Below are 61896 nucleotides of genomic sequence, written 5' to 3'. Positions count from 1 at the left end.
AGTATTATATTAAAAATGGTCTAATTAAACAAACACATGGATGCAAAGTGGTTCAATATGTCCAAGCGGATACTAGGAGATCTAGATTTTTTTGGTGCTACCTCTGTCCATAAAAAAATGTTGAAAATTTATCAAAATTTAAATGTATCTATATACTCTTTAGTGCATATACGTTCAAATTTAGATGGAGGGAATACATATTTTCAAGCACAAAGAGAATACACATACAACAATCACTACCATGAAGGGTCATGTGTGCCGACCGTATGCTGCACAAGCATGCTTACATCGTTGATGCATGACCCCTTTGCAAGTGGCTCCGGTAACGAGAGAAATGAGATTCAAAAACCATATGTTATACTCCCTCCGTTTGAAAATGAAAGATGTTGGAGCACTTGTTTTGGTTCACCCACTTTAGTTTGTATCTAGTCTTCTTTTAGTACGTAGGTTCAATCACTTTACTTTGTATCTAGACTACTTTATAAACACTTAAAACATCTTACATTTCCAAACGGAGGGAGTATTTCAGAGCCATCTGTTGCACGTGTGCAGGTATACTAGTAAAAATAAGAGTGTTTTTTTAGGGAGTAACACACAGAGGTAGCCTAAATGGGATAAAACGTCGCTATACAACTCAGCTGACAAGGAGTTCCACAATGTGAATTGACAGGCCAACACCAGAAAGAAAATGTGAGTTGACAGGCACAACATAACATCAGATGTCCCAGTTGCCCTTTTAGACTAAAATTCACGTAAAAAAAAACGTTGATGCCCAAAGATGCAGCGATCCAAATATAAAACCGTAGGTTGTTAAGAGCCAGAGGCAATAGTAACTTCCATGCTCGTGCAGGACACTACATGTTACCCGCAAATTAAGCTACTGAATTAAACGGTCACCGGGTGAGCAACTGATCCGTTACTTTCAGATCTACCAGCCAGTAACCACCGAGTAACATTTCATTCTCAGAGCAATCCACATGTCCAAAAAAGTGGTACCCATTTGCAAGCTCAGCTTCAGTTGTAAGCTCGCCGCAGATAGAGAGCAACCCAATGAGGATGCGGATGACCATCATTGTGATTTAGAACACTCATCTTTTTGTCTCAGATGCAACACATGGAAAAAGAAAGATGTGACAATGCCTGCCCAGCTTGAAAATACGAAGGGGGTGACAAAAGAAGCAACAAAGCAACCAAGAGGGAGCCTTGCACCAAAAGCTTCAGGCTTTTTGATTCAGCTCATGGCAACACCAACCAACAGATGTGGTGGTACTTGTCTTGCAAGCAAAACCAGCATCTAAAGCCACTCAGCAGCATCCATCCACTCTCACTACTTACACATCTCTGAAACCTCAGATGCAACCTCTAAGCAAGTAGTGCACCCATTTGGGTTACTCCCACAACTTTTTGCTCTCAGAAGATCTTCAAGATGGGGTCACTCAGTACGGCTGGAAGAGCCCACATCCCGGCGCTGCCAGAATCCTCATGCACATACTTGCTTCAAGAACTGAAGGTGTGCAAATTTCTCCTCCCTAATTACCTGGATTTATTTCACAAGAGATTATGTGCTGGTACTTGTCTTATGCTTACTGAGCTCCATACGGTGCCAGATGATATGGGATGAGGTTGGACAAGAAGAAAATGAGAGGGAAAGAATACTGGACGAGCTAGAGCAAGAGTGCCAGGAGGTTTACAGGAGAAAAGTAAATAGCGCCAATATGTCTCGGATTCAACTGCATCAAGCATTGGCTGAGTCTGAAGCAGAATTTACCAATCTACTTCTTTCTCTTGGAGAAAGATCGTTCCCAGGCCGGGTATAGTTCTCAGCTTAAAGGTGGTATCCTCAAATCATGTTCAGAAGGGAAACTTTTAAAAAATAACCTGAATTTTCTTTATGCAGCCTGAGAAAATGAATGGCAGTCTGAAGGAGCAGCTGAATTCCATCACACCAGCCCTGCAAGAAATGCAGATGAGAAAAGAAGCCAGATTAAAACAGTTCATAGAGGTTCAAACTGAAGTACAGAGAATTGCCTCTGAAATAGCAGGACGCTCAGAGAATGAAGATGTCACCGTAAATGAAGAAGATTTGTCACTGAAGAAACTCGAGGACCACCAAAATGATCTTCAAAGGCTTAAAAGAGAAAAGGTACATAGATACCGATAAATTGTGCTACAACTGTCCTAGTTATCTCGCTTAGAAATCAGCTTTTTTTGTTTCTTTCTTCAAGGGTGATCGCTTGTGCAAAGTGGAAGAGTATAAAGTTCTGATTTGTAATTTCGCTAAAATTATGGGGATGGATCCTTCAAACGTCCTTGCTAATGTTCACCCCAGCTTGCAAAACGGAGCAAGTGAACAACGAAAAAGAACATCAGTGATGACATCCTTAACAAGCTCAACACCATGGTCCAGCAGCTTAAAGAAGAAAAGAACCAGCGAATGGAAAAGGTAATTTATTATCGTTTATGCAAATACTCCTATGATGCATAGATCTGATGGAATCATTAGAATGATGTAACAAACAGTACCAGGAACTAGGAAACAATAGCAACAGGTATAGAACTTAAGCAGAACCGCCCAAGCGCCAAAACACCTCAAGAAGTTAAAGCTAGACTTGCACCTGATAGCGTTCCAAGTTCAACACAATCAGCCAGACAGGCTCACCACATTTATAACAAAATTCGCTAGTCAGTTTAAGAAATTCTAATTATTTAACTCTTTAAGGATTTCCTTGTAGCATTAGTACGTTAGTGAATTTTCTAGAAAAAAGTTAGTGAATTTTCTAAATCAAAACATACCTAAAACGTAGAATAACCAAACATTAAATGTTTGTGGAGCTACCAACTGATGCAGGTGTTAATTTGCAGCTCCATAATCTTGGAAAAGCGTTGACAAACTTATGGAATATTCTAGATATTACTATGGAAGAACGCCAACCATACGTGCAATTCAAGATATTTTCACTGACTTCAGGAAATGGTATGTTAGGTCCTGGAAGCCTCGCACTTGAGAAAATTGAGCAGGTAAACCATAGACACTGACATAGAAAACAAAGCTCGAATTGTGCTGCATGAATTTTACTAGCTGCGGCCTGCAGCTGACAGGTGTTTAATATCGCTATAATAAATGAAATAGATTGAATCAGAGGTTCAGCGACTAGATGAGTTAAAAGCAAGCAAAATGAAAGAGCTGTTCATCAAAAAGAAAGCTGAGATTGAGGAAATTTGCAAGATATCCCACATGGATATGCCTCACCGGTCAGAAATTGACAACATAGCCAGACAGATTATGTCAGGTGTGTTCCAACAGTCATACGCCATTCCCTTTTCTTTTAAGGGCAGAATTATTCTTTCCACTCATAGAATAACATATCCACTATATCTGAAAAATATATGTACAGGAGATGTGGACCATGATAATCTACTCAAGACAATGGATGGATATATATTCAAAACAAAAGAAGATGCCACGAGTCGTAAGGAAATAATGGACAAAGTTGAAAAATGGATAACTTCATGTGATGAAGAACGATGGCTAGAAGAGTATAGCAGGGTACAGCACCTGCCTAATGACCATAGTCACGTCCATGGCTTAACTCCAAGTAAAAAAGAATCATTCAAGTATTCAACTAATTATATTTCTTTCTACAGGATGAAAGAAGGTACTCAGTAAGCAGAGGAGCCCACAAGCACTTGAAACGCGCGGAACGTGCTAGAATTATAGCAAACAAAATTCCAGGTAAGTGCAAAGGTGCTAGGTAAAACAAACAACTGAAGAAACAATAGCTGAAGATATGTTAATAAAAATGTGCAGGCTTGGTAGACCTTCTAATAGCAAAGACACAGATCTGGGAACATGAGAGAAAAAAGATCTTCTACTACGACGAGGTGAGAGCTTATAGCTTGGAAGTCAAAACAGAATTCTATCCTCCATATAGTATTCTGTATTCATATTTCAGTATTCTAGCAGAAGAAAAATGATACAGTATTGGCAATGAATAAGACAATCTACAAGGTCCACACTGTTCTTTCTGGGACTGGCCACTGGCCAGTTGGCCCATATCCCACCAAATTTAGTTTGTCTTCAATTGCAATAAACATAATTGTTTTGTGATCTCATGGTCCAGTTATACTAGTCCCTCCGATCCAAAATACTTGTCATGAAATGAGTGAATCTACACACTAGAACAAGTCTAGGTATATAAACTTGTGGACAAGCATTTTGGACCAGAGGGAGTACTATTAATTGAAATACAGTACCCAAAAGTAACTTTACAACATGCAGAAAGAGTAAATAATGATTCCAACATTTGTAGAACGATGAACTGAAATGTATAGCCTATGGATAGCCAGGTCATAGGTTAACCCTTAATGGAAATAACATTGCCGAAGCCAGATTGTCAGTCACATTTGCCATGCCCGTATAACGTTGCATAAGAGGAAAAATAGCAATGCTAAGACGATGACGGAAAGAAACATATTCCTTAACATGTTACTCCCAGAAAGATAAATAACCAAAATATCTTTGCAGGTTGGTGCCTGAGGTGATATAGTTGTTTAAATGTTAAAGGTGTGCAATCACGTAAAAGCAAGAAGTACCAGGAGACCAAGGAACAATGGAAATTTGAAAAAAATTGGACTAATAATATAATTACATTCTCAAATAAAATGCATTATGCTGCACAGCCGAAAACCTTGTCTTACCTTGCACGCTACATCATGTGTCTACCAAAAAATAGTACTGGTGCATGAACATCGTGCAACATGACAACAAGCAAAGTACTGGTAAATAAACATAATACTCCCTCTGTTCCCAATTAAAGACGTTCTGGCAGTTCAATTTAAACTGCTAAACGTATATTAAGGAACTGAGGTAGTACCATTTATATTCAGCACTAAACAACAAAGTACTCACTTGAATAGACTTGTGATGTGCACTTAGGCACAACAGCACATAAGCATAACAACAACAACAACAACAACAACAACAACAACAACAACAACAACAACAACAACAAAGCCTTTATTCCCAAACAAGTTGGGGTAGGCTCACATAAGCATAACACTAAGAAATATTTTTGGAGCAGTTCATACGTTCTTTTGTTTTCAGTTCAGTTACTTCAGTATAGTGTATCACTCTGTTCCATACTATAAGCAGTTTTAGCAAACTAAAATAGCTTGCTAAAAAGGCTTATATTATGGAACGAAGGTATTCCCTCCGGTTCATATTAATGGAATTCACTTTGTCTAGATACATATGCATCTAGTCTAAAAACTTAACTACATAGCGAATCTAGACAAACTAGAGTCCATTAATATAAACCGGAGGGAGTAGTACTAGTTAGTACACTGGCAAGTAGATGCTAGCTTGCTTCTAATATTCTGATAATAATACTGATGGTAAGCATGGTGTCAACCGCTCAGCCTCCACTTTCATCTCATTTAGCACCATACGGGCTACAAAAGTTAGAAAGCTAACAACAGTTTTTGCAGCTTCCCCTTTTGGCAATGCTGAAAGACTACATGTTAACAATGAAGGAAAGGGAAGAAGAGAGATACAGGCAACGGGTGAGTAGCTATTGTTCAATTGATGTTACAGGGGATTCCCATCTGGCTCATAACTGAATTAACGTTTTACTAAGATGAGAAAACTATTGTCCGTCAGGTCAATATTGATTTCATAAGCATTCTCTTTACAGGAGAATAAAAAGGTACAGACTCAACTGGTAAAGAGGGATGAAAATTCATTTATATCAAGGCCCAACACAAGCTGCAGCCGTCCATCCAGCCGAGGCTTCAATACCAGCCAGCGTTCTACATCATTTTCAAGCCGCAAAGTTTCTTTTTTAGATCAACAACCTATTTCGGATGTTTCCTCGGCTGAAAAAGATATACGTATAATAAAAGTTAGGAACAGAAGTATGCAGAGTACATTCGGCAATAACAGAAGCTCAATCCGTGAAGATAAAACATCAGGAGCATCCACAAAACAAGGCCTTTCATGAATTTGATTGTCCCCTTGTTTGTTGGTCTCATTAGATGTGGACATAGCACTACTGCTCAAAGCTATTGAAAAATGAATAGCAACAGATTCATATGTATTGATGCCATTCATGTATTTATTATTATATAACGCAGTGAACCTTCCTCCTTTTTATCTGTTTGTGTGCCAATACTATGCAAGCTCATCAGTGAAAGAAAACACAAATAAGGTGACTTACCATTAGTGGGATCATTGTACGATTTGTGGCAGCATATTATTCATTTCCCAGCAGAGGGTACGCGAGACGCCAATTAAGATCTGCACGCCCATTTTTATCATGATACAAAACCTGCCAAAAGAAGCTAAACATCAGAAACAAGGCAAACAGTCACCCTTTTACAATAACAGAAAGAAATACGGGCATGTCTGGTTAAATGCCTGTATTTCCATCTATGTTGTGACTGCAAACCGAAGTACCAAAACCTAACTCAGTTTAACTTCCCTAACTTGGAGCTCGGAGTACAGCAAAGCTTTGACACAAACCAAACAGGCCCTACATAAGCATATGTGCTTTAAGTGTGAATTTACCCTCTGAAGGAGGCTAACAGCCAGTTGCACGCATAAAGGCAAAAAATCCTAGAGATTAGACAATAAGGTGAGAGAAACCTGCCGATAGTATCTTCAAGATTTTCTCAGTTTATTGGTGTTAATTTTGATTCTTTTTAATGTTGCTGCTTGGTAAGCATATCCAAGAACATCGTGAAGTTGTGTACCAACTTTCCCTTACATCTTTTGTGCAGTTGGAGACACATAAAAACAACCTAAACCACACTCTCCATCAATGCATTACATCGTTGTTGAAAGGAAACTAGCTAAGAGGCCAAATAAGAAACTCACAACTTTTTGATCGCTTCCTCCTGTTGAGATGTATTCATCATTAGGGGCTACAGCAACCTGAAATTTGTTTCATGCCAAACTTGAAGTATCAGAAATGTTCGCTAAAGGACTGCCAGTAGAATATTGGAGTACATGCTTACAGCATTGGCACATCGATTATGAGTGATGATATGTCTGACACAAGGCTGCCCTAGAGTGACATCCCACATTCCAATGCTGCAGACCAAGCAGTTGAGCACATTTTGCAAGACAACAATATAAATGATTATATCAACTTATTTTTCCTCACCTGCCATCACCACTTGCAGTAACAAGGACAGGTTGATTATGTAACCACTGCGCGGCATTTACCCCCTGATCACCTTCATCAACATGACTGTAAAATGAAGAAAGTTTTATCAAGACCAACTGGAGTTATGAAACAAAGGAAACTATACATACCAAATGAGATGTATAATATATATAGAATGATATTTATGACCGGCCATAATCGGCTAAATTATCCTCAGCAAAGTAGGGCGTGTGATCTACCACTGTGGCAGTAGGGACTATTAATTGGTTGATTACACATTCCCCGATATTCAGGTAATGCTGCTAGAAAGGGGATAACAAGATAGATGACTAGTCACAAGTGTGCATATACACTGATGTACTGGATTATAACCACTATTAGTAATTAAGATTTTCTTTCTAGCTACCTATCTCCAAAATCTACATTCTCAATGCCAGTGCCCGTTTGTATTCTGCCAAAATGTAATTAGCAACTTCCATGAAATTATGTCAGCCAATGCAAATATGGAGCTATGGACATGGTCACAAATTTCGTTGGTGGGGCATATAGCTTCACCGACTAGAGCAGCACAATGTGAAGTTTTTACCAAAGAAAATGGAGGTTAATTACATTCTTGTGTTGCGGAGTTTATCGATTTCTTGTACTCCCTCCGATCCATATTAGTTGATGCTAAAATGGAAGTATCTACAACTAAAATGTGTCTAGATACATCTATATTAGCATCAAGTAATATGAATCGGAGGGAGTATAAGAATGCAAATTGTTCATCCAGTGCAAATCATATAAGGTTCATAGAGTATGCCAGATTACTTATAAACGGTACATCAAGCATCGAGTTAAAAAACAACAGTTAGCTTCAGAGGATAAACAACTTCCGTTTAGCTCAGCTGTGGAGATCGTTAATAACCATAAACACTTTCTATAACAAAAGAATCATAAGATACAATAATGCAAAACTTATGTTTAATGCAATTACCCTGGCAGTTGGCTTGTATATTCTGCAGTCGGCATCTGCTTGCCATGGCTCAAGCAATGTAAAGGCCGAAAAAAACGCATGTCTTTACTTCGTGAAACATCCCTGGTGTGACTTACTGGAACTAGTCTTGTATCCCAAACCAACGTGTTATTTGATGTGCTAGAAGCGGCAAAGTAGGTACCACAGTTGCTAAATGAAACAGATGTAACCTGTTGAGCAACAATACCATTATTATCAGTTCTCAAGAAAGAAACATGGCTGTACCATTGAAATAAAGAGAATGGGAGCTTGAAGAAAAGAAGATCCACTAAGATATTAGAAGCTTAAAGAAAATATCCCCTTTCGGCAATACAATCCTTTATCCTTAGATGGGAACCAATATGAGAAGACAGTTTACAAATGATCCGTGCAAACTCCACCCAACAACTGTAGCAGAATGGTGGGCACAAGATGCACCACAGAAAAAAGGAATCATTTTAATACTTAGAGCTACACGTTCTCTAATAAGAATTGTCAGAGCTATGGTGTGTGTTACAGAATGAGCAGTGGAACCCGAACAATTTCAACACTAGTGTTACTTAAGTTGCAAATCCTTTTCTTTCACTCACTGAATGGGCATCCCACATCCAAGAGGAAAAGGAGGCACAAAATTCACAAGGGGTCTGATGAGAACTCCAAATTAGGCAGAATTTCAATCATTGCATGCACTCTAAGCATTTCATGTTTCAATTACAATGTAACAAGGAAATATATTCAAAAGAAATGTCTACAAACTAGGATACCACAAATCATTAGTACGCCTGGTAGCATTAAGAATACTACCTCAGAACCAGAGCCCACCGACAAATGATTAATTGCAGAACAAGCACGGATGTCAAATAAGCCAATAGTCCCATCACCAGAACCTGCATATTGGAAGAGGCAACCATAACTACAGTGTCTATAGTTTGGCTGCAACAGAGGGAGACAGAGAAGAAGCATAACCTGTAATGATAGTGTTGCCAGCAGGATTGATTTTAAGGGAAGTAATATACTGTGAAAAAGACTTGTTAGTGTTGTGCTCAGTGATCACCTCTAAAACTGCCAGTAAAAAACTTAAGAAAATTACATACAGAATCGCTGGCAGAGAAAGATAAGTAAGATTCTGGAGACTCGAGATCCCATAATTGTACCACCGCAGAGCCACCATAATCACAGTCACTTCCACATGCCAGAAGATTCTCACTGCAGAACTCCATTGTATCAATTGAAGGATAGACCATATCCTGTGACCTGCATCAACACAGAAGTTGATAAGGTTTACCTCTATGACAAAGACAAATTAGAATCATGGGAATGGACATGCTTAAGTGGAAACATCGAATCTCTTAACATGTGAACCGTAGAACAATATAAGCTTGCACTATCTACCCTATGCAGTACAAATCAACGGAAGAGCAAATTATTATTTTGCACTAATTAACAACAGATATGTCGTCGGGTAACTGATATCATTTGATCAAGCCAAAAGGGAGTCCCACTTTGATGAATAGTAAATGTTCTGTGTAAATTACACAACAAGTACATGAGGTTGCAACGTGGATGCATCTAGGTCAATAAACTTGTTGAACTGAGCATGAATGATCCAAAGGAGGGATGGAAATGGTTGGCATGGATGCAACTTGAGCGTGCATGCTAATGTATCACTGAGGTGGCAATTCCTCCAAGTAGTCATCTAGTACCCACGTGGATGACTTGGCAGGCATTATAAAATTCCCTTCTGACCTCTCTTCGTCTAACAAGCTAGCTGACCACCATGTTACCACTGCAGCAAAAACTGTTATAATGTTGATACTTATTTTCTCTAGAAGCTCATTCATGTGTCAGGCACAGAGTTCTGTCAGGTGCTAGCTACTGCCCAAGAGCAACTCCAGCAGTAACCCCTAAAACAGGGCCTTTAAACAACTAGAGCCCATAACATGGTGCCAGCTCCAGCAGTAGCACCTATTTTACAGTCCCTTTTTCTTTTCTTTTGCCTTTACACTGACATATGGGGCCTACATGACAGTGGGATAGTTTTCTGTTCCTTTTCCTCTTTTCTATTCTTCTTTTCTTTTTTCCCATGTCTGGCAAGCACATCGGCGCGCCTAGCACCGACAGCAGTTCCTGTCGGCGGCAGATGGAGCCAGGAGAGGTGGCTGGGGAGGGAGACCGGAGAACGGCAACTGAGAGGAGTAGGGCGGCGCGGGTGGAATTTCACGGCACCAAAAAAATAGTACAGTGGCATCCATACAGGCTGGTCCTCGCTATTTAAGTTAAGGGGCCGTTTAGGATCCCTGCTGGACCACGTTTCTTCCCTCCAACCCTTAAAAAACTGTTCAGGGGTGCTGCTGATGCTCTAAGAGATAGATGGGTTTACTGAAACTGATGGGAGTATTGGAGTGGCAGCTACGACACTTGGGAGGATAAAACAGGAATTAATTTGCCAAAGATCTAACCAAATCGCGTGTGTATATTTCATTTCCCAGAGTTGTGGCAAATCTAGCAATGAAGCAACCACAGCTCAGTGAAAAGATACACTACACTAAACATTGAGACTTCGCAAAATGCTAGCAGGAGTAAGGCCTTCCGCTAGGGCTGAGAAAACATTCGTTTGCTATATTCCTCATCAAACAATTCTTATCTCCAGAAGAACATGCAAAAAAAAGTGGTCTAATGTAAATAACATATGACATAAGTACAACCAGCAAAGTTTTGGTTCTTCTTAGGAAGTGTATTGACTTGTACATAAATGTTCAGCATGATATACGAAAGGGCCTTCCTTTGTCGAATAGTGTCACACAAGTCCATGTGTGTAACTTAGAGGCAGACCATTTTGTTAATCAGCCTGTATTCTTTACAAATTACATTAAAATGTATATCAAGGTAGAAGACATGGATATTCTAGTCAGAATACATTGTACGAGGCGAGATATTAACATATTATATGATTATACAATTCTGGAAGACTGAAAGTGTTTGATGCTAAATCAATGATGTTTTAATATGACCAATCGAAATATAATCGTAACGGTAAGGTTTGAAAAAAAATCCTGCACGATACCAGAAGGGCATATACCTTGAAAATTAGGGACTAGGGAGTATTCCAGAACAAGAGCATGTAATGAATAAATGGTGGAATGAAGGATGAACCCAAGCGAGAGCCCGAGCGAGAGCCGCTGCGGCCGTGCGGGCGACCGCACGCCGTGGCCGCTCGACCATCCCCCGGCCGCCGCCGGCGGCCTAGCCCTAGGATCCCTGCCCGCCAGCCTCCTCCAGCCCACCTCCCACATACAGCTACCCCTGACCTTGCCGGAGCGGTCGCCGGAACCCCCTGACGCCCCTGCGGCGGATATGGTTCTGGTGGACGGAGCTCCTAGTGCCGACCCCGCCCCTCCTCGCGGCCGCGACGCCACCCTGCCCATCGTTTCCACCAACGGCGTGGCCCCTGCACGCGTCCCCTCCCGTGCCGCCGAGATGGCCGGCGGACCGTGCCCCTCCCCAGGTGCGGTTTTCCTCGACTCGATCCTGCGCATGTTCCACTCCATGGTTGCCAGTGCGATCGCCGGTTCGTGTGAGCTTGCTCAGTTCTGGGTTACCCCGACATCGTTATCGCCGCGTATCAACAGGTTTTGCGTCGCCAACGCTCTGAACTATCGCTTCACCTCCTCCCCCGACTCCTTTCTAGTTCGCCGCCATGGCTGCGCCAAGTTTTCCTCCTTTGCGGCGTCTCCGGCCATCCGCGACTTCCTTCTCGCCCACAAAACTTTTAGGCTTGGCCGTTCTACCTACTGCCTCCATCGCACGGCGGCGGACGCAGACGCAGCGGTGGCGCGCCTGCCGGCGTGGCCACCTTGCTCGGAGATGGTGCTGTTCTCCTCCACGTCCTCGGCGGGAGACGTGCCCGTCCTGCAGTCAACGCCCGATCGGCCTGCATGCAGCAGCGATGTGGACCGTTCTGCTTGGACCGTTCGGCCTGTGGGCCTTCGTGGCCCAGTCTCCCCTCGTGCTTGCGGCCCGCTATATGAGGAAAGGCTTTGCCCCCCTTTTTCCTCTGACCGGCCCCTTTTTCCTCTTTCTTCTCCTCCGCAGACCGTCGTCTCCATCCCCTACCCCTGCGCTCCCAACCCTAGTCCCACCTCCTCCGCGAATCCGGCGGCTGCCACAGAGACAAGCTCTCCGTTGACCCACTGCGAGGTCTTGTCCTGGCCCCCGGCCTGGCCTGCAGCGGCGCCTCCGTATCCTCACCCTCCCTCGTTTTCTGAAAAAGATGGGCACGCCTCCCCTCTGCCCACGGCGCGGCCGGCGGACCGGTCCGTCGCCAGCCCTTGCTCCGGGATCTCGGATCCCCTCGCCTCTCCACGATCCTATTTGGAGGCCCTGCTCAGTAAACCCCCTCCCCACCAGCAAACCTCCTCTCCCCGGCGGCTTGTCTTCTCCCCTGACCCCAGCCATCGGCTCTGCTTCCGTTGTCTATCACCGGAGCACGGCGTCGGCGAGTGCAGGGGGCCCCTTCGGTGTGCTGCTTGCGGGCGCTTCGGCCACAAGGCCAAAGGATGTGAGCTTCCGCCCCTAATCTTTTCCTCCCTGCCCTCGCCCTCCCTCCTCGCCCCTGCTGATGACTTTGGGGCCTCCCCTGGCAGGTTGAGCCTCAGGATGCGCCGTTCGAGCTCGCCACCCACGCCCAGGAGCCCTGCTGCCACTGGGATCCGGCGTGGTTTCCTCACCAGGGCGGGGCGCCCCCCTCGCCATCGTCCTCTGATGCTGCCGCTCTGGAGCGCTCGACGACCGCTCCTCCCGCTCCCTCGGCTGGTTCTGGACCCCGTCTAAACCACCGCGGGCCTCCAACCTTTGCACCTCTGCCGGGCGCGACGCTTCCCCCTCCGTCCGCGGCTGCTCCTGCGACGCCGCGGCCCTGCTGCGCTCAAGTGTACATGGCGCCCCCTGCCGACGGTGACCACGCTCGCCGCTTCGCCTTTGTTGTCTTCGAACCGGCGGCGGACGCCCCCGGCTTCCTCCTGCGTCGAACGATGGAGGAGCTCGGGGGGAACCCTGAGATCGGGCTGGCGGCAAGCGACTACGGTGCCCTCATGGTGGCTTTTGCTTCTCCGGATGACCGCGAAAGCACGCTCGCCCGGTTCCCGCTCCTGTTCGAAGGCCACTCCATCTCCCTGGAGAGGCCCGAGGACGGCGCCAACCGCGCGGCGTGGCTGCGGCCGCGTTTCGCGCAGCTCTCCGCCACCGGGTTTCCCTTGGAGCATTGGGATGCCCACGGCATCCGGGCAGCCTTCAGCTGCGTCGGCAGTGTGCAGTGTCTGTTGTATCGACCCTCAGTGCCTCGACGGTCTTGACTTCTCCGCCGTTCGCTTGGTGGTCAAGCTCGCCCACGCCGACGACGTGCCGCCGGTGCTGCTGGTCCACGACGCTTTCTCCGAGTGTTCCACTGAGGTCAGGGTCCGCCTTGTCCGCTCCTGGGCATGCGATGGGCAGGGTCAGCTCCATGGCCACTACCACGTTGGCGACGGCCCGGACGAGGAGCGTCGGCCACGCCTCAGTGACATTGACGATGACTCCGTCCCTGGGGCGGGCTCGCCTCCCTCCTCCCTTGCGCCTCCGCCGCAGTCCTCCGTGCTCAACCTCTGGGGGCGGATTGTCGCCCGTCGGCTGGATGCTCTGCAGCGCGCCGCAGCACTGGACAACCTCGACGGCCTGCCCACCGACAGTGGCTGCCCGCTGCCTGCCCCGCCAACAACCCCTCCTACGGAACTGTGGGACCAGATCCTGGCCCGTCGCCTTGCAACACAGTTCCCAGAGAGTGGCATGAGCTCTGAGCAGGTTCCCCCCCTCGCCCTCATCCTCCTTGTCCTTTTTTTCCTCTGTTCGCTGTCCAACCCCTGCCCCCCTTATGCTGCAGTGGTATGATACGCTTCGGGTGCCCGCAACTCCCCTGGTTCCTTCCAACGACTCCGACGATAGCCCGGATGAAGCTAACCTTCCTCCCGCTACGCTCGCATCCCCTGTCCTTGAAGCCGCTCACTCGACGGAGATCCTCCCAGGCGCCGGCGAGGTTGAGCATGAGGACGCCGCGAGGAAGCAGCGCGTCCGCCGCAAGCGGGCGGTGGACTCCGCTTTCAAAGCTAGGCGCAGCTCTCGCCTTGCGGCCAAGGAGCCTCCCCAGTTCATCTCCATGCTGTCCAAGGCAAAAGCCGCAAAAGCCTCACGCTTCAACCTCGACGGCGGATCGCCACGCTTCCTGGCGGCTGCTGCGGACGCCGGTTTTGGTGGGGCCTCCGACCCTGGCCCCATCCCCCTCCCTCGCCTCAGAGCCCTGGCGGCCGCGTGCGGTGTCGACCCCGACGCCATCGTGGACGCTGACCCGGTGCCCTCCTCGTCTGCATGATTGAGCGGCCCTCTTGCGCCGCTTCGTGGGCATGGGACGGACCCTGCCCCGCCAGCGCCAAGGCTCGCCCCGTGCTGGTGCATCCTCGCTCTGTTAGAGCTTTTCGCTGCTGTTGTCCTAGGATCGACCCGTTCAGATGCCTAGCTGTGCCCTCTTTGTCTGTTGTTTTTTCTCCCCATGTAACCCCCGTTCCTCTGGCCTTAAGCCGCCGTAAAACTCAGCAGCTCGTGCTTTTCTGTAATGCCATGGTGCCCCCAAGAGTTATCAATGAATGGTTCCTTTAACTTTGTTGTTGGTTCCTGGAACATTCGCGGCCTGGGTGATTCGGATAAGTGTGACATTGTACGTGCTTCGCTCCTGTCTACCAAACCTAATTTTGTCTGTCTCCAGGAATCTAAACTCGGAGCCATCTCGTTGGCAAAAGCCTGCTCTTTCCTCCCCCTCCCTCTGCGCGCCTTCGACAGTGTCGACTCTGCTGGGGCCTCCGGCGGTCTTGTCTCTGCGTGGGACCCAAACCTTTTCACCGATCCCGGGCTCAGGCTGCTTCTAGACACGCTCTCTCCGTTGACCTGGCCCTCACTTGCAACGGCTCCCCTCTCCGAGTCACCAACGTCTACGCTCCCTGTGACCGTGCCGGGAAGATCACCTTCCTTCATGGTCTTGGGGCCCATGATCCTGGTGAAGATACGCCTTGGCTCATCGCTGGTGATTTTAACCTCACTCGTGACCCTACGGATAGGAATAATGCCAACTTCTCTTCTGCCGACGCCGACCTCTTCAACGATACCATCAACGACCTGGCGCTTTTTGAGCTCCCCCTCCGGGACCGCCAATTCACTTGGTCTAACGGCCGAGCCTCTCCCACTCTTATCCGCCTCGACAGGGTTTTCATCAACCAGTCCTGGCACGACTCCTTTCCGGCCTCTAGTCTTACCTCTGCTAACAGGGACACCTCCGACCACGTTCCCCTCATGGCAAAAATCTCCTCTTCCATACCTAAAGGAGGCTTTTTCCGCTACGAGCCTTCCTGGGGTCTGCACGCTCGGTTTCACCAGATCATCCCCTCGGCCTGGAACTCTACCTACAGAAACGATGTTACTGCCAGGGTGGTGGCCCGCCTTCATTTGTGCAGAACCAAGTGCAAGACGTGGGCGCGGCGCATCTCCCCCTCTTCTCAGCGAGAAATCGACTGTCGCCTGCTGGTCAACCTGCTCGATGTGCTCGAAGAGAGGCGCCCCCTGTCCCCTCCCGAAAACCTTCTCCGCTCTCTCGCCATGGACGCTCTTCATCTCTCTATCAGGGAGAAAGCCCTGTATTGGAAGACCAGAGCTAAAATCCGTTTTGCGCTGGAAGGGGATGAAAATACGAAATTTTTTCACTCCTCTGCCACCTGCCGGATGCGTCGCAACTCTATCCCCTCTCTCCTCGTGAACGGTGTTCAGATTACTGACCACTTCGCCAAAGCTGCCACCCTGAAGAGTTTCTATGCGGATCTTCTAGGCACAGTTGTCCCCGTTACTTGGCGCTTCAACATCAGTTCCCTCTATGGTGTTGCCCCCCCCCCCCTTCCTGCCCACCTCAGTAGCCCCTTCTCCGCCACGGAGATCAAAGATGCCTTCCTGGGCATGAACAAAACGTCTAGCCCTGGGCCCGACGGTTTTGGCCCGTCCTTTTTCTCAACCTTCTGGGGGACGGTTGCACCGGACGTTCTCGCCCTTTTTGACTCCTTCTACAATGGTACGATGGACCTCTCTAGAATCAACCGCGCTTTCCTCGTCCTTCTTCCTAAGGTGGAGTCCGCAAACCACCCCTCCCAGTTCCGCCCCATCTCGCTGCAGAACTGTGTCATGAAAGGCATCACTAAAGCCCTGACAACTAGGCTCCAGACCGCCATCCAGACGCTTGTTGATGCGGATCAAACCGGGTTCCTTTCTGGTCGTCGCATCTCTGAGAACATTGTCTACGCGGCTGACCTTCTCCGCTGTTGCCATAGCCGCAAAGCTGCCACTCTGGTTTTCAAGATAGATTTTCGCAAAGCCTTTGACTCGGTCAACTGGGACAGCCTCCTCACCATCCTGCGCGCTCGTGGCTTTGATGATCGTTGGTGCGCTTGGATGGAGAAGATCCTTCGCACTGGTCTCACGGCTGTGCTGCTAAACGGAGTTCCCGGGGATTGGATTCCTTGTCGTAATGAACTGCGTCAAGGTGACCCCCTCTCCCCGTACCTTTTTATTATCGTTGCTGACGTCCTCCAAAGGCTCATTCGCTTGGCATGGTCTCAAGGTGGGCTCGCCCACCCCCTCTCCCCCGACACCCCTTGTCCCGTGCTCCAATACGCCGACGATACCCTCATCCTCTGCAAAGCTACCCCTGCGGCGGCGGCTACTCTAAAACGCGTCCTTGAGGACTTCGCCGCCGCCACGGGCCTCGCCATCAACTTTGACAAGTCCTGTTTCATCCCCATGCATGTCTCTGCGGAGGAAGCGGCTACCATGGCGGCCACCCTTGGGTGCCCCATCTCGACTTTCCCCCAGCCATATCTTGGGCTCCCCCCTGTCCCCAACGAAGCTCCCTGCCTCTGCCTATGCTCCTCTTGTCCTCTCCTTCGACCGTCGTCTTTCTGGTTGGCGCGCAAACCTGTTGTCCGCTGGCGGTAGGCTTGTCTTGTGTAACGCTGTTCTGAATAATCTTGCTACGTACTATATGTGCTCGTACTTGCTTCCCCGTGGGGTTATTGACAGGATCGACAAGAGGCGCCGTGCTTTCTTCTGGACCGGGAAGGACTCGTGCTCGGGTGCCCGTTGCCTGGTTGCGTGGGACAAGGTAATGTCGCCTACGCAGGAGGGCGGCTTCGGCATTAAGGATCTCCACCGGCAAAACAGGTGTTTGCTTTTAAATTTTATTCATAACCTCCACCTACCTAACCCCCTCCCCTGGAAGAGCTGGTTCTTTTCATCTACAGGTCGTGACTTGGGGGAATCCTCCAAATCCCCCTCCTTTCTCGAGAAGATTGTCGACCACTGCCTCCCCCTCTACCGCGCCATCACTAGGGTGGAGGTGGTGGACGGCCGTGCCACGTCCTTCTGGCTGGACAAGTGGGCGCCGGGTCCCCACGGCCTCCCGCTTTCCGCCATCTTCTCCCATTGTACTCGCCTCCATGCTACGGTGGCTACGGTGGTTGAGGGAGGGATCGACCTCCGGCCTCGCCTCTCCCACTCGCTGCGGCCCGCGAGCTCCTCGAGGTGCGGCGCACGGTGGCCGACATCTCCTTGGGGATGGTTCGGACGTTCGCTTCATCGACAACCCGCGGAGGGCCGGTTTACGCTCTCGCGAAGCCTACCGTATGCTCTCGCCTCCACGCCCCCCTGACGCCTCCTCCTGCGTGGCTTGGTCTCTCCGGCTCCCTTCCAAGCTGAAGATCTTCGCATACCTCGCCGACATCGACCGCCTCAGCACGAGGGCGAACCTCTTCCACAAGAGCTGCGCGCCCTCCGAGACCTGCGCCGCCTGTGGAGACCGGTCGCCACCTTTTCTTCGAGTGCACCACGGCCAGCCGCGTTTGGGCTCGTCTTGGTGTCCTCGTTCCTGACGGGCGGTTCTCCATTTGGGAACTTCCCGCCCCCCTTGATGTGCCCCTGTCTACCTGGCACTTCGGCGTTGCTGCGGTCATGTGGTCCATATGGAAAACCCGCAACGACCTCGTGTTCAACGGCACCACCACCTCCCCGAGCCTCTCCATCCGACGTGCGTGTGCCGACATTGCACTTTGGAGATGGCGTATTCCCCACGCCGGCAGGGCAGACGTCGATTACCTCCGATCTTACATGAGTTCGAGATGTTCCTGATGTGTATCTCTTCCCCCCCCCCCCCCTGTTGTTCTTTCCCCATGTACATTTTGAACGGCTGCTTGGCCTCTTCGAGAAATGGAATCATAAACGGTGGGGCTTTTCGCCCCCCCGTCCCCCTCGAAAAAAAAATAAATGGTGGAATTGAAAGGATCCAGCTTACCTCAGATTGGAATTTAGATCAGAAGCAAGTTCACCTCTCAAAGCATTCCATAATAGAAGCTTCCCATCACCTTTTGCTCCGCTGGTGACAACCAGACCTATAAGTGTAAACTATGTTGACAACTAGAATAACTTAAACTGAAACTAAAAAAGATATACTCCATACAGGATTTAGAGCAGAACACGAGTTTGAATACAACAAAAACTTGGATACCAAAGGAAAAACTGCATCAAACTGATAATCCTTTGTACTTAGTAAACACACATAAATAAAGCTCATGAGAGTTGACATACAGGACTGCCATTTATTCACTGCCATAGCATTAATATTTTGAGTATGCCCCACTGAATTTTGGTCATCACCGCCCAGGGTATAGAGGCAAGAGCCAGTTATGCAGTCCCATACCTATTATTTTGATTAAAAAATATATTAACATTGTTCTTTCCTTTTTTGTTGCATCGGTTAGTATTGAACAGAGAAGAAAGCTCTACTGTCACCTTTAGTAAATTGGAACCACAAGATACAACGCTTGCTCCTTTAACTGCAAATGAGGTTGCCTGGATCTGAAAGTAATTCAACAGTACCAAATGAAACACTATTAATAATCATAGTAAAAAGGCTAAAAAAAATGTAAGGAATGCCAAATACAAAATCCCAAACAAACATCTTATGGCGAGTACCGAAAGTTAAGGATAGTTAGCACTAGCATAGGACTGTATTTGTGAATTTCTTTTATGTAGCAGTAGCATGGTTACGGAAGAAACGGGTGCTTATAAAGGTTCACATGTTCTCCTTGTTGGGCATGCTTGAAATAAATGTTTAAGCATGAAAAATGACAAGTAAATATTGCAGGAGAAAGAGGGTTGAGCATGTTATAAGATTACTTCCTTTTTTAATGGCAGTGATCGTTAACTCTTGAGTTACTCTATCCTAGCTAGGAAAGTATACTTTTTTCCAAGCACCAAAGGACAGAGGAAGGCAGTATGGATTCACTAGCTCAGAAGATACTTTATACGCGTACTTGGGTAGATGCATCAAAAGAACGGAGCTACAACATGAACGAACTTGTAGGGCATACCTTAGTATTATGGCCTCTAAGTTGAATAGCCCTTCCAGAAAGAAGATTGAAAAGCAATAATTCATTTGGTGCCTGGATTGATGGAATAATATGTTATATGCATCAAACGAATGCAACTACAAAATAACAAATAAGAATCCAAAGAATAATAGGGACGTATCAAGGCATTTCACTATGGCAGCAGCAGAATTTGCATATAAATTGCCATGCTTGTTGCCAGCCCCCTTCCCAGGGACCCCCTCACTGTTAGAAAATATTTAAGTGCAAAAATGGACAGATAATCATAAAAGGAACTAACCTCATTGGAGCAAGAAACAAGCTGAGGCAATCCTTCAGGATGAAATTTTACATCAAGAACTTTGCGTACACCTTGCTGAGCCATTACAAAGTATAAAATTTAAGAACGGAAATACTTATATTGGTAAAATAAAGAGTAATAAAGCACACCAAGGTCCTTCAACTTGCATGGACATGTCACTTGGGTCTCTGGACATGAAAGTTGCACATTAGGTCTATAAGCTTGTATAAGTGAGTCAGCACAAGTCCAAAACTATTTTGTTAGTAAGACGCAATGACTCCTTAGCTCATCCTAAATCGCAATTTGACCATGTGATCGCCGTTTGGTATCATTGGAGAACTTATGTTTGGACTCGAAGGAGGTTTCTGCATGTCATCTTGTCAGGTACCTTACACGAGCTCTGATTGGTCTTAGTCAGTAATCACATAAATCAAACTTTGTCTTAAACAGAGCCAAAGTGTCACATGATCATCATTTGTTAATTAAATGTGGCTTGGACCTCTATTGACACACTTACACAAGCCCGCAGACCCGAATGTACAATTCCCAAGTTCATGGAACCAAGTAACACCCACACAAGTTTAGGGACATATAGTGCACTTCATTCTATAACGAACAAAGAGCACAATCAAGCATAGCTACATTACTCAGATTTGCAAATTAATGGATGCTTAAACAGGGTGGCAACAAAAAATTATTTAAGCTCTATACCCCACGTAAAAGTTTATCTTGTCTGTAATATAACAATGACAGAAAATAAACCACATATTAGATATGCTGACAATGTTCAACCAAGTATTTAAGCACATAAGATTCGCTAGCCTGAGCATCGCTCCTCTTTTTTCACCTTTCAATTTGGTTCAATCAAACCGTCTCAGTTGGCTCATTTGTTAAGGAACTAGTCTGGTACACCTGGTTTTTCGCAAGAACAGCCTTTCAAGCAAACCAAGCCTGCGAGTTCAGTGGTTCTACTCCTTTTCCAGTACAACTGCCTGTTCGGTTTTAGGCTTCTTAAACTACATCTGATACTCCCTCGTCCCAAAATATAAGGCGCCCTTAAATTTCACTGGTCAACTACTTAGAACTTTGACTAGGATCTGCAGTTATATATGTTCATAAAATTTATATAAAATACATATGCAATGAAAGAGGTTTGCAAGACAAATACAGCGATATCATTTATACATTCTGAATCCATATAATTATGTAGATATTAGTGGTCAAGTTGTGCATCAAAGACCGTGCGAAAAATAGTGTGCCTTATATTTTGGGACGGAGAAAGTAGTATTACATAAGCTTAAAGGGAACAAAGGCAAACTAATGGACTAAATTATCAACCATTTGAACAAGTAGCAAATTGCATTACCCAACATTTGAAAGATCCATACCCTGTCATGAGGCTGAGCAGAAGGAGCACTTGACGTATAAGCAAATGAAGTTGGATGCCAAGATAAATAACTTTTCCTTACAGCTTGTACTGCAGGCCCTTCAAACTGGACTGCAGGTGAATTCCATCCTAATATTGGAATCAAGAAAAAACTATTATGATTAGAAAATCGAAATAGAAAACTATAGGTCCAAAAATAACAAAGCACTGTTGAACAACACTATTGTCTAGAGACCAAAACAAACATGCCTTCAAGAAACGGGGTCCATCTTTCACAATTCCTTCCCACATAACCTCCATTAGAACAAGCTTGAGACCAGTTGCTACCAATTTCACGCCCCTCTAGGCAGTATAATAGATTTTTCTTAATAGATCTATGCAGAAACGATGGACTAGCATGTCCCTTCCACATATTGAAACTTCTTGCACCATCACTATGTGAACTAGAATTTTGTTCATGCTCCAAGGTTCCTGTAACATGACTTTCAGTTGATACAGATCTTAATAGCAAATTTCCAATTATATGACTGCAGAAATGAAAGGCTCTTGGCAGAAGAAAAAACTGAAAGGCTTCTGGCATGGCATTTTGATAGATTAAACAAGATGCCCGGACTCCGCATAATATACATCGAACGGCCAAAAGATGCATCTTAAGTCTGCAAATTAACTTGTATCTAACAGAAAAACAGATGATCTTACCACCAAGAAAAAGGACGAACCTGGTGCAGCTTCACTGAAACACCACGCAGGTGTAACAATGATAGGGTTTCTCTTTCTCTTTTGGCCAAATTCACTCTCGATTGCTCCTCCTGAGTTTTGCTGTTCGTTGACATAAATATTTGGCACATCTGCAAGATTTGACGTGCTTGCAATAGTTGTCCCTTCTTGTATGCATATGCCAGTCTCTGACTTCTGAATATCCATATACAGTGAATCTGTATCTTTGATGGCGACAGTACGACACTGCTTTAACAGCACGCTGGTCAACTGATTCTGCAAATCTGTCAAACTGAAATATATGTAAAGATATATTATCAAAGGCCATCAGTGAGTGTAGCAAGTTCATTGATAACCCTAAGTACAGTACAAAAGTCAGGTGCATACAGTTCATATTTGAGGAGAGCTTCTTTCTTTTTAGACAACGACATATCTTTGTCCCTTATTGTTGCAGTGCCACCTGGAGATTTCCCTGCACCTTCTACTGGAGATCTGCCTGCACTGACACCTGGAGATATGGTTGCACTGCCACCTGGAAATCCACCTACAGTGAAGCAGAATGCATATGATTAAAGATACCATGAATCACTTCTATAAAAAAATATAAAATCAATTAAGTAGAACCTGTCACTGGAGGCAGAGATAGTGGTAAGGTCATTGCACTTTCTGGTGGGGTCACTGGAACAGAACTTCGCTGGAATGTGGCTCTAGCCGCAGAAAGTTGTAGAGTCTGTTATTGAAGCATTTAATTGTGTAAAGCTAGTATCTTCAAGGAAAAAAACAGTAAAGGGAAACAAGAAAAGAACATGAATTTCCATCATGCAAGGACTATCTAGAGTAATTCACACCAGCTGCAAAGTCGCTTGCTTATTGTTGAAAAGCAGAAGATGATGTAAGTCGTTGGATCTAAATACACAGCCAACAACAGCCTCTCTTTCTTCCCAGCGCTCCTCCAAATCACATTCCATTACATCTTGTTCCCTCCTTCTCCGTCTCTAGCGGCTAAAGCCATCGCCTCCATCTGCCATTATGATCAACAAACCGGCTCTCCCCATCCAGTTATCCTCCCAACAAATAATCCCCACCCTGAACCTAAAATCGAACCTGAACCCTAACCCAACGCACTGTCACTGCCAGAGAGGACGATGAAACCCACAGCGACAGTTGTGTGAGATCCAACGTTGAGCAAAACAACTCTCCCCATCCAGTTATCCTTTCTCAAGCGATTGAGAAATAGCCGATCAGAATGTTATTTGCAAGGATAGCAAGACGTATTCACAGAACAAACCCGTGGAAAGAAAACAGCAACATGAGATACCAATATGAGCTACTTCAAGTGGTTCAAAAAAAAAGTATGTACCTTTGGCAACTTGCCCCTCTTCTTGAGCAACTTCAAGTGCATCCGCTGGCTGTAGTGTATGAGATGGTATTTGGAGTGCTTCTCGACCAGCCTGTTCATCACCTGCGGGTTGGCTGCAAGCCAGTCCGATATCTGCTTTGACTCAACTAGAGTCTCCATCTCGAGAGTCTCCAGCCACTGATACACAGGCTTCCAGAGATCGGTTCGCTGGAACCTGTACGGGAACGCGCTTTGGTCCGGGTCTAACACCTGGTGGGAGGGAACGAGAAACAAAATTGCACCCTAAAATTAGCTTCCTTTGCCACTAGAAGAATTGAAGAAAAATCCTGCTAGCAGATTTAAGAGCTATTTTGCAGATCACGTTTTGCTAATGGAGCTCAGAAACATGTTGCTGAAGTAAAGAGTTTGATGTGCTCGAACTAGGGTTCCAGTAAAACTAATAGGAAATCAAGTTCAGGGAAGCCTAACTTGACGAGCTAACTTTTGAATGGCTAGTGCCAGTTGAGCATTTGAGGAACCCACGGACAATATTCACTCAAAAGCTAGTCCCACGGACATAAATTTATCACGATTCGTGATGAAGATTACTGAGAGCTCAAGTTGATCAGTACTTGACCACGATGGAATCAGGTAGTAGTAAAACGAACCGATGCGCGAATCGCGTATGAGAGGGGGGGAGGGGTAGATGGGGGTTACCTGGTCGCCGCGGAGCGCGAGGAGGCGCTGGTGGAGCTGGGAGCGGGGGAGGGACGGGAGGTCGGGGCGGTGGGCGTCGATGTAGGCGTCCACCTCGGGCTCCGTGGGAGGGCGGCCGTCGGGGAAGGACTCGAGCCAGGCGCGCGCGGCTATCTCCCATGGGTGCGGCGGCCGCGTGGAGGCGGGCGGCGCGGCCAGGGTAAGGGGAAGGGGAGGGGGAGGAGTCGGGTTCGTGGGCGTGGCCGGGACTAGGGCGGTGGTGGGGGCGGCGGAGGGGGCGGCGGCGGGGGACTGCTGGTGGAACGGCGGGGGGAAGGGCAGCGGCGCGTCCGGCGGCAGCGCGCGGAGCGGGAGGATGGCCTGCGGCTCGGGCATTCTCGCCGGCGCCGGCGGAGGGGCGGACGGAAGGGGGAACCAGCCGTGGTTTTGGGGAGGGTTTGCTTTGCTCGACAGGAAGGTTAAAATGTGGATTTAACTCTTACCTCGGGGAGTCAGGGGAATGTGGCCCTTTTGCTCTTGTTTTAGGGTGAAAAAATCTGAATCTTCGGCGAATTTTGAATTATGCCGTTCAAATATCCATATCTTATCTTTTGTGTTCAAATTCAAGATTACGCAGTCGGAGAAGAGGAACGTCGCCGCCTTTCCTCATCCACACATCCAACTGCAAGACACCAAACAAACCTACAACAAAGTCTCGGTTTCGTTGCTTGCGACGGTCCGATTCATGGGCTCGGAAAGCATCCTTGTATGCGAAGGTGCTCTCCCAGATCTAGGTATGGTGGATATTTGCCTCTTTTTTCGGTGCTCTTCCAGATCTGGGTATGGCGGATGTTTGTCTCTTTTATTGACACTTCCTTGGTGGCCCCGGAGGACGATGGTGGACTACAATTGGCAAGGTACAAATTTCTCCAATGGTGAAATTTAGTTTTACTTCTTGTGGGTTTGGTTGTGCAAGTTCGTTTGACAAGCATGTCTGTCTCGAGTGATGACCATACATGTAATCTCCAGATTGTCTAATGAAATATATGGTTACTTCGAAAAAAACATTAAAGATCTGGTAATCTTGCGAACTGATATATCTTTTACAGCACAGGTTCTCCAAGTAATAATACATTTATAGAGGACTGGGGACATCACACATTTCCATTTGAAGATAAAGTGCTAACTGAAAGTAGATTCGTATAACAACTGTCTGTAACTTAAAACTGATGGTGTGAGCCATGTGCCTTTGCCTGCAGCAGTTCACTACCGCTTGCACTTGGCTTTGGCCATCTTCTTCCGCTTCTTCTTATCAGCCTTGGGGATCTTCGTCTTGCGGGTTTCCCTCTTTTCCTCCTTCACCTTCTTCTTGTTTTCCTTCCGAGCAGCCTTCTTTTCCTCAGGCCCCAACTTGGTGGACTCCTGCCACGAACCGTCTTCGTCAGAACCAGAGCAAGATTCGCTTTCTTCTGATTCATCTTCCTCCTTGTTCTCCTCCAATGAGCACTTATTCTGTAGGTCCAGGGGTTCTTCCGGTGTATCTTGTGCCGGCTGTTCTTGCTGCTTCTCGCTAGGCTCGTTTTTAGCCCGCACAAATCCTAGCTGTGGCAGGTCATAAAGCTTATCTGCTGTTGGTTCATAGCCAAGGGATGGACGTTGCGCCACTGACATGTTGACTATATCTGCCTCGCATTGCTTCACATAGTCCAACGTCTATTGAAAATAGTAAAGGAGATAACTATTAGCAAGTGAACAGTATACCACGTATCGGAAGGAGTAAGAAATACATAAAAATAAACACCAAGTAGTTTTCAAAAGCTGGTATAAAAGATCTGTGAAAGATCACGCTCTATATCTTCAACCCCATATGTAGAACTAATATAATTTTGTAGTATATGAGATATAACAGTTTCCAAAGTAATGGCAATACCATGAAGCAAAAAAATATAAAAATATCATGTTTTATATTTGCAAAGTGATGGTTTATGGGTAAAAACATATGCACCAAGCAAAAGTATGCTTCAGATATTAGTGTCTGTCACTGAAGAAGTGAAGAGGCTCCCTGTTGTAAAATATATTTCTGGCAAAGCTGCTGAAATGCATAATGATATTAACATTATATGCCTATTCCTACCTGCACCAAGACTGTCGGAGCAATTTCATCATCCCTTGCATCTGTATCTTCATTTTCCATAATCTTTTGCTGAACCTGATATAAGGACAAATGTTGTTAACCATCAGGTTCTGTGCCCGACTTGAGCATAGTTCCCAGGAAATCGATTATTACAATGTAATGTAATTACTGAAAGTAGAATAACGACATACCTTCTCCAGGTAATCATCAACATCTTCATCAGCAATATTTTGATCAACAACAAAATTAAATAGCTCTGTTACTGTCATGACAGCAACACCTCGTTTTTCAAAGAAGTCCTGGAATCAGCATTGCATAGATATTAAAAAAAAACCACGAGTTATACATCTCTGGAATTGTTTTTATTTAATTGTTACTCACATTAACATGCAAGCAATCTTCCTTGAGGAAATCCAATGCTAAAGGATGATCGAGGTCGACTGACTGTGAAACATCAATGATGTACAAGTGTCCCTGCACAAGAAGCAAATAAGAATGAGACAGGAACAAGAACGGGTTAACCGGGAGAACCGGGAGATAGAAGAGGTTAAAAAAATTCTTAATCGAAAGTGGCCAACTACCTCATAATAAAGAATGTTGTATTCACTCAAATCACCATGGACAAGCTTGCACTTTTGGTAGAGTGTCCGCATCGTTGTAACTATCTGAAAAAGAAGCTGCGGTAAATATATAGGGAAATGGTACGCCACAAGTATTCCTAATTCGTAAGACCATATTCAGCTGACATTTAATGGTAAAGGGAAAATGTTGACCATGGAAATGAGCAAATGAACAGCTACTGCCTGACTAGCTTAACCGCTAAGTTTTGCGGTTGCGTTCTCGCACATTCGTGTATTTTGCACGATGGCATGTAGAAACGTAAGTGACCATTATAGTTAGGTTCCAGCAACAAAAGTCATAAAAAAACTGTATTTGGACAATGGTGATCCTAGAGATCCTCCTAGACTCATGTCACTACATAAAAACAGCATTGCACACACATTAAAAACCACGATTTATCCATCTCCGGAAATTTTAATTTAATTGTAGAAATGTGGTGCAGGAATGCAGCAAGAGTAGAGCTGCCTTTGGTTAAACGTGAATGACATCCAAAGTAATCAAACATGCACAAAGTTGCAACTCTCTCATTTGACTAATGGTAACATCTGCAATAGTACAGACCAAAGTTCCAATCCACATCTTGCAAAATAAAGGATGACGGAATTAGATATACAAATCAATCTTTGTCATGTACCTCGAAGTAAGCTACACGCAACTTATCATCCGACAAAGCAGCGTCCTTAAGGCGAGGAGCATGAACACCTCCTTTTCCTGAAGGAGAACCGACTCAATTTATTTAATGCACTAATAATACCATGAGCATGTTTTGAACATTAGTAAGTAGTTTTATTATACCATTTCTACGGGCATTGAAAGAAACAAATGTTATCACAAGTTTTACCTATAAACTCCATCGCCAAAACATGAAGCTTCAAGTGCACTGGCTTTGGGCACCGGATTCCTTTTTCTCCAACACTGAACAAGGGTAATACTAAGTGCATGATATTCAAAGTTACAACCTATTTCATTTTTTATTTGACTAACTAATTGAAAGCATTTGTTGAAGTATTTACAAAAGAAGATAAAAATATAGAGGGTGGGAACTTAATTATAGCTTATGCCTCGAAGTGTATCCTCCTTTCCCACAAAAATAAATCCAGTATAACAAAAGAATTCCAGGGAAACCTTGCCAAATTACTGGAATGCAAATCACGAATAAAGCATGTGTAAGGAGAATATTCCTCACCGTATAAGATTTCGTGTTTCCTTTTCAGCCCAGGTTTTTACCATCTTCCGAGGATTATGCTTGCAGTAACCATGTCTAAAACGATAATCTCCTTGAACATATCGGTCTCTATCCCTGCAACAAGGAATGATGTAGTTTATTCACATGCAAACTCTTTTGACTCAAAATAATTTACAGAGGTACAGAAAGGTACAGCAAAATGTCCAGAATTAGCATTCTGCAGTAGCTCTCAATGAGTATCCAGTTAGAAGAAAAAACAAGTACAGATCAATATCTTACTTAAAAACAAGGACGGAAGTTTTATAGACTTTGATTGCTAACTCACTGCCATCTTTTTTTGTTGCATGGTACACATTTGCCTACATAAGAAAAAGACAAATCAACTGCAGCAGTTAATATTGAGTCTGTTAATCTAGTTACAGATATACAGAAAAATTTTGTGATGTAATTCTGGATGCATTCTCTATGTTCTTCTGTCAACAGTTGAAGTAGTGATGACCTCTGTATACCGCAGATGCAATGACACTGGCAAGTAGTAGAAGACATGTAAATTGTAATGTCATATGCACTGCAAATTGAAGGTTACCTCTTTTCCAGTAGAAATGCAACCATTTATGTTATCAAAAACACCTCTGTTTAACATCCTAAACAAAACCATGCGTGTTCTCGGGTCAATAGCCTGCATATATAAAACAAAGATGGATGAAACAGCAAGCAAGTCCAGCCTATAAGAACTGAAATATCATGAAACCATCAAATCTAGTAATCAAATCACATGTCCAATAGAACATTCTCTTAAAGACACAAAGACAAGAAATATTATCTAAACAACTGCAGAAGAGGATAGAGTAGATCAGATCATCCACCGCTTATCAGCATTGAAGCAATGGTACCTACTCAGTCAAGAGAACTCATAACCAAAAATAAAATAGGTCCCAGGAAGAACACTATTCAAGCTAACAAATTTCTTCGTCATGAAATTACTAACGGAATAGGCAATAGAAAATGAAGAAGAAGACAAGGCCGCTAAAAGTATACAATGAGATTTACAAACAAGATTTAGACATCTTTTTGTTAAGTAGTCAACTGTGGACTAATGGTGCCATTTAGATTTTAGACCAACATATAATCAGGGATATGTTACATTGGGAGGTAGAGCGGGAGCTGAAATGACTTGAATAAAAGTTCCTATCCCTGTATATCAAACAAAGCATTTTACAATCTAGCAACTAAACTTTGTCTGAAACAGGAATATGCAGTGTACAGGCTGAATCCCTAACCAAGCAGAGAATGAAATAAGCAACACCCAACAATAGAAAATGTGCAAACCTGTTCAACTGTGGCGCGATCAGCCTTCCCAATATTCCTTGTTTTCCCAATCGTGGAATCTCTTACGTTGTCCCTTATTGCAGTCGTCACGGAATTTGACATCCCCACGTCCATTCTACCTTCCCACTCCTGAGTAGTTCAGAACTCACCACATCAAATACTCAGCAAAGTACTACAACACCCCCACAATGAATATAGCATGACCAGAGTTCAAGTAGTTTGCGGAGTGACGTTGTAAACGTACAATTTACATAGCCGAAACTACTAGCCTTAGCTCTAACCAGTAGTTAGCAAAAAACACTGAACCCTAGCTAGCTCCCAGATAGCATACGCCCAAAAAATGTTCAGCACAGAGTCCGAAAACGCACAGTAGTAATCCAAGGCGAGGAGCTGAAACAGCGTACCTCCAAGGGGCCGGCGCGGAAGTGCGAGGCTAGCTTCTGCTGGCGGTTGGAGAGCGGCTGGAGGGTGCGGGCGAGCATCCCGCCGTGCGCGTTCGGCCTCCGCGCCGCGCCTCCGGCGCCCGAGAAGGTTGAGGAGATCCGCGCTGAGCCGTCCGGGCCCTCCGCGGCGTCCAGCCAGGCATGGGCTTCGCGCACGTCGTCGTCGGACCAATCCTCGTCCTCGTCGTCTTCCTCTTCCTCGTCCTCCGCGGGCTCCTCGGCAGGTGCCGCTGGTTGCTCATCCGCGTCGGCAAAGCGCCCGTCCAGCTCGCCTTGCTGCAGGGCGAAAGCTTGGGGGTCGAGCAGCGGTGCGGCGGCCGTGGCGGCGGCGGTGCCCATGGTTCGGGAGTAGCAAAATTGTCGAGGGCACGGCTGAAGTTGAAGGTACTCGTACAGGCCGGCGACTCTAACATTACTCGCGCACCGGGCCGAAGGAGGAAACACGGCCTGCCAAGCGTGGGTCTCCATTGATGTTTGGTAGACTATTTGGCCCACGAAGCCTGCCAGGTTTCTTTAACGTCAGAGATACATTTTTACGGTTTTGCTACCGAAAAACTAGTTCTGAACCCAAACTCATATGATCATGGTTATATAAACAAATCGAAAAGTATAGCAAAAAAGAAATCTTGACAATGAACATGACGATGTTCTCTAAAAGAAGTAACTTGCCTGATAGTCTGTGCAAGAAAAATACGATGTTGTTTGGAACATCTAGATTTGTAGCATATATTATTCAGATTTATCTTTTTTGCATAGACCACTATATATGTCTATTCTCGGAGGTTTTTTGCGTGCAGTGATACACTTGGTCATATTCATTGTACAAAAATTCAGATTTTTTATTTGTTTCCCTTTTAAAATTATTTTATTCAACCAGGAGCATATGATCTCGGGTTCAGAAACACCTTGTCCTTTTGCTAGTTCTCATCTAGCTTAGAACTAAGGTAGTGCTCAGTGAAGTCCTATAGCGGTTAATTGCATCGTGATTCGTGCATATGAATTGCAAATTGGATTGTAACCGAGTTTTTTCATTTGCAATTGGGGTCAATTGATTTATTTTTAGTTGCAAATGACGATGCAACTAAAAAACGTGCTTTAGACCATTAGATTTGTTTCGTTATTCGTGGTATACATGAGTTACAATGCAACTGTGATTTAATGACGTCTCTTAGTGACGTCTCAGTCGACTCCAAACTAGCCACACCTTTTTTAATTCCTTGGAAAAATTATAAAAAGAAAAATCGCCAACTCTACGCTAAAAGTCCAAAATATTTTCAGGAGCTCGTCATGGTGAGCTAAAACGCATGGATCAATCATCATTCGCTATTAGATGAAGTCTCGTGACCTAGGTTTAGTTGTATGAGCATTTCAATACCCCTGTGTTCCATTAATTGGCACGTGTTTTTCTTTTTCTAAAATAAGTAAACCCAAACTTTAAAACATGTCTGGATACCGTCTGTACATTGATCAAATTAGAGTAAAGATGCGGCGACTAATTTGTAACAGAGGGAGTGACTTTTCATGGGGTCAGCTAACATGGGGCACACAATTTGCTTCCCAATGGGATGGCGTCTGCATCCGTGCAAGTGAAGTAACTTTTATTTCCTCGATAAAACCGATGGCGGGTTAATTTAGAAAATTATCGTTTTTCAGTACCCGCAATAGATTCAATCCGATAAAGAATGGTGGCCTAACAAAATAGTTGTGACATGTCACACTCACAAAAGTCTGAGCACTAGCAGCCTATGCGATGGGAAGCAACCGTGACCCAAATCGGGACATCAACTTCCTAATAAGCCACTCCGTCTTCTTTGATGATTGTAACATATATAATTCTAAGCATTAATCAAGCTCGAGGCTTCATATATTGGCGGTGGTGTGCTTGCCCTAGATGTTGTTTACTCTGTATTATCCCTAACCGTGATGTCTTGATCAACCATCTATGGTTTCCTTTAGGGTCCTCGGTATGCTCAGTATTTGTCGAGCAGCCCTTGCAATCTTTATCACTTTTATACAACACATTTAACTTAGGATAAATCTTTTGTTCTTAGGATTTGGAAGGAAGTGAACATAGGTTTGATTGTTGAATGTGAGCCGCTTGTGTTTTCCATCTTTTATTGCGGGTTCTCCGTCCACATAGTCAACAGGAAAATCAATTTGAATCGTACTCCCTCTGATCGCTAATATAAGACACTTTAGATATTTAAAAGTGGACTAGATACAAACCAAAATAAGTGAACCTATACACTAAACGTATATTAGAGACAAATAAAAGTAAGTGAATCTAAAATAAACTCTAAATAGATATGCAACTCCAAGTCCAATTTTCAGTGGCTAATTAAGCTCGGTCAAGTGATGATAAATCTTTGTTGATCACTGATGCCGCTACCTTCTTGGCGGCGTAGTTCTTGGAGGCCTTACCTTTGGTTGGTGCAAGAGGCTGCGACGCTCTCCTGAACTCTATTTCGCAGTTCCTACATGTGGTAGCGTCATGCCAACATGATTGCCCATGTGGACATAGATTGTGGACCGCAGAGGATCCTTGCAGCTGCTCACGAACACATGGAAGCACTTGACGAGTCTCGCCTGATGGCTGCATGTGTATGTTGCTACAATCGAGGGGTGCGACAAGGAATGGTGGATCATTGTTAAGTAGTGGGTAGCGCTGGCGGGTTTGAGGCCTCTGCAGTCGGTGGAAGTCTCTCGGGCCTGTTGGGGTCCCCTCCTCCCACTGAATGGTCCACACCATCTGGATAGCTCTATGGGGGTTCGAGGTCGTCCCGACTTGGCCAAGACATCACCTGAAGTGCGAGGCTTGTCGGATGGCATCTAGGCCGGTGGTAGTTTGGTGGCGTCTGCTGTAATGTGTCTTGCAACCATTGGATATCATGAGTGGTCGGATGTTCGGTCTTGTCTTAGGCTTGTAAGTTGTAAGTCTGTTCTTTCTATCGATACAATGAAATGCAAGATTTGCATTTTCTCGGAAAAAAAAATTCCTTAGCAACCTCGATAGATATACCCTGGAAATAATGTTTGCGCGGAAAATGAATAAAATGAAAACCAAAGAAATCGGGATAATGTGGGAAGCAAACAGCCGGCTGCCACCAGGGGGACCCGATCCCGGCGCCAAGAGCTCAGGCCGCCACCGGCACTACTACAATGGCCGCCACCGCCAACCCCGCCACCGACCTCTTCTCGCGCCTCTCCTTCCGCCGCGCCGTCTCCGCCTCCCCGCCCCGCCTACCCGCACGGCCGCCCCGGGCGCCGCGCCTCTCGGCCGCCATCGTCGCCGTCCACAAGCGCAACCCCAAGCGCCTCAAGTACGCCTCCCAGCGTCAGTTCACGGTGCGTCCCCAACCCCCCTCCATTCCGCACGTTTCCTCCTTCCAGATTCCCGGGGCTAATTAGCGGCTCTTCCTCCGGCGATTGCGTTGCCCGCCCGCGCGCGCGAAGAGAGGGGATGGCGGGATGCTGCGGGTGACGGTGGAGCCCTCCGGCCAGGACTTCTGGAAGCTGGACCCCGTCGTCGACCTCATCAACAGCGGCGCCGTCGGCGTCATCCCTACCGACACCGTGTATGATATGTCGATGCTTTCCCTCCACTTCTCCTTGTGTTGGTCTCGCATACTATCTCGGTGGAACAACCTGACAGCGTATGCCGGGAGTGTGCCTGTCATTGCTTAGGTAGCAGCGCGATTCACCGTGCGCACTGCATTTCGCGTTGCAGTTGATGCCCGTGCATGCAGAGTATGGTGTAAATTGAAGCACGGATGGGTGATAACGTGCATAAACATTCATTTGTGCATTTCTGATCAAGTTCTCTACAAAATATTTTGATTGGATAGGCTTTGCTTGGGGCAGTTTTGGTTTCTGCTGAAGCTGAACTTCTATTACTGATGGGCAGCTAGTTTGTCTGTTTGTCCATCTTATGGCATGCGTGTCTACTCATGTTCTCCGATATTGAAGTTATTAATTAAGCTTTCAGATTTTTATCTGAACAATGCGCTGTGCTGAGCACAAATAATAACAGGTTCAAATTTTTACAGCTACTCCATTGTCTGTGATCTGAGCAACAATGACGCTATTGAGCGCCTCCGCAGGTACAGTGATTCCTCTGGTTAGTCAGCAGTATATTCTTATTTGATACCTGTCTTACACATGAAGTAAAACATTTCAAGTTTAATGGGCACTATCTGTCTGCTTTCTCATGCAGAATCAAAGGCATTGTAGATTCAAAGGCAAGATATGGAAGACAGTAAAAAGTCCTTTTCGTATGAAGCCTACTCTGGAGCAAGGCACAACTACCGAGAACATTTTCTTGTTTTGCAAATGCACTCTGTTCTTATGCCAACTTTTAATTATACAGCCTCTCAGCATCTTGTGCCGCTCGTTGCGAGACATTGACACCTACACAACAGGGTTTCCTCTAGGTACCAACCAAGGGCAAGCTAACATTTTCCGCGCGGTCAAGCGTATATTACCAGGGCCTGTAAGGATATCTGCCTCTTCACAGTGGACCTCCGCCTCGTACTTCACAAATAACCTGCCTGTTTATTCAATGTTCAGTACACCTTTATTTTACCTGCGACCAAGGAATTGCCCAAGCAGTGCATCAAGCATGGGTCATCTACTAGATATGCGAAAAGGAGGCAGGTTGGTGTTCGAATGCCAGATGATCCCATATGTCAAGCAATACTGCAAAATCTGGAAGAACCGTTGATCTGCACAAGGTTGGTTGTAGGCTTGTACCTCCACTTTTCTCTATTCATTTCTTCCTCCTGATGTGACATTTTATCACTGGAACTTTGTTGTGATAGCATGTTGCAGCAGTCATAGTATTTGATTATATAGTCTACATGCCCTCTCTGTTTTGGTCTTTCTACGTGAGGGAGATGTTTTACTTGAGATGCTGCTGATCTTGTTGTCAGGGCTTAGTTATTCTCTTTTTGCCCCTTTGTTTACAGCGTCAAGTATCTGTCAGAGGATGAATGGATACTTGATCCGGTATACATTGCCGATATTTATGAGCCACTGGTATGTTTCCTTCTTTTTACTATTGCACCAGCTTACGGTGACTTCTCAAACGACCTTTTTGTATCAAGATTGGGAAATTCAGCACTGGTCAGTACTGTTGTCTAGAGTGTCAGTTGCTTTTCATGTAGAGAATCCCAGTCATATTTTGAGTTGCCATTTGATCTCATTTTGTATCATTTGTATCCTGCATTGTAATTTACAATCAATTGATGGTATGGTGAGTGCTGAATAATACCTTCTCAGGTCTAGGGAAGTAAGTTAAGCAAAAGGTATAAGTAAAACTGTCGGTCCGGTGACTGTCAAACGGTATGCATGCACAGGATCACCAAATGTATAAAAGGTAGTATTGGCTGTCATCAGTGGTTAGTTAAACAATCACAGAATAGTTAGCATCTGTTAGTTGCTTTTATGTATAGCCCTGCTACAGGTCATTCTTAACACTAGGGTAGGTGGGAAGTAGATGGCTTGGATGGAGAGCATGACATGCTGTAATGTTTTGAATTCCAGGGCCTTGATTTCATTGTTGATGGTGGTGCTAGAATCGCTGATCCATCTACTGTCGTTGACATGACTGGAAGTTATCCTACCATTATTCGTCAGGGAAAGGTACACAACTGCATATCGTAATAAACTTAAAACTACCATGAACCATGATTCAAAGCTTCACCTGAATGGATTCATGTATTTTGTTGATGCCTAGCTAGCACGATACATCAAAATGTATTTTGTTGACATATGGATATGGTAGTGTGACCTCTACGCCTCATAGTTTAGTCCTCTTATTTGCATATTTGTGATTTCACTTTTTTGCATACGCATCCCATTCTGGGGAGCCAGGTTCCACTATTGAGCAGTAACGGAACATAGATCTTTGATTTCATGCATGATCATCTAAACTGTAAAGATGCTACAGCCATATTAACTATGCACTTCATTTTTTTTTTCTTAACTTAGGGTCCAAAGCTTGATTGGATGGTAACAGGCACAGACCAAGAGGAGCAATCAACTCTGAAAGCAGTTTGAAAATTTGCCCTGCTGACCTACGCTATGAGTTGCAACTACAGGTGCTCATGCCAGTTTCCTCGAACCGTTGAAAAAGAGAACGTCAGTGCCTACTTTGTAACTTGGAGCATAGAAGTTGAAGACCTTTTGCTAAATGCTTTACTTCTTTTTGCACTAGTCACCGTTTCCCACGGGTTGAGAATAACTAATTTTGGACACCACACAAGTTGTATACTCCCTCCGCATCGACATAGTCTTTGGCAGGATAGAATTAGTAGTAACTCAACTCCAAGCAATCTTCGGTTGTCAGGTGTCTGCTTACTAGGAAGTTTGCTGAATATCCACTGTTTGTTTTTTCTTTGATGGTAAGAATGTCTACAACTTTGCTTTTCACATTGGTGCAAGGTGCCAACACAAGCTAACAACAGTGTAGCACACAAGGTTTTGCTTTGCTCTTGTTATTGTTGATATTGATGAGAAAATGAATTAGAGTGGACAAAAAGACCATTAGCTCGAAACAAAAATTCTGAAAAAAAAGACATAATGAAGGGTGAAGACGGACAAGATATTGCAGCATGTAAAAAAAGACATAATGAAATTGCACAAATGCATAAAGCATGATTGGTGACTTTATAGTGCAACTTTTGTAACTTGCTGGGAGTATTTTCGTGCAAAATTCTGATTTGGACAAAATGTCCCAAATTCAGATAATAATCTACTATAACGGTTCAGATTGAACCAAAAAGAAAAGATAACGGTTCAGTAGCATCGCCAATCTCTAATTTTTTTGTCCTCATATGTGCGTCTAGACCTTAAAAGTGAGTGAACCTATAAAATGGCCAAAACGTCTTACATTTATGTATGGAGGGAGTACATGCCATGTCATGTCTATACTCCGTGCCAGCCATCGCTGATGTAGTGGATGGATCAGTCATGTGAAGAAGCTAACCGCATGACCAATTAGAGAAAGCAACGAGGTGTGTGGCTAGATTTTTACTTTCACTCGTCTGATTTCAGGTAAGTGCTCATGTTTTGAGTTCACGGGCCCCACTGTTAAAGTGTCGAATAGAGCAAATAAATATTTGGCTGTTGGAATCATTATTGTTATTTGTGGTGTTGATAAGAATGAATTCTTGTTCTTAACCAAGATAATTAAGTCCTTTTTTTTTGAAATGGGGTGAGCCCCGGCCTCTGCATCGGTTGATGCACACATCCTTTTATTAAAAATATGAATATTTAAAGTTTACAATTCAAAAATCAACGAGGGTCGATACAAAAATCAATCACCGAAAAAATCAATTAAGTTCTTATATTAAGTTGCTTCTGAGACTGCTACTTTATGAACATACTTGCTTATGGAGTTCAATGTGTTTTCTCTACCCCCGCTTTCCAAACGGTTTTCTGAAAAAAATTCTATGTTTTTCAATCCTTTTATCTCGTTTCTTACCATAATCATATGCTTTTCCCTGTTTCTAGGGTTTTCTTATCTTGCTTACCAAAGGGGCCTTGAAAGCAGATCAAGCCACAAAGCGTGCGGCATGTGTTGTATCTATATAGGCTGCATCCCAAGTAGCTAGCCCATATAACCTACAATTACTAAAATCTCAACATCCATCACTATGGCAGCATGGTGAAAACTTAGAGGAGTAAAGTTCAGTTCTACATTGCTATTTGGAAGAGACTTTGAGGGATTTATAAGGTGAGCTCTTCTATTCACACTACATGAGTGAGAAGGGAAGGAGTTCATGCTTACTCCTTTACCACCGACATTTGCCTCCCCAAGCCACATGTGTCACATTGCGTGAATCGATTTCAAACTAGAGGACGATTTTGTTGCTGCTCTCTAGTTTTTCCCATCTAGCAACTGTGTGCGCAACCGTCTAGGAGAGCAGTGAAAGATTGCTGCACTAGCCAATTGAATCAAAAGTTCAAACTGATGAAAAGAAACTAGGCAGTGTATTTATATTTAACACTCTCCCTCACGTCTAGCCTATTTTAGTCCTTAGCGTGGGTTCGGTGCAGGGCGCAGAATATTTTTTCTTTTTCTTTTTTAAAATGCGTGAGCATGAACTTGAACTTGAGACCTCTTGGCTCTGGTACCATAAAAGATTGCTGCACTAGTCAATTGAACCAAAAGTTCGAACTGATGGAAAGAGACTGTGCAGTGTATTTATATTTAACAAGCAGGTCCCCAAAACTCCGTCCATTAAGGTCGTGCATCGTCTACTTTATGGTTGGCTTACATATGTTCGAGATCAACCTCGCCGGCTTACTTCGTCTGCAGACTCGGAGACCTCCACAACATCATTGGCGACAACAATATAGACTGTTGAATATAAATACACTGCTCAATCTCTTTCCATCAGTTTGGATTTTTGGTTTAATTGGCTAGTGCATCAATCTTTCATGGTATCAGAGCCAAAAGGTTTTAAGTTCAAGACCCTGCTCACGCAGTTTTAAAAACAAAAGAAAAAATATCTGCAGCCTGCACTGATCCCACGCTAAGAGCTAAAATATAGCTTAGACGCGAGGGGGAGTGTTAAATATAAATACACTACCTGATCTTTTTCCATCAATTTGAACTTTTGATTTAATTGTGCACCACGGTGTTGTTGTTGTGGTGTCCATCCTGGCTGGATGAATGTGCTTCTCCTCTCTTTGCTTGCACTAGTACTTCCTCCATATGTAGTAAATGTGCTAGATGTGTTTGATCTCAATGTGGTTAAGTTTGCTACGGAGTAGTGTTTTTGTTTTTACTGTTGATCCCGGTAATTAAACTTTAACAGCGTGCATGCAAATCGACGTAGTCCATGTGATCTTATAATTACTTAACCGTGCAAGCGGGGATCGGGTCCTAATCTAATTAATCGACTGAATGCGGTAGCTGTGAGCTAGCTGCTGGTCCTCAGCCATGTCGCGACAGAGCAGACACACAGACAGCCATCCAGTCGATTGGACCACCGTTGCATCGACGGCGAGGTCGTTCGATCGTAACTCTTTTTTTGAACAGAGACGGGGTCAACGACCCCAGCGGAGCAATTTTCATTTAAGCACATATGGCAGGTACAAATTACAGCAAGGTCCCTTGTCATCTCTTGCCCTAAATAACCAACTATTTGAAGAAGAGACCCTACAATTTACAGAAAGCACCCTGGAAAGAAATGTAGAAAAGCAATCAAGTGCCTTGGTGCCTCTGCCACCGCACGCCGGCGAGCTCGAGGCGTCACCGCCGAGCTCAGAGAGCTGTGTGCTCGAAAGCCCTACTCCGGCGAGAGGATCCAGCTTCTGGCAACCTCCAGGAGCCCGGGGACGAACCACTTGGGTTCCTAAAGGCGTCGAGCACCAGCAGATAGATCGGAGGGCCTCCAAAACGGAGGTTGAAGATGGGTCACCTTGTTGACCGAGGATCACGGCGACAAACCCGGTCGCCGTGTGTTGCGCTCGTAGGAGAAATCCTGCTCCGGGACGCTCGCATGTCGATCCGTCAACCACGACGCCGGCGAGGATCTCCTCCTCTTTTCCACCACCATGGTGGCCGGGAGAAGGAAGAGCCGGCCCGAGCTCGCCCGGATCGAGAGGAGAGCGGTTGAGCTTTATTTGAGGGGTCGTGGTAGCGCCGTCGCCGTCCGCCTCCGGCTCCCACCATCGGAGCGCCACGCACGGCCCAGCACACCACCACAGAGCCACCGGGAGCAGCCCAAGCTCCACCATGGCCAAGCCCCCAAGGGCATGACGCCAAACTCCACATGGGTAACATCTAAAACTAGACTAGATCTGCAGCTATACCTAATCCTACCTACTCCGGCGCCCATCTTTGACCTACTCCGGCCGGCTATTCCGGCGGAGAGGGCCTCAGATCGGCCCGGCCGACGGAGGTCGACCCTCAAAGTCCTGTAGCGGAGAGAGAGAGGGGAAGGGGGGAAATGAGCGGTACATCAGCTGTCATTCGATCGTAACTCGTATTTGGATTTTGGGCCATGGCATTTTCGAAACCCTGTGATGGACCACCATGGCTTTCTTGATCGTAACTCACGCGCACGGACGGTTGCCGTACGCTGCATGGATCCGCATGGACCTGCAGAAAATAAGGAAACGGCACCCATGCTGTAACTTCTAGGACGAGACGAGAAAATTAAGATGGACTTCTCAAAGCAAAGATGGTAAATCCATAAGTGTGCTCGATCCCTAAAATAAATACCACAACAACTATTTACTGAGAGTGAGCTAGCAAGTTTCTCAACTAGAGTGAGAAAATTACAAAAACCCACCACAATTGTGGCTAGATTATTAAAAAGCCACCATCGTTCTTTTTTTTGACAAAAAACCACCTGGTCGGAGTAACAACATGACAAACTACCACCAATGTATGCTGTAAGAGCCACTCTAAATGTCTTAACCAAGATTATGACGTGTGAGGCCCACTACCAAGCTGACATGGCAAGGCTGAAACCGACAAGAACTAACATTAGACAGTTCTAAATTATGGTTTTTTTTTTGCAATTTTCCGAGGCCCACATGTCCCTCCACTCTCAGATCTGGGCCCAAATATCTGGCTCCTTTTTTTCTTATTCTTTTTTCCCTTCATTTTTATTTATTTTTTCCTTTCTTATTTCTTTTTCTTATCTGGCCGGAGCGGCACTCCCCCGACAGGCTCCCCTCGCCGGTGCCACTCAGCTCCCCAGCACCGCGTCGCCCCTATCCGGAGCTATCCCGCGCCGCCCCTTGGTCGGCGCTCGCTGTCGCCGCCCCACGCCGAGCTCGCCGTCGCGGCCCCTGTCTAGAGCTCTCCCACGCCGCCCCTTGGCTGACGCTCACCCGCGCCGCCGCCCCTGACCAGTGCTCGCTGTCGCCGCCCCACGCCGAGCTCGCCGTCGCGGCCCCTGTCCAGAGCTCTTGCGCGCCGCCCCTTGGCCGGCGCTCGCCCGCGCCGAGCCGTCCCTGGCCAGCGCTTGCCGACGCCGCCCCACGCAGAGCTTGCCTGAGCGGCCCTTATCCAGAGCTCTCTCGTGCCGCCCCTTGGCCGGCGCTTGCCTGCCCTTGCCTGCGACGAGCTCGCCCATGCCGCGCTGGACGTGCTGCCCTTTGGATCCCATCAGTACGCACAGGAATTAGGGAGGCCACGATTCGGCGCTGGACACGGCCAGCGCATCGGCGAGCACCTCCCCAGCGAGCGTGGCGGAGCATGGTCCGGTGAGAAGAAAGGGAGAGAGAATATATATAGAGACAGGGGGTGGAGGGGAAACTTACAAAAAACCCCAGAGAATTTAGTATCTCTCACCACCCCTCTCTTTGACTGTTGTCCATCGCCACGTCAGCCTGGTAGTGGGCCTCACACATCATAATCTCGGTTATGTCATTTAGAGTGGCTCTTACAACATACTCGTGGTAGTTTGTCATTTTGTTACTCCGAACCGGTGGTTTTTTGTCAAAAAAATGAAAGATGATAACCTAGCCACAATTGTGATGGGTTTTTGTAATTTTCTTCAACTATAGTAGAACTATAACATTATTTTAGGCTTGTGTTTTCATAGGCTTTCAAATTTCAAATAGTGCAAAATTCTCGAAGAGTTATCGTGGTATCGTTTTATCTCAGCCATCTTACCCTAATTACGAATAGGTATACACTAGTGGAAAACAGGCCTTTTGATCCGGGTGGTTAGGGCCTTTTGTCGCGGGCGGCCAGCCGCGACAAGCAAGGCGCGATAAAAGGGTGGCCTTTTATCCCGGGTCACTTACGACCCGCGACATAAGGTCCACCACGTGGCAGCCGCCCGGCGCGCAGGGCACAGGCCCTTTTGTCGCGGGCGGTATTACCACCCGCGACAAAAGGCCCTATACGTGGCGCACGCACAACGCTGTCTGCTTTAGGGTTTGAGGGGTGCAGCACCCCTCCCCCCCGCCACCGACCGCCTCGTTATATCATTTTTTTCGTTCGAAAATAAAAGTTGCATATATTTGTACGCTACTAGAAATTGTACACGTTCATTCAATATATATATATATATAGATCGATCAAACAAATGTTGGAAGCAAAAGTCGATTCCTCTTTACATGTAGCCCTTACATATATATATACATTTAGCTCACGATCGACAAGCGGTACTAACGACCGTCTATTTGGAGGTAGAGCATCTATTTGGACTAAACAAGCCTTTGTTGTTTAGTACATCTTTAATCAAAAGTCCCGCCAGCTTCCTCCGCGATTCCTAGTGCGTGTTCCTTTGGTTGGAGTCTCGTCCCGCATGAAGTCGACCTATATACGAAAATGAGATGAGTATGACTATATCAGTCTTGATAACGAAATATTGATGATAATAAATAAAGTTGTGAATGTTATTGCTTACGTTGAATTTATTATTGTTCTGCTTCTCGGTGGTTAACATGCGAATGGACTCGCAAACGTAGTATCCACATAGATTCGTCCCTTGTGGCTGTCGGGGGCACGGTACAGGAGTAAATGCTAGCTTCTCCGCCTGAGGTTTCGTTCTTACGATGTCTTTTGAAAGCGGTCCAAGCCCTGCCAGGCAAAAGAATGATTGAATGAGTGTATAATTAATTGATATCTCACGAATGATAAAGCGCGGCGATGAAGGAAATTACACTTGGAGCAACTTCTGCAAGTCCTGGAACCCGTCCACGCCTCTACTCAGTGGGTCTTTTACCTCAACTATTCCCTTATCAGAGTTGAATGTCTAGTAGAATCCAGTGGAAGCTGCACATGTTATGCATATACGTCAGGAATTACACTTAACATCGAGTAAGAAAAATTGAATGTGCATAAAGATCATTAAGACTCTCACTCGTAGTTGTAAGGAAACAATATTGAATCACGTAAATATTGCTCCCCCAAAACCTTAGTAGGTTTCCCCGTTTCATGGGCACTAAACTTTACCGTTTGAACATGTACTTTATCCGGGTCAATAAACCCAATATTGATAATATTATTACTTTTGCATTCACCGATCTTCGATCCGCATAAGAGAACACATAAGATATAATGAGTATATATATGCAATGAAAACGAACATGAACTGAATGAAAATGAACTTATATGTAGTTAACAACTTACAAGCAATAGCAACTCATGAGAGATTTGTCGAGGGCATCTAGATTGAATAATCGCCGCAGTTCATTCATCTCAATATGGATCTCCTCCTTTCGGTAGTAATATTCCCATGGTATACTCGCCACGATGAACCTTATGTTCTCCTTGCATGCATCAAGGTACCACTGATGCAAATTCCGCATATGTGTTGGCAGTTTAAGCAGTTGCTCTGTGCTGACTAAGTCGGCCCCGTAGACAAATTTAGGAGCTATATCAGCAGTGGGTACTGCAGCATCTGCTGCAGACAGCAATTCCTCCACGGTAACGTCACAGGCAGCCGCTAGCTTTGCAGCTTCTTCCATATCGAAACCACCATGTTCCTGGTACAGACTTGGGAACATTAAGCACTTTGAGTGCTGGGATCGATTGTTTGGGCTGAGCACCGAGGAGGGGAACTTCCTTTCTCTTTTTGCCTTTTGTCGTTTGCTTGGCCTTGAGGGGTGCACTTGTTGAAGTTGACTTATTCTCGGTTGCACTTCTAGTCGATGATTTGCTCGTGCCGAGCAATGTCCTTCTCCTTAGCCTTTTCAGCCTTCTTTGTGTCAATTACCTTCGCAAGAGTGCGTGTATAGTCATCCTTCTTCTCGTGTAAGTCATACTCGCGATGGTGTGTTCGGAAAACTAGTAGCATATGCTATTTGCTTCTCCGTGTATGGCTCGGCGCTGGAGGTTTTGGCTTATGAAAAAAATCATAATTGTATTTCTTAACAATGGCATCATTTTCCTCCGGGGTACGATCGTAAGGACGGGGGGGGGAGGAACCTTTGGTACTTTTGGGAGGGGCGACCTCTTGGGGACAGGACTCTTGAAACGCTTCCGGCTGGGTGCATTCCGAGTCTTAGTGGGCGGAGGCGGCGGCGCTGGAGATGGAGATGGACTACCGATGTCGTGGTCGACGTCGTACCCACGGGGTGATGGTGGCGACATGTGATCGGTAGGAGGAGGTGATGGTGGCCTGCGATCACCCGGAGGAGGTGATGGTGACCTGCTCGGGACGACCGGTACTAGGTGCTACCCAGCCCGGCAGCTCGATGTTCTTCTTTTCCCGCGAGAATGATTTCTCCCAGAGCACCTCTCCGAGTGTAAGCCCCCCATCACCTCCGGGGATATCGAGCTCCAATGTCTCCCACGACGGGACAACCGAATCCACCCCGACACGAGCATAGCCAGCTGGAATCGGATTGCCATGCCATGTTGCCGGCTCACCTTCGAGTCCAAATGCCGGTAAGACATAGCCGACCGCCACCTTAACGGAAACCTTCCCGAACACCTCATGGAGATCACAAGGTGTTGTCTCCTTGATTCCATCCAAGGGGTCGCCGGGACCGGCATCTATCATCATCCGTGTAGGAGGGGCCTCCGAGTCGGCCACGCTGCGCTGTCTCGTCGCTGAGATATTTCAGCGGTATTATCCGGCGGGCGCTGTCCTTTTAGTTCATTTATCTCCCGCTGCTCGCTGCTGAAGCTCCCGCCGCTGCTGGTCAAGTCGGCGTTGGAACTCGGCCATCCGGTCATTCTGCACCTCCGGCTGGCGTTGTTTAGCTCTCGCTCGGCTTCTATAAGTCTCCGCGTCGGCCGGAAACCCAAGCGACCACGGAACACTAGGGCCGAAGCCTCTTGTTCGTCCTCCCTTCTCAGGATTACCGAGGACAAGCGTCAACAAGTCTTTCTCTCTATCGGGAGCAAACTTTAGTTTTCCCGCCTTTATATCTGTCGTCACTTCAATCCATTTTTGCCCGGGTACCCTAACCCCGGTGTCACTTTCAACAATGTTCCCTGTCTTCATGTCATACTCACAGCCATGCGCGAGGAACCAATTTCGAGCCCTTGTGTCCCATCCTTCTCGCGTGGGTTCTGGAGTGATCCCGTTCAGCTCCATCTCAGCCTCTTGTGCATCCCACTTAGGCATGGCTCTTCCGTAGCCCCCTCGCCCCGTATGATGGTGATACTTCTTCTCGCTTGCATTCTTCTTGTTTTTCGCTGACAGGTTCACAGCCTCCTCTGATTCTTTGTACCTCACAAATTCTTCCCGTTATGCTCCTGCTTCGCTAGGTAGTTCTCGAATAATGGAGGCTTCTTGTCTTTCTTATAATTTTTCCATAACCGGTTCTTATACGACCGGAAAAGTTCCCCCATCTTCTTAAGAGCCCATTTCTTCACTAGCTCTCGTCGCTTAGCATTCTCGGACTCCGATCCCAAATCGGCAAAGTGAAATGTGCCATCGGGTCTCCGAAAAGTGTGTCTTTGTACCTATCGGCAACCTGATTTTCGGACACATTCTTCGTCTTGTTCCATTCTCCGACGGTGATCGGGACACGATCTCTAACCACAACTCCGCACCGATTTTTGAACTTCACTCCGACATTCTCGGTACCACCGGTTGGCCTTCCGGTGATATAGCTTCAATTGTGAAGTGGTCTTTCTTGGTCAACTTCTTTGCCGGGCCTCGTTTCTCTATCTTATCTTCGGAGGCCTAAGAGAATACATATAGAATTGCATTAATGCCTCTATACTAATGCCTCAATACATATGTACATATAGAATTCCATTAATACCTCGTCACCGGAGCCGTCGTCGGCTTCTCCGTCACCGGAGCCGTCGCGCTTCTCCGTCACCGGAGCCGTCGGGTTCTCCATGACCGGAGCCGCCGGCTTCTCCATCACCGGAGCCGGCTCGGTCGGCTTCTGTACCATCGCGGATTATGTCCGCGAATATGTCTTCCTGTTCCAAGTCCCGTTCGAATTGATCCATTGTTTCGCAAAAGAATTAAATCGATAAGTAAATGTTCAAACACAAACCAAACCCTAACCCTAATCAAACACAAACCAAACCCTAACCCTAATCGGCGACACGTGTTTGCGAGAGGGAGAGAAGAGGGGAGTTGCGGCGTCGATGGTTTTCGCGAGAGGGAGAGGGGTGTCGGCTAGTGTTCGCGAGATGGAGAGGGGTGTCGGCGAGTGTTGTTCGCGAGAAGGGAGAGAAGAGGGGAGTTGCGGCGTCGATGGTTTTCGCGAGAGGGAGAGGGGTGTCGGCTAGTGTTCGCGAGATGGAGAGGGGTGTCGGCGAGTGTTGTTCGCGAGAAGGGAGAGAAGAGGGGAGTTGCGGCGTCGATGGTTTTCGCGAGAGGGAGAGGGTGTCGGCTAGTGTTCGCGAGATGGAGAGGGGTGTCGGCGAGTGTTGTTCGCGAGAGGGAGAGCGGTGTTCGCGAGAGTGTTTGCGTCGGTTGTTTACAAGCTAACTAATATAAAATTTAAATTAATACAAAATTTAATCTAACTAACTACAAGATTTGAATTAATACAAAATTTAAACTAAGTAACTACGAAATTTGAATTAACTATCTACAAAAATTTAAACTAACTAACTAATACTAAATTTAATCTAAATACTAATACTAATACTAACTAACTAATACTAATTAAAACTAAATACTAATACTAATACTAACTAACTAATACTAATTAAAACTAAATACTAATACTAATTAACTAAACTAAACTAACTTAACTTAATTAAAAAACTTAATGAAAAAAGGCCGGGGCATGGGCGCCGGCCGGCACTGCGGCCGCGCGGGGCGGCGGAGGGTGGCGGCTACCGCTTCTCGAGGGTGGCGCAGAGGGGCGGCGGCGGCCGGGGTGTCCCGAGGAGGCGGCGGCCGGAGGAGGCGGCGGCCGGAGGTGGCGCGCGCGGGAGATCTCGTCGAGGTGGCGCGCGCAGGGCGGCGCGAGTGGCGGAGGTGGCGCGGAGGGCGGGGGCGGCGAAGAGGCGGCTCGGAAGTGGCGGGCGGCGGCCGGAGGCGAGGAAGATGGCCGGCGGCGGCGGCGGTGGATTTCGGCAGCACCGACGGCGCGATTTCGCTAAGGAAAATGGCCTCCGGAGTCGCGGGTGGGGGCTCCGCCCGCGGCGGTAGGTATTTATACCTACCCCCCTTTGTCGCGGGTGGGGGCTTGACCCGCGACAAAGACCCCCTTTGTCGCGGGTCAAGCCCCCACCCGCGACAAAGGGGGTCTTTATCGCGGGCCGTGGCTCGACCCGCGACAAAAGGGGGTGGGAGGAGGCGGCCGATCCGCGTGAAGCGCATCCAACGGCTCCGGCCGTTTGAATCCAACGGCCCGGAGCCGTTGGACGCGGATCAGGCCTGCAGCGTTAAAACAGCCGTTTCGTTTTTTTTCGTTTTTTGTTTTTCTGTTTTTTTTTAATAAAAACTATTATTTCAATAACTTTTAAATGGTAACTCAAAAAGAAAAGTTTTATATATGAAAATTGATCAGAAAAATCCAATGAACATGAATATGACATCCATATAACTATTTGCATCTCGCATCATATAAAACGCATCATATCCACTCGTGTCGCGTCCCGTGACACGTGTCGCCACCTCTTCCACGTGCCTCGCCCCGCCGACGCCGGCGTGCGACGTGTGTAGCCACCGCCGACACGTGCCTCGCCCCGCCGACGCCGGCGTGCGACGTGTAGCCACCGCCGACACGTGCCTCACCCCGCCGACGCCGGCGTGCGACGTGTCGCGTCCCGTGCCACTCGTGTCGCGTCCCGTGCCACTCGTGTCGCGTCCCCGTGCCACGTGTCGCCACCTCTTCCACGTGCCTCACCCCGCCGACGCCGGCGTGCGACGTGTCGCGTCCCGTGCCACTCGTGTCGCGTCCCGTGCCACTCGTGTCGCGTCCCCGTGCCACGTGTAGCCACCGCTGACACGTGCCATGCCCCGCGTGCACTATATAGAGCGACGAGTGCGGGCGCAACCACACGTCGCCACCGCCTCCGCTCATTCATCAACAAGCCAAGCACAGTTTAATCTTCGTTATTACATAAATGTAGAGATTGTCTTGGGAACTATATATGAAGAATACATTATTACATCGCCATCTAGTGTTGTGATCTTCTACGCCGTAGCCATGGAGAATCTTCATCATTTAGCAAGATGCTTGGGTCAATTTTCACCGTGAAGGGCGGAATTTCTTTAAACTTATTATAATCTTCTCGACATGTCCGTCTTGTCATCCACTCCCACGATGTTTCTTTTCCCCGAAAGAACTATGTGGCGCTTTGGCTCCTCGATTGATGTATTCTTTTGTTGATTTCTTTTTCTTGATTTGCTAGACATGTCCTTCACGTAGAAAACTTGAGCCACCTCGCCGGCTAGGACAAAAGGCTCGTCCGTGTACGCAAGATTGTTGGGATCCACCTGTTATCATACCGTACTTATCGTCAATATGTATAGCGCTCGAGCTTCACCCATTTGCACCGAAACAAAGGGACCTTAAAAGTGGGACCATAGTCAAGTTCCCATATCTCCTCTATGTATCCATAATATGTGGTGGTCTCGCCCATTCTCGTCACATTGCATCGAAGCGGACACCGCTGTTTTGGTTGGTGCTCTTTTTATCTTGGTCGATCGTGTAAAATGTATTCCCATTTATCTCGTACCCTTGGAATGTACATATGTTTGAAGATGGTAACCTGGCCAACAAGTACAGCTGCTCCACCGCAGATGGGTCATTAATGAGATGTCTTTGCAACCAACTGCCGAAGGTATTCATGTGTTGACGTGTAATCAACGACTCGGGCTGGCCAATCATTGATGGTTACGAATAGCAACGCTCGTAGGTCAAATTCTTGCTCCGTGTGCTCATCCCACACACGTACACCTGGTTTGGCCCACAACTCCAAAAGTTCATCGACTAATGGCCTTAGGTACACATCAATGTCGTTGCCCGGTTGCTTTGGGCCTTGGATAAGCACTCGGCATCATAATGAACTTCCGCTTCATGCACAACCAAGGAGGAAGGTTGTAGATACATAGAGTCACGGGCCAGTGTGCCGTGGACTCGCAGCTCTGCTCCCCAAAAGGATTCATGCCATCCGTACTTAGACCAAAGTATAAGTTCCTTGCCTCACCCGCAAAATCCGGAAACTCTCTCCCGATGTTTCTCCACCGCCGACCATCGGCGGGGTGCCTCAACATCGCGTCTTTCTTACGTTCTTCCATGTGCCATCGCAACAACTTGGCATGCTCTTTGTTTCTGAACAAACGTTTCAACCGTGGTATTATTGGAGCATACCACATCACCTTCGCAGAACCCTCTTCCCGGGTGGCTCGCCCTCAACATCACCAGGGTCATCTTTTCCGATCTTATACCGCAATGCACCACATATCGGGCATTTATTCAAATTCTCGTACTTCTCACCGCGGTAGAGGATACGATCATTAATGCATGCATGTATCTTCCGCACATCTAATCCTAGAGGGCGGACAAGCTTCTTTGCTTCATATGTACCGACGGGCAATTCATTATTTCTTGGAAACAGACTTCTTTAATATTATCATCAATTTCTCAAATCCCGAGTCGACCACACCGACCTCTCGCCTTCCATTTCAGCAATTCCAATATGCTACCCAGCTTTCTATGCCCATCTTCACAACTCCGGGTACAACAATTTGTGGTGGTCCTCTAACATCTTGTCGAACCGCAACCTCTCCTTATCCGTGTCACGTCTCTTCTTGCATCGGAAATGGCCCGACGAAGATCATCATCAACGGGATCATCCGATGCCCGTTCTTCACCTCCTTCTTCTTCATTGTCGTCCATTGCGGTATCAAAGCATTCGGAGAACATAGATCGGTACTTCTCATCATTATCTTCTTCCTCATCGCCGTCTTCCATCATAACCCCTTCTTCTCCGTGCTTGGTCCAAACATTATAGCCGGACATGAACCCAAACCGAAGCGTGTGGCTCTTAATATCTCTTGAGCAAGAGTAATCCTTCTCGTTCTTACATTTTAGACATGGACAGACATAAAACCTTGCTTCGACTTGTTGGCCTCGGCCACAAGCAGGAAAGAATTCACGCCCTCTCCGAAAGCGGGAGCACATCGGTTACCGTACATCCATGGATGACTCATCTCGCATCATAAATACAATTATATATGTATCGGATGCAATCACCTTGCTAAAATTAGTATTGTACGGACTATGCATATATATATAGTCGAGAAAATAGTTGCTAACCTTTTTGGATCAAAAAGAGGAGAAATCTATCAAATAAAACCAAGTGGCATCCCTCTCACAAGCATTCCATCAAACACCTCTTGTGCACATGTAGAAAAAATGAGCTAGCATACACCTCCACCTTCACCACCAAGGAAAAAATGAGGTGGGGGGTGGCTGGCCGCTTCTATATATATAGGGGGGGACATTTTGCGCGCGGGCCGTATTACGCCCGCGACAAAGGGGTGGCCACGTCGCTCCTGCCCCTTTGTCGCGGGTCGTAATACGGCCCGCGACACAAGCGCCGCGACAAAGCCTCCGCACGCTCCACATGGTTTCGGGGCGACGTGGCTGGGCCATTTGTCGCGGCGTGCGGCGCGCCGCACGACAAAGGCTCCCACGGAAGCCCTGTTTTCCACTAGTGATAGCTTAATACTCTCTCTCTTAATACCGGGTGAGCATGATCTTGAGCGAGACCTTTTCAAAATAACGGGAGCATCCCGTCCAACGCCGGAGAGTGTGGGCCTGGCAGCCAGAGTTGGTCGCCGAGTAGCCCCTCACACAAAGTCAGAAGCAAAAACAACAGGACATCAGCTAGCAGATCCATTTCGCGATCAATTCGATCGATCTACCTGCACCAGCTTTTGCTAGAGGTCGACGACGGGACAGCTGTTTTACTGCCCAAACTTTCCCCCATTAATTGCCGGTTTAAATTACCTACAGTGCAGTGACACATACGCTCTCCCCGGTCGATCTGGAGCTCGAAGGTGACCGAGCTAGCTAGTGTGGTGCCGTCGCTTTTCCAGGGCGCGCACTGTTTGCCGCCAGCAATGGGGAGGTGGGCACGCAACCGGCCGGCCGGGGGCCGGGGAGAAGGATGGCGACGGTAGCCGATCCACGGCCACCCGCGGCGTCTCTAATCAGGAGCTGGCTGGCAATCAGGAAGGGGCTGAGTTTGGTCGGCTAGCTTCGGTGTGATGTCACCATCACACGCGCCAATAACATATCTAACTGAGATCACCGGATCTTGTTGTGTTAGCCTCCACTTCGATTTAGCCCAGCACTTGGTTTAGTTTAGATATTTATGAGCATACGGTCTAGCTGCAAGTAAGAGGTTGCTACATTCGAAAATCTAAGAGAGGAGGGAAACTCTCCTTTATAAGCGGTCGCAGCCTCTGTTTTTGGCGGACACAATAAAGATTTTTTTGGGTGGGGGGGGGGGGGTTAAAGTTCAATACATACATCAAATATGCACGATTACAATGTAAATAGTTCAAAACATCAAAAGAGTCTTATATGATAGAATGTATCATAAATAGAAACTTACATCATTTCTTCAATCTACGTTGTCGCATTGCCATGAAATTTTTAACTATGGCATCATCACTTACATTAATGAACACTCCTCGATCGATAAATATCACTAAGCAATGGCTCAAGAGCTTATCATCCATACTATTTCTCAACTTGTTTTTCACTAGACTCATTGCACAAAATACTCTTTCAACATTCACCGTCGCCACCGGTAGGAGCAATATCAATTTGAGAAGCATGTAAACTAAAAAGAACATGCTTTTTTGTTTCAGGAAACGTAATAGAGAGCTCACCAAGATTATTGACACATTTGAACATATAATATTTTCTTATATCATTAATAAAGATTTCAAGTTGGGGTTCAAGTCTTATTAAATCCATGCTTGATATATCATTGGGGTAAAATTGGGAAAGTCTCATTACCATTTGTGCATCATAAGAAGCAAATGAATTCACGGGGTTCAAAGCCTCCATGCAAATAAGCAACTTAACCTCAGCAAAACCGATTGTTAAGCTCTTGAATAATTTGATCAACAACACCAAGATACACTTCTCTTCTATAACGAACATCATTTATTTGTTTTTCATTATATCATTGTGATCTTCCATGATCCCCATAGTTGGACTTCGTTGAAGGAACTTCAATACCATGTTTGTTGCAAAAGAATGTCACATTTGCTAGAAATCCTTCCCATGCAAGTGATGACCTTATATGCTTCATTTTATCCTTTGCCAATCCAACAAGCTCCATTGCATTGACAATATAGACAAGTCATTTGTAGCCAAGAACAACAAGCATCAAGTTAAGATTGAAAACAAAGTCAAATGATTCAAAGGCTGCCGCAACTCCTCTTATTCTTGTCCACTCACTTTTTTGTGAAGGATCTTTTCCAATCCATACAAGCACGTCAAGGATTGTGGGGTATATGTCAACAATGTGTAGAATGGTCGTGTAATGAGAACCCCATCGAGTATCACCGGGTCTAGGTAAACCTATCTCTTGATTTAATCCACTTATACTTGCAATTTCACCCATCTCAAGTGGTTGTAAAACTTTTTTAGCTCTAACATATCGAAGCATGTCCTGACGTTTGCAAGAAAACTCCAATGATATTGAACAAATAAGAAACATGCTAAAAAAACCACACACATGCTTCATTTTCTTTGCCACGGCAATGAGAACCAATTGAAGTTGATGTGAAAAGCAGTGGATATAATAATAAGATGGAGACTCTTTCATGATCAATGTTTTCAACCCCTTAATATTACCCTTCATGTTGCTAGACCCATCATGTCCTTGTCCACGAATTTTGAGTGGGATACAAATGATGATCTTTTAGCAAGGATATAATTTTAACCTTAAGAGACAATGGAGTAGTATTGGAAACAGCCTTACTGACATCTTTATTACCTTCCGCAAGCCATTTTAGAAGTTCAATAAAATCCCCCGGTTGGTTGATTCTTCACTATCATCATGTCCATGGATTGCCAATACTTGTTTCAAAAGAAATCTCAAGCATCTAAGAGAGTATGTTAGCCTAGTCTTATAAAGAAGTACATTCTTCTTAGACACATTCATAATAACATTATCAATTTTGGTGTTGGGTGCAACAAATAAGTTGTACTTCTCTTGAGCTTGGTTGTGAATGGTAGTAACACCACCCACATGCTTCTTAAATGCTTCAGGCCTCCTACAATTTTTAAAAACATCTTTAACAAAGGCATCCCCTCCGGGACCACCATTGGCTCTCTCCGGGCGCTGGATGGCGGCGGCGAGCAGTGGCCGGCCAAGCGCATTTCCAGCGATCGACGATATTCGGCCGACAGCCTCCAGGGTCAGGGAAGACTGGAGTGGAAGAGGAGCCTGAGGGAAGGGGGTGACCCCAAGGGATGAGGGGGCGGGGGACCGCTGGGCCGGGAGAGTTGGCGGCGGAGGGCGTAAGGGGAAGGCCGGAGAGGGAGAGCGGAGGACGGAGGAAGCACTAGGAGCTAGGTTTGGCTCGGCCTTGACGAGGAGGGACGGCGTTCCGCAGTTTTTCTCGCTGAACTTGCTCAGGTTTGACGCTCCACGCTCGGTCGCTTGCCTCGTTGGGCCCCGAGAATATTAGGGGTGCCAAGATTTTTTTGTCAAATTTCTGGATGGGTCACGGCCCCGGCCCACCCGCTACGTTCGCCCGTGCTTCCTCTAGATGAGATGGGACTTAACCGAGCAGCGTCCATCGATTCTGCAGCAGCCCTATCAGCAAGCATATCCACAAGTATGCAGTTTGTACGAAGCCATACAGCTCGACATATGACGACATACCATGCATGGAATTTCTCCCCAATATGTTAGCTTAAATATTGCATACAAAAATGAGTGGAGATTTGGTGCTCATGGGCACGGGTAAATTCTTTTATAAAAAATGAAAATCATATTTCTAAATATAAAAAAATTCTGAAACAATTCATGACGTAACTAGTAAAGTATTCATCGAAATAGGCTTTCGTCCCGCTTTATAAATAAAACCACACACAGCCAAACCGATACAAGGTAGAGAGGAAAACCTCTTACAAAGCAGACCACAAATATAAAAAGAATGTTCAGGAGACTCCACACCCTGCACAATACAACCAAAACAACCGACTAAAGTTGAGACCCGGCCTCCTTGTGAAGCCACCGGACATCGTCATCTCGTACCACCAAGTTGTTGCTGGGAAGTGCCGCCTACCCTCCCGCTCCGGGCCGTGGAGCGCCAATCTTGCCAGCAGCCAATAAGTACCGAGAACGAAGACCACAATGTCACGTGTAAAAGATAAGAGGCCGCCGAGTCCGCCCTACATCGTGTCGGAGAGCACCAAAAGAGGATCTGAGCACGTCCATCGATGACGACGAGGGCAAGCCGAAGGTACCCAAGCTCCACGACGACGCCCCCAAGAGGGTCATGACGCTAGGCGCCGCCACCATCGAGACCGAGAAAGGTCAAAGGTTTTCACCCGGAGCTCTAGCATGGGGGAGTGACCACAACGGTGCCCCCAAGAGGGACACGACACACACATATGTCATCACTGTTGGCGCAAAAGGTTTGGGCTTTCGCTCAAAATCCACTCCAACCACACAAAAGGAACCATGGGCAGCCCGCCGACACCAAACAAAGCCTCCGAGACATGGTCTGGGAGCCACCACTGCCGAAGCACCACTAACGCTAGGGAACCCTGCCGCCCACTCCACGCCATCCCCACGGCCTAGGAGTGAAGCCACCACCACCGTACGTCGCCCGCCGGAAAGCCGACTGATGTCTACGCACGCTTCTATTCCTGTAGACAGTGTTGGACCTCCAAGAGCAGAGGTTCGTAGAACAGCAGCAAGTTTCCCTTAAGTGAATCACCCAAGGTTTATCGAACTCAGGGAGGTAGAGGTCAAAGATATCCCTCTCAAGCAACCACTGCAATTAAGATACAAGAAGTCTCTTGTGTCCCCAACACACCTAATACACTTGTCGGATGTATAGGTGCACTAGTTCGGCGAAGAGATAGTGAAATACAAGTAATATGGATGATTATAAGTAGTAATTGCAATCTGAAATAAAAATGGCAGCAAGCGAACATGTAGCAGAACTTGTTGGAAACGGTGTTTCAATGCTTAGAAACAAGGCCTAGGGATCATACTTTCACTAGTGGACACTCTCAATAATGATCACATAATTGAATAAATAAATGCTACTCTCAAACACTCACTTGTTGGATAACAAACACCATTCATTGTGTAGGGCTGCAAAAGCACACCTCAAGCCGGAGTAAACAAGCTCCACAACGTCATAAAGGAATCACACACGATGCACACACTCGTCACCATCACACCGTGGAGAGTGACTCCGGAGTTCATATTAAAGTAACCTCTAGAGTGCATAATAGACAAGAGTAACATCTACATATTCAACTAGATTACAAAGCTTATGATCACATAAAGATCACACCATGGGAGAGAGAGATGAACCACATAGCTACCGGTAGAGCCCTCAACCTCGGGGAGAACTACTCCCTCCTCATCATGGGAGACAAGCAACAACGATGAAGATGGCAATGGAGTCGATGGAGATGGCTCCGGGGCAATTCCCCGTCCGGCGGGGTGCCGAAACAGAGACTTCGTCCCCCGAATTAGGGTTTTTGGTGGCGGCGGAGCTACGGAACTCTTCCGGAGAAATCGTCGATCCCCTTAGGGTTTTCGTGGCAGGAGCTTAATATAGGCGAAAGGGCGGCGCGAGGGGGTGCCCGAGGGGCCCACCCCATAGGGCGACGCCGCCCCCCTCCTGGCCGCGCCAGTGGATGGGGAGGAGGCCGTGGGCCTCCTCTGGCCTGGCCCTTCTGGCTCGATCTGTGGGTCTTCTGGCGAAATAGAATTTCTGTAATTTTTCTGGATTTTTCCGAGCACTTTGGTTTTTGGGCCTTTTCTGCAATAAACAGACATAATAAACAGAAACTGGCACTGTGGCATCTTGTTAATAGGTTAGTCCAATAAATTCCATAATATGATATAAAGTGCATATAAAACATGTAGCTATTGGCATAAAACTAGCATGGAACATAAGAAATTATAGATACGTTGGAGACGTATCAAGCATCCCCAAGCTTAGTTCTACTCGTCCTCGAGTAGGTAAACGATAACAAGAATAATTTCTGAAGTGACATGCTACCAACATAATATTGATCAATACTATTGTAAAGCATATGAGATGAATGAAGTGACTCAAAGCAATGGTCTATAGTTTGCTATCAAATAGGTAATGACTAAACAACTGAATCATATAGCAAAAACTTTTCATGAATAGTACTTTCAAGACAAGCATCAAAAAGTCTTGCATAAGAGTTAACTCATAAAGCAATAGATTCTTAATAAAAGGTTTTGAAACAACACAAAGGAAATTTAAGTTTCAGCAATTGCTTTCAACTTTTAACATGTATATCTCATGGATAATTGTCAACACAAAGTAATATGATGAGTGCAATAAGCAAGCACATAAGAAATGATGAACACAAAGTTGACACAAGTGTTTGCTTCTAAGATAGAAAGAATGACTCAACATAAAGTAAAAGATAGGCCCTTCGCAGAGGGAAGCAGGGATTAAATCATGTGCTAGAGCTTTTTAAGTTTTTGAAATCATAAAGAGAGCATAAAAAAATGAAGTTTTGAGAGGTGTTTGTTGTTGTCAAGGAATGGTAGTGGGCACTCTAACCCCCTTGTCAAATAGACTTTCAAAGAGCGGCTCCCATGAAGGACGTTATCTCTACCAGTAAGGTAGATCATCTCTCTTCTCTTTTCTTTACACATGTGTTTTAGTTTTATTTATAGATGACACTCCTCCCAACCATTTGCTTTCACAAGCCATGGCTGACCGAATCCTCGGGTGCCTTCCAACATTTCACATACTATGGAGGAGTGTCTGTTGCAAAATTAAGTTGCTTACTGATAAATCAGGGCAAAACATGTGAAGAGAATTATTAATGAAAGTTAATTAATTGGGGCTGGGCACCCCGTTGCCGGCTCTTTTTGCAAAATTATTGGATAAGCGGATGTATATGCCACTATTCCATTGGTGAAAGTCTGCCCAACAAGATTAAAGATAAAATACCACATACTTCCTCATGAGCTATAAAACATTGACACAAATAAGGAGTAATAAAGTTTTGAATTGTTTAAAGGTAGCACATGAAGTATTTACTTGGAATGGTAGAAAATACCACATAATAGGTAGTTATGGTGGACACAAATGGCACAGGTTTTGGCTCAAGGATTTGGATGCACGAGAATCATTCCCTCTCAGTACAAGGCTTTGGCTAGCAAGGTTGTTTGAAGCAAACACAAGTATAAATCGGTACAGCAAGACTTACATAAAAACATATTGCAAGCATTATAAGACTCTACATTGTCTTCTTTGTTACTCAAACACTTTTACCAGAAAATATCTAGACCTTAGAGAGACCAATCATGCAAACCAAATTTCAGCCAGCTCTACGGTAGTTCTCCACTAATAGGCTTAAACTATATGGTGCAAAAGCTTAAAAATAATCTACTTGAGAGCTCAAAACAATTGCCAAGCATCAAATTATTCAAGACAATATACCAACTACTACATGAAGTATTTTATGTTTCCAACCAAATAACAATCAATGCTGAGGCTTTCAGCTTTCGCCATAAACATAAATAATAAGTGCTGAGCCTTTCAGCTTTCGCCATGAATATTAAAGTAAAACGAAGAACACAAGTGTTCAAATGAAAAAGCGGAGCGTGTCTCTCTCCCACCCAAGCATGCTAGGATCCGATTTATTCAGAGAATGAAAATAACAAAACGAAAAGAAAAGCACACAGACGCTCCAAGTAAAGTGCATAAGATGTGACGGAATTAAAATATAGTTTCACTAGAGATGACCTGATAAATTGTCGATGAAGAAGGGGATGCCTTGGGCATCCCCATGCTTAGACGCTTGAGTCTTCTTGGAATATATCGGGATGAACCACGGGGGCATCCCCAAGTTTAGACTTTTCACTCTTCTTGATCATATTATATCATCCTCCTCTCTTGATCCTTGAAAACTTCCTTCACACCAAACTCAAAGCAATCTCATTAGAGGGTTAGTGCATAATCAAAAATTCACATGTTCAGCAAGGACAAAATCATTCCCAACACTTCTGGACATTACCCAAGGCTACTGAAATTTAATGGAGCAAAGAAATCCACTCAAACACACAGTAAAAGAGGCAATGCGAAATAAAAGGCAGAATCTGTCAAAAACAGAACAGTCCGTAAAGACGAATTTTTTCGAGGCACTTAACATGCTCAGATGGAAAAACTCTAGTTGAATGAAAGTGTCGTACATATCTGAGGATTACTCATGAATTTTTTCAGGATTTCACGATTTTTCTGCAGAGAGAAAAGCTCAAAACCGTGACAGCTAAAAATCTGTTTCTACGCAGAAATCCAAATCTAGTATCAACTTTCTATCAAAGACTTTACTTGGCACAACAATGCAAGAAAATAAAGATACAAAGATATTGCTACAGTAGTAGGCAGTACCTTGACTCAAAAATAAAACAAAAATTCAGAAATAAAACAATGGGTTGTCTCCCAAGAGCGCTTTTCTTTAAAGCCTTTTAGCTAGGCATGATAATTTTCATGATGCTCTTATAAAGATGAGAGTTGAATATAAGAGAGCATCAAAAAGCAAATACCAAACACATTTAAGTCTAACCCACTTTCTATGCAAACGAATCTTGTAAGAAAACAAATTATTGAAGCATGAAGCTACTATCATAGAAAGACAAAGCAAGTGCAACTTCAAAATTTTCAACAAAAAGAGAGGTGACTTAATATTATTGAGATATATAAAACCATGTCTCCCTCTCTCATAATAATTTTCAGTGGTATCATTGATAAACTCAACAATATAGCTATCGCATAAAGCATTCTTATCATGATCCACATGCATAAAAGTATCATTACTCTCCACACAAGCATAATCAATTTTATTAGTAATAGTGGGAGTAAAACTATCACATCCATCATTATAATCATCATAAATTGGAGGCATAGAATAATCATAATGAATTTTATCCTCAATAGTAGATGGACTAAAATATCACAATCACCATAACGAACTTGAATATGATAGACAAGCTGTATATTAGAGAGATGGTTTTGGGTAATCCCCCCATAACTATGACAAGTTTCATGAGGATGACTGTAATTATAACCTATGTCATAGTATTCTTTATAATATTTGTCAAAGATTGGAGGCATAGTGTCATCATAAGAAATAAAATAGTTATCTTCCAAAGTGTGTTCATCTGTAAACATACCATCATTGTTACTAGAAGGAGATGTATCAAACATATAATCATCAGTAGCAAAAGGTTTTTCAAACACCTCATCCCCAAGCTTAGAGCTTTCTATATCATCATGGGAAGAAACATGGATAGTACTAATACTATGGCAATTATTAACATCATCATTTTCAGAATTAGTGTCCCAGAGATCTTCAATATCAAAAGAAGTGTGCTTTTTTCCAATCATGATCACTAATATAAATAACAGGCATACGTTCATCATCAAGTTCAGAATCATCGAATTCAGAATTATAAGTATCAATTGTAATAGGAGCAACAAGTTTGGGAGAAGATACCTTTTCCTCTCTCCTTTTACTCTTCTTCTTCTTCTTCTTCTTCGTTCCCTTCTTCTTCTTCTTTTCCCCTTTAGGAGGGAGAGGCTTGAAAGGAAGCTTCTCCACATAACCTGGTTTATTATTAGAAACAATAGAAGAAACTTGGGAGGATACCTCTCTTTCATTAATAAGAACAAAACACATATTAGTCCTGTCATATTTTGGTAAAGTCCCATCCTTTATAACACTTTGTATGTAGGTGTTGGCATGACAATTATTAACACAATAGAGATAACATCCATGCAACACACTATTCATATCAAGATCACTCATATCTAACAAAGAAAATTTTCTTGATTACTCTTCACACCCCAAAAATAAAGTAAGTTCATCATGCTGATTAGGAGTGATCATGTTATCACAATATAGACTTGAAGTACTCATTAAATTCGAAATACTATCATCATGACCAGAACATTGAAAATTAAAATGACCCACTTCATAGCAAAGTTCACAAATAAAAGGATGGAGGTCACAAACTATTTCACCAAGATCTTTTAGAGCCTTGTACCACATTCTGGTTTTTTCATTCCTATGATGGATACAATATTCATCTTCGATTTGATTAATTCCACAAGGTCTATGCATTCCACAAAAATTAACATGCTTATAAGAAATAGTATTTTCAGAAGTTTGGGCATGTTTATTGCAATCATTAACAACAATTTCATTTTCCATGCAAGTGTCTTTGAAAGGTTCATGATACACGTCCCAATTTTCTTTAGGAACATTAATATGAGAAGCAAAGGTTCTACAACAATCAACAATAATTTGAGAATCAAGACCATAATTATCACTAAGCTTTTGAAAACCAGCAGTTTCAATGAAAGACTTAATGCATTCATATTCATAGTTTATACCTGATTCTTTACCTTTGTCGTTCTCCCAATCTTCAGTATTGCTTTGAATTCTTTCAAGAAGATCCCATCTACCTTTAACCTTCTTACTTGTGAAAGAACCCTGTGAACATGCATCTACATAATCCTTATAATGACTTGAAAGCCTTGCATAAAAAATAGTAACAATTATTTCCTCAGAAAGCTCATGGTTAGGACATTTGAGTATTAATGTTTTTAGTCTTCCCCAAGCTTGAAAAATGCTTTCTCCATCATGAGGGTAAAAATTATAAATGCGATTCCTATCTAGATGCACTTCATGAAGAGGATAAAATTTAGAGTAAAAGAGAGATTCAACCTATTTCCAATTCGGTGGTTGTTCATCCAGCAGCCTGTACCATTCCTTTGCTTTGTCCTTAAGTGACAATGGAAATAGTTTCCTCATCACATTTTCTCTTGATGAACCTGCAATCTCAAATAACTCACAAAGTTCTGTAAGTTTAGACAAGTGAACACTTGGATGGACTGATCCATCCCCTACATACTGATCATTCATAACCCTTTCAACAATTTTCATAGGTATTTTAAAAGGAATACTTTCAACAGGTGGATTGGAATATCACAAGCATCATTCGAATTACCACATATTGGAGACAAAGCATTATCAACGCAAAATACTTCTCCAAAGCTGAGGAGCAAAAAATATTATTTTTATATAAACTAGCTTCCCCAAGCTTGGATTTTTCCATAGCATTAAAAATAATGGTGTCCAAAAAATTTATACTAATAACATTACTACCACTATTATGTAGACAGACTTCCATAGGTTTTCTAATTTTCTCTTCAAAAGTATCATGTCCTAATTCAATATAAATTTCATAAAGATCTCTAATTTTTGTTGTTGTTTTCCATTAAGCTAACTAGTGAAATAAAAACAAGAAACAAAAAAGATATAATTGCAGAATCTAAAGGAAATAGCTTCGAGCACTCACACACCGGCAACAGTGCTAGGAAATAGCTTAGTAGTCGGAGGATGTGAATACCTTTTACCTTACCTCCCCGGCAACGGCGCCAGAAAATAACTTGATGTCTACGCACGCTTCTATTCCTGTAGACAGTGTTGAGCCTCCAAGAGTAGATGTTCGTAGAACAGCAGCAAGTTTCCCTTAAGTGAATCACCCAAGGTTTATCGAACTCAGGGAGGTAGAGGTTAAAGATATACCTCTCAAGCAACCCTGCAATTAAGATACAGGAAGTCTCTTGTGTCCCCAACACACCTAATACACTTGTCAGATGTATATATGCACTAGTTCGGCGAAGAGATAGTGAAATACAAGTAATATGGATGATTATAAGTAGTAATTGCAATCTGAAATAAAAATGGTAGCAAGCGAACATGTAGCAGAACTTGTTGGAAACGGTGTTTCAATGCTTGGAAACAAGGCCTAGGGATAATACTTTCACTAGTGCTCGAGAATATTTCGTTACTAGGATTTCTGAAACCAAAAACAGCAGAAAACAGCAACTGGCTCTTCGGCATCTCGTTAATAGGTTTGTGCCGGAAAATGCATAAATACGACATATAATGTGTATAAAACATGTAGCT

General features: G+C 45.2%; 3 protein-coding genes and 1 pseudogene across 3 annotated transcripts; 2 read left to right on the top strand and 2 right to left on the bottom strand.

The window, feature by feature from the left end:
* The first annotated feature begins 1195 nt into the window (after nucleotides 1-1195).
* LOC124704678 (65-kDa microtubule-associated protein 8-like) lies at nucleotides 1196-6161 on the top strand. The gene is given in 12 exon segments (XM_047236948.1): nucleotides 1196-1510; nucleotides 1608-1811; nucleotides 1898-2143; nucleotides 2226-2357; nucleotides 2360-2443; nucleotides 2863-3018; nucleotides 3131-3290; nucleotides 3396-3547; nucleotides 3646-3733; nucleotides 3809-3882; nucleotides 5488-5562; nucleotides 5694-6161. Coding segments are annotated over 12 exon segments (1761 nt in total). The 5' UTR covers nucleotides 1196-1426; the 3' UTR covers nucleotides 6000-6161.
* LOC124704679 lies at nucleotides 5586-24479 on the bottom strand. Its single transcript, XM_047236949.1, has 21 exons — nucleotides 24105-24479; nucleotides 23409-23657; nucleotides 22673-22778; nucleotides 22436-22592; nucleotides 22051-22340; nucleotides 21581-21802; nucleotides 21333-21460; nucleotides 19945-20019; nucleotides 19647-19718; nucleotides 19066-19131; nucleotides 18862-18973; nucleotides 18569-18665; nucleotides 9255-9414; nucleotides 9127-9175; nucleotides 8965-9047; nucleotides 8143-8351; nucleotides 7164-7250; nucleotides 7015-7090; nucleotides 6875-6931; nucleotides 6216-6326; nucleotides 5586-5874 (listed from the first exon to the last, which is right to left on the bottom strand). The coding sequence occupies exons 1-20, from the start codon at nucleotides 24477-24479 to the stop codon at nucleotides 6252-6254; spliced, it is 2745 nt and encodes a 914-aa protein (XP_047092905.1). The 3' UTR covers nucleotides 5586-5874; nucleotides 6216-6251.
* Nucleotides 24480-25152: 673 nt separating this feature from the next.
* Nucleotides 25153-30135, bottom strand: LOC124697824 (serine/threonine-protein kinase RIO1-like). The gene is made up of 12 exons (XM_047230360.1): nucleotides 29758-30135; nucleotides 29354-29482; nucleotides 28611-28703; nucleotides 28304-28383; nucleotides 28025-28138; nucleotides 27680-27753; nucleotides 27473-27549; nucleotides 26799-26882; nucleotides 26599-26691; nucleotides 26409-26516; nucleotides 26218-26292; nucleotides 25153-25796 (listed from the first exon to the last, which is right to left on the bottom strand). Exons 1-12 carry the CDS (start codon nucleotides 30133-30135, stop codon nucleotides 25350-25352), a joined length of 1752 nt encoding a protein of 583 aa, XP_047086316.1. The 3' UTR covers nucleotides 25153-25349.
* A 2705-nt stretch (nucleotides 30136-32840) lies between these two features.
* On the top strand, nucleotides 32841-36225 carry LOC124697823 (annotated as a pseudogene).
* Nucleotides 36226-61896: the final 25671 nt, after the last annotated feature.

The sequence above is a fragment of the Lolium rigidum genome, chromosome 3, assembly GCF_022539505.1.
Source record: "Lolium rigidum isolate FL_2022 chromosome 3, APGP_CSIRO_Lrig_0.1, whole genome shotgun sequence".
NCBI lineage: Eukaryota > Viridiplantae > Streptophyta > Magnoliopsida > Poales > Poaceae > Lolium > Lolium rigidum.
Note: the sequence above shows the minus strand (reverse complement) of the source record. Positions and strands in the feature narration are given on the sequence as shown.

Excerpts from the sequence above, each read along its gene's own strand:
- LOC124704679 (XM_047236949.1), bottom strand. The coding sequence starts at position 24,479 with ATGCCCGAGCCGCAGGCCATCCTCCCGCTCCGCGCGCTGCCGCCGGAC. Across the intron at positions 22,593-22,672 it reads ATCTCTGCCTCCAGTGACAG|GTGGATTTCCAGGTGGCAGT; the intron begins GTTCTACTTAAT and ends GCTTCACTGTAG. Across the intron at positions 9,048-9,126 it reads TGGCAACACTATCATTACAG|GTTCTGGTGATGGGACTATT; the intron begins GTTATGCTTCTT and ends TCCAATATGCAG.
- LOC124697824 (XM_047230360.1), bottom strand. The coding sequence starts at position 30,135 with ATGGGCACCGCCGCCGCCACGGCCGCCGCACCGCTGCTCGACCCCCAA. Across the intron at positions 26,883-27,472 it reads TGCGTGTAGCTTACTTCGAG|ATAGTTACAACGATGCGGAC; the intron begins GTACATGACAAA and ends CTTCTTTTTCAG. Across the intron at positions 26,293-26,408 it reads TTGATGATTACCTGGAGAAG|GTTCAGCAAAAGATTATGGA; the intron begins GTATGTCGTTAT and ends TCCTTATATCAG.